Source organism: Chrysemys picta, chromosome 11, assembly GCF_011386835.1.
Source record: "Chrysemys picta bellii isolate R12L10 chromosome 11, ASM1138683v2, whole genome shotgun sequence".
NCBI lineage: Eukaryota > Metazoa > Chordata > Testudines > Emydidae > Chrysemys > Chrysemys picta.
In genome coordinates this window covers 4,178,927-4,251,015 of record NC_088801.1, presented here as the reverse complement: position 1 = coordinate 4,251,015, position 72,089 = coordinate 4,178,927, and the positions used below count along the sequence as shown (strand labels likewise).

Below are 72,089 nucleotides of genomic sequence, written 5' to 3'. Positions count from 1 at the left end.
CACATGGTAGGTAGCCTGGAGGAATTGTCTCCCTGGGGCGATAAGACTCCAAACTGCCCTCTGGGTGGGGCTGCGTCTTGGGCACATCCAGCCCCAAGTCAAGGCAGGCAGCTTATCGTGGTGAGTTAAGGGCCATCTGAGCTGAGCACAACCTTGGCTGTGTGAATGTGGTTTTTCTGGAATGAGAGAAGAGGCCCGTTTAGACTCAAGCCAGAGTCAACATGACTCATTGGCTAGCACATCCCTCACTGCAGGGCTTGGGAGGTCACGGTGGGTTCAGGTCTCACACCGGGACTTGGACTGGTGCTCCGGGCTGTGGGGACGGGAGGAGAGCTGCGTGCCAAGAGACGTTTTCTATTGGAGGAGAGAGGTGTGACTCTGAGATCCCTGCTGGCAGGCGTTGCAAGTGGAAGTTAATTATTCCGGCCAGCTTCATCCCTGGTGTAACTCCACTCGTTCCAGCGGAGTGACCTCAGGCCGGACTCTGTGGTGCTTTCTGGGTGACCCCGGTTACCCTGCCAACATTCCCCCCGGCAGCCGAAAAGGCTCCAGCCACCCAGGTGTGTGTGAGACCTTGCTGAGTGCAGAATGGCTGGGGACGTTGCCGGACCGGGCGTGTCACAACCTCTCTGCTTTGCGTAGTTCTGTTCTCCCTGCTCCCGGAGGGTGGAGAGAGTGGGAGTGGTTTTTCTGTCCTCCTACGCAAGCCTTCCTTAAGCATGAGAGAGTCACCTTACCCCTATGCCTTTGTACAGCTATTGTCCTCTCTTCTCCAGCTCTTCCTTCGATAGCTCACCCGACAGGGAAGTTAATAACTGAAGTAGGATTTACTCCTGAGGAGATCGCCAATGGGAGCTCCACAGGGTCAGGAGGGGAGCACGCCTGGGAGTGCAGACGTCCAACCACGAAGAGCTCCAATAGAGGGTCTGCCAGACGGTGATGGCAGCAATATGCAACAAAGACAGCGTTCTACTGCTTTTGTGGCTTTTGTGCTCCATGGCCAGGTTCCAGCTGTTTAAGCCACCTCTACTTGCTGAAGCAGAAGGGAAAATTTAGCCTTATGGATCACTTCACCGAGCAATGAAATGCAGCTACCTCTAGGGTGAAATACAGCAGCTGTTTACAACAGTAGTTTTGGACAGGAATCCTCATCTCCAAGTGACTGTGACAAGAGACAAGTATCAGAGGGATTAGCTGTGTTAGTCTGAATCTGTAAAAAGCAACAGAGGGTCCTGTGGCACCTTTGAGACTAACAGAAGTATTGGGAGCATAAGCTTTCGTGGGTAAGAACCTCACTGCTTCAGACGCAAGTAATGGAAATTTCCAGAGGCAGGTATAAATCAGTATGGAGATAACGAGGTTGTGACAAGAGCGTTTCAGAAGGTGGAATGGGTCAATGCTCCGATGGTGGGCAGGATATCACATCTAAATCCTTTACACTGGCAAAGAGTCCCAGGGGCCTTTGATTCCTAGAAGGGCTCAGGGCCTGGCTTTAAGGTCTCATCTGAAAGTCAGTTGAGACATGGAAGCTGTCAGTGTCCCTGTTCATGTGAAATTGCTCAGCTGTAGACCAAGCCCTCTCACAAACGAAAGAGCTGGATGATTAAAGCGAAAACGCATCCAGCGGTTGCTCTTGTGAATGAAACCTGTTGATTCTCTTCCTTGATATGCGCGGTCCCTTTTACCTGAACAACAAGGGGTCCGGTGGCACCTTAAAGACTAACAGATTTATTTGGGCATAAGATTTCGTGGGTAAAAAACCTCACTTCTTCAGATGCACAGAGCAAGACGGGTACCCAGAAATCACCTACTACAAGATAGGCCCAACAAGGACAATAACAGAACACCACTGGCCATCACATACAGTCCCCAGCTAAAACCTCTCCAGCGCATTATCCATGATCTACAACCTATCCTGGAAAATGATCCTTCACTCTCACAGACCTTGGGAGGCAGGCCAGTCCTCGCTTACAGACAACCCCCCAACCTGAAGCAAATACTCACCAGCAACTACACACCACACCACAGAAACACCAACCCAGGAACCTATCCCTGTAGCAAACCTCGTTGCCTACTCTGTCCCCATATCTACTCTGGCGACACCATCAGAGGACCCAACCACATCAGCCACACCATCAAGGGCTCATTCACCTGCACATCTACTAATGTGATATATGCCATCATGTGCCAGCAATGCCCCTCTGCCATGTACATTGGCCAAACCGGACAGTCCCTCCGCAAAAGAATAAATGGACACAAATCGGACATCAGGAATGGTAACATACATAAGCCAATAAGTGAACACTTCAATCTCCCTGGTCATTCTATTACAGATTTAAAAGTCACTATCACTGAACAAAAAAACTTCAGAAACAGACTTCAAAGAGAAACAGCAGAACTAAAATTCATTTGCAAATTTAACTCCATTAATCTGGGCTTGAACAGGGACTGGGAGTGGCTGGCTCATTACAGAAGCAGCTTTTCCTCTCCTGGAATTGACACCTCCTCATCTATTATTGGGAGTGGACTACATCCACCCTGATCGAATTGGCCCTGTCAACACTGGTTCTCCACTTGCGAAGTAACTCCCTGCTGTCCATGTGTCAGTATATAATGCCTGCATCTGTAACTTTCACTCTATGCACCCGAAGAAGTGAGGTTTTTATCCACGAAAGCTTATGCCCAAATAAATCTGTTAGTCTTTAAGATGCCACCAGACTCCTTGTTGTTTTTGTAGATACAGACTAACACGGCTACCCCCTGATACCCTTTTACTTGCTCATTCAGAACCATTCATCTGAGCGCCTTGCTTCCATAACCATTTTGAAAAGTTGTTTCTATGATTTGCCCAAGACAGGCGTTCCCTGATCATTTCTCTTCCTGCTTCTAAAGTTTACATTATCTAGTTGAGGACAGAAGCCACCCCCTGAGACATACAGGAGCTATCAAAGGACATGCATAGTGATTGCCATTTTGCCCTCGTTTTCACCCATTGTCAATCATTTCCAAATAAGGACGAAATGGGTAGAAGTGATCTGTGAGCAGATCATCTGTGAACAGAGGAAAAACACTGCTACCTCTGTCAAACAAATTGTTTACTGAAAATAGTTCACCCAGCTCTGGAAGGCCAGAAGTTCACATAAAATAAATTAATGGAGATATCCCATCTCCTAGAACTGGAAGGGACCTTGAAAGGTCATCGAGTCCATGTTTAAGTGCTGCTTCAGAACCACTGCTGTCAGGGCCTGATTCAACACCTATGATAGATTAATAGATTTCAAGGCCAGAAGGGACCATTGTGATCATCTAGACTGGCGCCCTGTATAACACGGGCCAGAGAACTCCCCCAAAATAATTCCTAGAGCAGATCTTTTAGAAAAACATCCCATCTTGATTGAAAAATTGTCAGTGGTGGAGAATTCACAACCACCCTTGGTAAGTTGTTCCAACCGTTAATTACTCTTCATGCCTTATTCCCAATCTGAATTTGTCTAGCTTCAATGTCCAACCATTGGATCCTGTTATGTCTCGCTCTGGTAGATTTAAGAGCCCATTATTAAATATTTAAATATTAATATTAATACATAAAATATTAATATGTTCTCATGTAGGTACTTATAGACTACAATCAAGTCACCCTCTAACCTTCTCTTTGTTGAGCTAAATAGATAGAACTCCTCTATCACTAGAAGGCAGGTTTTCTAATCCTTTCATCACACTTGTGGCTCTTCTCTGAACCCTCTCCAATTTATCAAATTGTAGGCACCAGAACTGGACACAGTATTCCAGCAGCAGCAGTCACACTAGTACCAAATACCGGGGCCAAATACCCTTTCTACGCCTACTTGAGATTTCTCTGTTGATTCAACCAAGGATTGCATTAGCCTGTTGGCCGCAGCATTGGACTGGGAGCTCATGGTCAGCTGATTATCCACCAGGACCCCCAAGCTTTGTTCAGAGTCACTGTTTCCCAGGACAGAGTCCCCTGTCATGTAACTATGGCCTGCCTTCTTTGTTCCGAGATGTATCCATTTACATTTAACCATATTAAAGTCTGTGCAAAGACTCTCAATAACATCAGTGAGGTTTGGATCAGGTCCTCAATTCGTGCTGCACACAGCTCTAGGTCAAATGGATGGCGTAGCCGGCTTTGCACTGCAGGAGTTAATGCATTTATGAAGCTGCCATATCACTTGGGGTCATTTTATCTCTTAGTACATGAATTCTAGGAAAGCAAAGATTCCTTCCAAGTAAGTTGTTGGTTGATCCAAGTGATGCTGTTATAGACATTGTTGTAAAAGATCCAGGTTTTTTCCAGGGCATAGAGAGAGAGAGAGAGAGAGAGAGAGAGAGAGAGAGTGTGTGATGTTTAGATTTAGACTGCTTGTTGCTAAGCCACTGGCTTCCAAAAAAATCACAATAAATACTAATAATTAATAATAAACAAACAGATAATGGTGGAAATGATCCCAAAACACGTTATCGCATTTTGGGTCCAGTTTATTCCAGTTTCACATGGCGGCTTGGAGCCGTCAGTCTTCATTACTCCACGGTGCTGAGTGCTGGAGCCCAGATTTCCAGTATTAAGCCCTCCATCTAATGTAGTGGGGAAAGTCAAGATAAAATATGGGTCTCTAGAGTCACTGCCTTTGTGAAAGCTTATTACAGCTGTAACAAAACCTTCTAATCTGAACGTATTCTGTTACATCCAAGACGTTCTGGTCCCAGGCTGAGGGGAAATATTTTTTAAGAACTAGAATAGAGCGAAATTCATTTCCCTCCTGCCTCTGTCACTTGCATGTGTTGTTTTCACTGAGTTTTCTGCTGCATTTCGCAAAGGGACTCCGTGAGATCTGCAGGGGGGGCTGCTGAGTGACACCGGGCAGCCTCACTGCATGCTTGGATGCGCTCGCGGCCGTGGGAAGCTGTTTAGTGAAGTTTGGAACATAGTGTGCGGATTGCCCTAGCGGAACAGACGAATGGTCTATTTAAGTCTGGCACTCTGTCTCTGACCGTGGCCAATGCCAGAGGCGTCAGGGTGAAAAGCCCTTAAGGGCTCTGAATTGTACAATATTATAATTATTATTATTATTATTTGTAATTTCAGTAGCATCCAGAGGGCCCAACCAAAATTGGGGGCCTATTGTGCTAGGAGCTGTACACAGAGACAGTCCCTGCCCCAAAGAGCTTCCAGTCTAAGTCCTTGCCTCCACCAGAAACATATACCAGTTTAACCATAAAAAGAACAGGAGTACTTGTGGCACCTTAGAGAGTGTAAAAACAAACCAGTGCAAGCCCCTAATGTAGACACACTTAAATCAGTTGAACCCTTGCTTAAACTGGCTTAGCGTCCCTCTGCTACACTGGGGATAGAGGGGGCCTAAAGAAGTGGTAGGAGGGGAAGTGATTGGCTCAAAGTCACACGGTGGGTCAGTGGCAGAGCTCAGAATAAAACCCGGTCTCTTGAATCCCCATCAAGTGCGCTGTCGACTAGACCACATTGCCTCCGTATGGCAGAAGCTTCTTCCTAGTCCCAGAAGGGGATTATTTGTCCCCGAGGTGCACGGGGATTGACAGCCCTTGTAGTGGTATCAGATGGGGTAAGTGCAGATGCATTCATTTCAATGTTAGACTCATCCCTTTTTGAATATTGCTGAGCTGTTTGTCTCAAGGGCTGCCTGCTGCAGGCAGTTCCACAGATCAGTAAGCACACACCTATGACTGTCACGCAGCAGGATAGGCACTGCTAGCACACAGAAGGGAGTTGCAGCCAATACTTCTGAGGGGGAGCATGTTGCAGTGGTAGAGAAGACACCTGAGAGTCAGGCTGTCTGGAGTCTAATCACATCTCTGCCAATGACTGGTCGAGCGACCTTGGGTAAGACATTTAACCTCTCTGTGCCGCTGTTTATCAGTCACTTAGCTTCTTATTAATAGATTCTAGGACTGGAAGGGACCTCCAGAGGTCATCGAGTCCAGTCCCCTGCCCGCATGGCAGGACCAAATACTGTCTAGACCATCCCTGATAGACATTTATCTAACCTACTCTTAAATATCTCCAGAGATGGAGATTCCACAACCTCCCTAGGCAATTTATTCCAGTGTTTAACCACCCTGACAGCCTTAAATAGGGCTGATAATAATCACCTGCCTCTTAGGGCTGTTAAAGCACACCCAGAGTCCTAGGTGGACAGGACTGGGTTATTAATCCTTGTTTGTATTTAATATTTAGGTTGTGTAAATGCCCAGGGGCCTCACTGTGCTAAGTAGGGGCCAGGGTCCCTGGATGGTGCAGTTCCGAATGGGACATTTGTCCATATTTCAGCTGGCACTAATCAGAGCCCTGGGTCGTGGTCTCCGTAGCGGGCTGCCATCGCCGACAGGAACAGTCGCTCAAATTGCTTTCCCATCCTACGCCCTGGCACAGGAGAATCTCGGCTGGCTCTGGCTAAGCCGCGTGCATTCAGCTCTGATGCCCGAATCTTAGCAAGCGAGAAATAAGTGAGTCGCCGTTACCTAGCAACAGAGCTGTGGCCCATCTTTCCTGCCACCTCGTCCCTTTCTTTGGGTGGCTCTCACTCTGACATCCCAGCTTTTCCACCTGCCCCATTTCTAAGGGGTCTCAAACACCCTTACGCTCTTTCCTCCATTTGCCTTCCCTGGCAAGTTTAGTCCTCATGTGGCATAGTGATGTTCAGACCCCGTTAGCTCCAGAATTGCTAGGCTATAACAATAGATGGCGAAACTAAAACCTATGATGAGAAAAAAATGTGTGTGGCCCAAGATCCAGGGGCAGCCCATAATAACCAACATGGAGGGGCTGGTCCCAGACCTCCTGAGTCACAATCAACCCTACAATAAAAAATGTGGAGTGGCAGAGAAAGGGTGGAGTCCTGCGTTCTAGTCCCATCCTAGCCACAGACTCCCTGGGCGAGGCACGCCCTCCCTCTGTGCCTCAGTTTCCCATCTGTACAATGGCCATAATAATTCTTCCTTTCTCCCACCCGTTGTCTGTTCTCATCTGTTTCGATGGTAAGCTCTTCAGGGGAGGGACGGTCTCTTGTGCCTAGCACAATGGAGTCTTGGTCTTTTGGTGCTACCGTAACAAATATTAATAGCATCCTAGTGTTCATAAGCATCCCTGTAATAACAAACATTGGCTTGTGCAGTCCAAGAAGTAGAACATTTAGGGCATCATCCTTCAAGTGACTCACTCGCCTCAGTGTCTGCGGGCCTGGGTCCTAAGGAAGTGACCTGCATTCAGTTTCAATTCTCCATGGAGCTACTCCCCCGTCAACTCAAAAAAAGGGATTCTAAAACAATCCGGACAGTTTCTTTAATGTCTGTGTGCTGTGAAACAAAACTCTGCTAATGAACACCTTAAGCCCAGCCAATTAAATTCCCAGGGTATATTTTTATCTCAGCAACGCCCAAAGATTAACTGTACACACGTACCCATTCGTGTTAATGGCAGCTATGTGTGTAAATCCTTGCTCATCCCAAATGAGAATACGCTTCGGATGCTCATAAATCAAACTAAACAAATGACCCAGATTCATCCCTGTGTAACTTCTTAGGCGTTATCAGACTTGCACCCAGGATACACCACGGAGAAGCCAGGGACAGACACAATGAAACGTGTCACTTGCTTTATCGTTTCAAGGAAGTGGGTTGATGAAATCTCTGATTGGAATGGGACCGTTTGTCCTTGAAGGTGACTTGCAAAGAAAAAAGTAATTGGGTTTGCCCCCTTTTATTGTGTCTTTATGGTGCATAGAGAAGCCTGATCATTTCCTCCCCACCATAAGTTTTTATTGACATATATTATACCTTAAGAATTCATGTTGTATTTCCTGAAGACTGGAGAACTAATGAGACTGTAACATCAGAGATCTCAAACAAGTGATGCCTGTTGGAGAGGGAAAATATTTTTTATTCAAGCTGCTTAAACCTCTTTGGGTTTTGTTAACACATATTTACTTTAAGTGTCCAATAAAGAGTGAGGAGAAAAACTCTCTTTGTTAAATACTCAACGTGCGCTCCAGTTCCATTATCCAAGAAAGACCTCTGGGGAAGCACAGGCTTACCGTTCCTGAGATTGATAAGGTAAAAACAAAGAATTTTAAAATGCTTTGTTTATGGAAAAATAATCTTCCAGGTTTTCTTTATACATTATGAAGAGGCAAAATAGGAAAGTCACCACCCTTTCGTTTTCTAGTTCCAGGTAAGGGGCAGTGCAGTTTAATGGGACAATGACAAAAACTATGCGTATGGTTAAACAATAAGTTTTTTTAGGTCCTATAGCAATATCGTGTGCAGACAAGATTTAAATGATTGGTTTTTAAATGTCAGTGGAAACGTTGCATTTTTTCAAATTTTCCCTCACAATGTTGGGGTCTCAAATGTGATCGCTTTGTGTCAATGGATGAGAAGCAGGAGGTAAAATTGACTAGTCTCGTTTCATTGGGCAAGGAGAGCAAAGTGAAAAAAGGAAACAGAGAGACTCAATGGAAAAAAGTAAACTGAAATAGGAGAGATGAGGACTTTTTTTCTGAGGGGGGTGGGGGAGATATATATAAGACTGTCCCTTTAAAAGTAAATGGATCTCCTACTGTGAGGCAACCTGGCTGTTGCAGTGACCTCTTTCCCTTCACACTCACTGGCTCAGAAGGTTGGTTTCTTTCTTCCAGGTGGCAAGGTCAATGATCTTTGATCCCCACTGACTGTGCAGCATGGGGCACGATACATCTGGCCTAGGGGCAGCCCCCAAAACACTTTCTTATTATGGCTTTTCAAGAAGAAGAACCCTGAATTAATCCAGATGAGCTCTCCTTGCAAAAGTCACCTTCATCCAGTAGCCAAAGACTAACACACGGTTTGAGAAGGTCCAGAACCCAGACTCCAATACTGGAGGGCCCAACATTTCTGGACAAGGCAAATCCCAGACTAAGAAATTTCCTTAGAAAATTTGAGACATGAATGCACCGGCTGGGAATAAACCGGGTTATTTTCTGAGCAGTGGGCACAGCTTGCAGCCTCTTGTGAGGGAGAGAGGGAATTTAGTCCTTATGAACAAGTTCCTGTTGGCACATACAAAAGTGGACCGGGGCGGGAACAGACACCTATTTGCCAGTCTGAGCTCTGAAGTGACTGGTGTTCCTTCCTTTGCCCCACCCAGCACCCAATCTTCAAAGGCAGAAGTGAGCTCGACATCCTTTTTGATCGGAGTTGAGATTACAACTTAATTTACCCTCCAAGCACGTGCCATCCCGTTCTGGAATAAGGCACAAGGCTACTGCAAATGAAAACCTATTCTGAAACCCCCCTGCTATAGGGCACTGGTACTGGAAAAGGCCACGTGGCCTAATGGGCCTTCTATAGGGATCTCCCCATATGGTGTAGCTCAAATCCTTACCTCTGGGATGGGGCTACAACAGTCACCGGATCTAAGCAGTTTCCTATTCAGATGCTCCTCTTTGGGGGAACCTTACTTCAAATTGAAGGCATGGGCTGACAATGACCTCTCTGCAGACGGACTGAATCATTCTGGGCTTGGCTACACTTGCGAGTTGCAGCGCAATAAAGCAGCCCCGGGCGCACTAGCTCACTCCCCGTCCACACTGACAAGGCACGTAGAGCGCTCTGACTCCATGGCTAGAGCGCTCCTGGTACTCCACCTCGACAAGTGGAATAACGTTTGCTGCACCCCTGCTGGAGCGCCCCAGCGTCAGTGTGAATGAGGTGTTGCATTACTGCGCTCTGATCAGCCTCTGGAAACGTCCCATAATCCCCTTCAGTCAAGTGGCCACTCTTGTCATTGTTTTGGATATGCCATCTGCTCCGAGCCAAAGCAACCATTACTGTGGAATGCTGTGTGTGAGCGAGAGAGGCGGGAGGAGGGGGGTCTGCTGTCTGAACTTACAAGAGAGCATGCTGACATGCTCTCAGCCCCCCAAAAACCCACCCTCTCTCCCCCCACATACACAGAACACACTCCCTGTCACACTTCACCCCCCCCCATTTGAAAAGCACGTTGCTGCCACTTGCATGCTGGGATAGCTACCACAATGCACTGCTCTCTGTGGCCGTTGCAAGAGCTGCTAATGTGGCCACGCCAGTGCGCTGGCAGTGTGGACAGACTGCAGCGCTTTCCCTACTGCGCTCTACGCAGGCGGGTTTAACTCAAAGCGCTCTACATCTGCAAGTGCAACCATGCCCTGTGTGCGCCTGGGGGTTCCTCCTGTTATTTCCACCGGTGGGATTTTCGTTGGCTGTATAGCATTTTCCCTGTCTTTGGTAGATCCGTTCCACTAGCGATTTCACTAGGTACTCAGCCTTCCCAACCCTGGGTCATCCAAAGATGGGGCTGGCTACAAAGTTCAGATCGGGATCCACACTCACCCAAAGTGCAGATCATTTGGACCTGACCCGTTGGTTGATTTGTTCATCGCTAATTTAGGTGCAATAAGGAGCAAACCTGAACTTTTAGACCAAAGAAATCCCTCAAACCATCTTTTCCGGGGTTCAAACCATCTGGTTGACTTTCTCCTCCTATTTCCTACCTGCACCAAATGCTGGATGCACCAGAATCAAGTCCCAGCCCAGAAGCTGTTCCCAAGTGGGAATGAGGACGTACCGGAAAGATCATGAGGCAGTTTGTCCATATTAGATCTGCAGCTCAGCAGGGCCAAGTTCACAGAATTCAGACAAGCATTAGACATGAAGCTGGCCTGAATACAGAAATAGGATGGCATGTAACCAAAGCTAAGGTCTGGTACTGCCCTTATTGAAATCCTTGGCGTAACTCCCAATGACTCCAATGGGAGCTGAATAAAAATGGCTGAAAAATGAAATTCCTTCTCGAATAACCTGAACCCCTGGGGCAGTGGGACGAATGAACAAAGGACTTATTTTTCAGCAGGGTTTGCAGATAAAGCTCTGATCTGGCTTCTCCTGCACACACCCCCCCCCCCGCTCCCCGTCCCCTGCAGTCCCACCTGTTACAAACCAGGAGTAATCAGAGAGATGAATGGCACAAGCAGTATTTTTACAAGATGAACATACCAGGTCAGCCCAAGGCCTGATGTAACATTATATCGACGTGTTGCAAATTGCTACTGTGGACAGACATTGTGCTAGGCCTGGGGAAGGGGGCGGGGGAGATTTGCTCTTCCTAGGGGATGGACATCTAGCACATTGCTCCACACACTTCCAATTCCCTTCGGTGCCCGGGAAACATGAATGCTGCGGCGTCTATGGGAAATGCACACGGCAGCTCTGAGAAGGGATGGGGAATGTGTGAATTAAAGAGAACATGTAGACACCGGGAGGTCACCAGCCAGGTGAAGAGGATTACAGGGGAGATGGGCCTCAGAAAGGTATCTGTCTCTTTCGTCCCCCTCCCTTGTCCTTTCCCTTTCTGTGTAAGTCAAGAGTGAGCCGCGTAGCTTGAAGATGCTGCCTGGCCCAGATAAAGGCCCCACATGGATCTAAAGCAATGTGATAAGTTGGAAGCTACCGGTGGAGGTATTTGCAAACAGCTCCTGGGAAGGAACACGTACAAGGAGCCACGATGGGGTGTGAATGAGTCTCTCGATGCTCTGTTCTGGTTTATAGTCGTCCACAACACCACGTTATCTCGGTGGCCATTCTGAAACCTAGTATTAATTCACATTAGCAAGGAGTTTAGCCATATCAAGGAGGGGAGCTGTTCTTGTTTCTAAAAGTGCTGGACGAGAGCAAAGATCAAACCTCCCCAAACTGCTAGGGGTCAGTTGGGGTGGGTATGGGGCGTGCAGCCTGTTGGCTGGCTCCTAAAGCCACAGACCTTCTTTGCCATCCATCCCTTCTCGGGCATTTCATTTAATGCCAGACTTGATTTCATGGCAGGTTTTTTTATTTCGTATGTGCCAAAGTCTGTAAACTTCAAAGGCGCTTCCTGGCACCGCCGTGGATCTCGGGTTTCATGATGACTATTTGTAGCTGCTTTTGCAACATGGAAACTTTTGGTTGGATGCTGCTCTCCCCGCTCTGCGGTTCCAGAACTCTTCACTACCTGCAGTCTGGAACTGACCATTCCCCTCGTCCCCCTTTGCATGCTGGATAACTCTGGACCTGATCAAAATTGGGAAAATGTTGATTATTTGATGTAAAATTATTAGTGATTTTGACCAAAAAAACAAACAAAAAAACAAAACAAAACAAAACGGGAGGGGGAGGGGAAGTATTTTTTTCAATTCCATTTTCACAATTTCCAGTTCACATACATTTTTTTGACCCACTCTGGTTGCCCGATAGCGTCACTGGACTGGAACCTTGTAGACCCCCCCACCCTCCAACACCTTTTTGGGTCAGGACAATTACACCACCATGACATTTCAGATGTAAATAGCTGAAATCATGAAATTTACTATTTTAAAAATCCTATGACCGTTAAATTGACCAAAATGGACCGTGAATTTGGTAGGGCCCTACCAATAAGATTACTTAGCATGTACATAGACCTTGCCACCCTCAGAGTGCTTCACATACATAAAGAATTAATGAAGCACACTGAACACTGTTGCCAAAGGAGTTGTGTCTACTCACAGTGGGGCTGAATTGAGCTCAGAGTGATTTAGCATTGAGGGATCAAAAATGCAGGTAGTTGATGGGCATTATGCAGTTGGTTAGTGAGGAAACTGTCCAGGGGTCTACTCCCAACATTCAGGTTTCATTAAAATGAAAGTTTTATTAAACTTTATGAATCCTGCAGTCCTGATGCCAGACATTGGCCTGAATGAGGACTGAGATAAAATGGAGCCCCACCTGATTGCCTGGCTCTGGGCAGAACAGCTGGACCTGCACCAGTGGGGCCTGGCTTGGGTTGCACCATGGAAGGGAGAACAAGAGGAAGTTGCAAATCTGGGGGTGGGAGGGGGTGTCACCCCATTCTTGTGAAGCTGAGATCCCCAGCTTGCCCAGAGACTTAGACTTTTGTTTTAAGTTCATTGCTGAACTCAAGCCATGAGCTAATTAATTCATCAACACACAGGGCGAGGTTCCACCCTTATTATCAGCAGCATCAGCCAGGAGCAGCTCTATTCACTCCAGCAAGGCTATGCTTGATTTGCAAGGGTATAACTGAGATCAGCATCTGCCTCTTCACTGGTGTACTTGAAAGCAGAATGCTACCCCACAGGAGGTAGCATTGTCCAGTGGGTAAGGCACAAGAGCTGGGTTCTACTCCCCATTCTGCCACTGGCCAGCCATATGATCTTGGTCACATCACATCTCTCTCTCTCCCCCACCCTTCATCTGTCATGTTTATTTAGGCTGTAAGCTCTTCAGGATAAGCCCGGTCTCACGCATTGATGCAACAGCACATCCTGGCTGCACGGGCACCCCATCTGGTCACAGCACTGCATGGAGTCCTCACCGCTGGCACCCCTACTGGGCCCTCCATCAGCCCTACAATGGTCTTTCCCAGCCTTTGTCTTCCCCCAGCTCCCCCTTGAGGTGTTCTGTGGCTTGGGCCCCCCGGCCCAGTCGCCTGAAAGGTGAATCCCCTTCCAGAGTAACACAGACAGTCCAAATGAAAGGCCAAACAAATCTTCAAACTAACAGCCCTTCTACCCCTCTCAGGCTCCCCTGTAGTTTCCTTGTTGGCCCTGCCTCAGAGGGCCAGGCCCTTTCTAGCACTTTCTCTATCATTCCCTGTCAGTTAAACCCTCTCCCAGGACATCTCTCCAGGAGAGAAACCTGGCCCCTCTGCAGTCTCCCCCACCTAATCGCCTTCAGCTCCTTATAAGGCCTAGCTCTGGCCAGGCGGCAAGTAGTCAATCTCCCGCCGCCCTCCCCAGGCATGACTAATTGAGATTCTTTCACCTTTCAGGTGATGGGGCTTATGCCCAAGCCACAGAGGTTGTGAGGGTGTCACGTTCCGTGGCTTAATTATAGTGTCCCTTGCAGTTAGATCTAGAAGGCCCTGGTTTGAGCCCAGGTGTTGACTAAGGTGGCAGTTGTTGCCTATATACAGTGCCTAGGGGAATGGGGCTCTGAATTCAATTGGGGCCTCCAGGCCTTCCCATGAATAACACAGCGGGTATTGTTCCCCTGTGAGGCTTGGGAAAGAAAGCCTGAACTTCAGAACAATCCACAGCTTCTGAGGAGGCTGGCTGATTTCATTTCTAAATTTCAGGTGACCTTTATGTAACGTTAATGTGTTTAAAATCACAGGAAAGTATTCCTGGCTAGCCGGATGAGACTGATCTAATATGATAGGAGAGGACAGTGCATGTGAAGGCTGATGGAAAGCTCAGTACCAACAAGGGATGGTCGGAATTAGTACATCATGCAACTATCACGTGACGGCACTTTTTGTGCGTGAGGGAAAAGACTGAAGTGCCCGGGGAGGAGGGCTGGGACTCAGGAGACAGGGGTTGTATGTCTAGCCCTGCCAGAAGTCTGATGGGTGACCTTGGGCAAGTCACATCACAGCTCCGTGCCTCAGTTTCCCCAGCGGTAAAATGGGGATTGTGATACTGGCCTCCTTTGTAAAGCACTTTGAGATCTACTGATGAGCAGTGCTATGTAAGAGTTAGGTATCATTAGTACTGAAATGTGCCAGATTGGGGACTGAATTCCTCTGTTTATCCACAGAACATTCATAGATTTGAAGGGCAGACAGGACCGTTAGATCACCTAGTCTGACCTATATAACACAACCCAGAGAATTTCATCCAGGGAGCCCTGTACTGAAGCCAGTGACTTGCATTTGACTTAAGCATATCTGCCAGAAAGGCACCCAGTCCTGATTTGAAGGGATAGAGAATCCATCACTTTCTTTGGTAGTTTGTTCCATACTACCTAGATCAGTGATCAAGGGACGTGATCATTCCCCTGTATTCGGAATTGGTGAGGCCTCATCTGGAGTACTGTGTCCAGTTTTGGGCCCCACACTACAAAAAGGATGTGGAAAAATTGGAAAGAGTCCAGCAGAGGGCAACAAAAATGATTAGGGGGCTGGAGCACCTGACTAATGAGGAGAGGCTGAGGGAACTGGGATTGTTTAGTCTGCAGAAGAGAAGAATGAGGGGGGATTTGATAGCTGCTTTCAACTACCTGAAGGGAGGTGCCAAAGAGGATGGATCTAGAGTCTAGACTGTTCTCAGTGGTAACAGATGACAGAACAAGGAGTAATGGTCTCAAGTTGCAGTGGGGGAGGTTTAGGTTGGATATTAGGAAAAACTTTTTCACTAGGAGGGTGGTGAACCACTGGAATGGGTTACCTAGGGAGGTGGTGGAATCTCCTTCCTTAGAGGTTTTTAAGGTCAGGCTTGACAAAACCCTGGCTGGGATGATTTAGTTGGGGTTGGTCCTGTTTTGAGCAGGGGGTTGGACTAGATGACCTCCTGAGGTCCCTTCCAACCCTGATATTCTATGATTCAGTGCTTGCTTCCTCCATGGGGTCTCCCTCTGCCCTGAAGGTTGCCAGCAAGGGCTTGAGGGGTAGCTCAGGCTACATGGACCTTACTGGTGTGTCGAGTATGATAAGTTTTTTCAGAACTGGACTGAGACCCCTTCAACTCATTTCACATGTGCCACAAACCAACCCTCAGAGGGTACCGCTTTGGGCTACCGAGGAATTTGGTGTTTCTCCTTCTACAAAACCTCCAGAGTTATCGACTCCCCACTGGTGCTATGCTTTTAACATTACTGCACTCTCAGGCCCAAAATTTATAGATGTTCATTTTAAACCACCCTGGGGAAATTCCTGCCTCAATATACACACGTGTGTTTTCGATGCTCCCAGGAATATCCTATTATGCGTGTGCACTGCACACAAGGTGCTACCGGACTGATTTATCTCTTCCTGGTGTTTCGTTCTCAGGATGACATGACTTCATACGGGTTGGTATTAAAGGTCTCTCGATTGCATTAGAATGTAACCTCTCAAGGGCTACGAGGTCTTGCAAACGCCAGCTATTTCAGAGCACCACTGGAAGCAATTAGGTGACTTTAGCGCTAAGGGAACTCCATAGGTTTTCAAGACCTCCTGGTCTTCTATCCTTGCATTAGATGCATCATCCAGAAGCAGTGCATATGTTCCCATCAGCCCCTTCAGTTACATGCATCTCTATGTTTATGGAAACGCCAGGCAAAATATATACTTGGATGGCAGCGTGACAAGAAAAACCCACGACACTTTTCATAGATTCTAGGGCCAGAAGGTCATAGTTTAAAGCTTGTTTTCAGTCTAAATTTGTCTAGCTTCAGCTCCAGCCACTGGATTTTGTTATACCTTTGTCAACTGGGCTGATAAGCCAACTATCAAACGTGTGTTCCCCATATAGGTACTGACCTTATCGGCTACGACCAAGCTACCCCTTCACCGTCTCTTTTGGAAGAGACGTTAGTGCTTCATGCGCCCTTCTCCGTTAGTATGGAACCCAGCATGGCTTGAGGTGAATGCTGCCTGCTAGATGTGGCCACTGCTATATTAACAGTGAACAGCAGGGGTCACTGTGGCAGAAGACAAAGTTCAGTGCGAAGTTCCCAGGGGGACTTTCTGATCAGCTATAAATCTGAGAACCTGTTCATTTAAACTCTCATGGCACTTTTTGCCAGAGAACGAGAGGTTAGCCCGGCTGTCCAGGCTGAATTGTCCAACTGCTTTCCCCTTTTTCACTTAGCCTCTCTCCCTAGAATTTCTCCCTGAATTTTCAGTTGGATAGAGAACTCATCTTCTCTTCCTTTCCTAAACTACTGTACACTGAACCCTGTTGAGCATCCATTATGCCAGGCTAGAGATGGCTGTATTTCAGTGAGCAGTATGTATTTCTTTTGAGTATTATTTGCTTGGGATGTTTCAGGATGAAAGGAGCTATCTGCAACTGAGATACAATTTTTGTTATATTTATTTCAGGGTTTCGTTTTAAGCACAGGAAATAACTACTGTAGAGATAGCAATCATCAACTATCAGCCACAAATGGCCAAAATAAAAACCATTGGTCCCTTTGCGCAAGACCTACAGCTGGTCAAGTAAGTTGCGTGAAGCTGTCGTAGCGTGTGGCATCGGAAATGAAACATTTTCATGAATTAATAATGAAATTTCATAACCTCCCTATTTGGCTTTGACACTTGTCACATCTGATAGGTGGGGAGACCAGTGTTTCTTCATTCCCTCAAATGCAGGGGGCTGAGTGTGTGTGAGAGAGAGAAGCAGCGGAAACACCAAAGAAGAGGCCAGAGATGGCATCAAGGAAGCCCAAGAGACAGCAAGAGAAGCACTTGTAGTGTAGCCCTGAGAAGAAGCGGAGGGCAAGCTTTTGGGTAGAGTGCTGGCTTGGAAGAGGCTTGGAACTGCGAGCGAAGAAACTGCCTTCTGCTCTTTGATTCCTCCTGTGTTCACCGAAACAGGACTGTGTGTAAATTTCTTTATAAATACACCAGATCCCATCAGCAAAACACCATCAGTTACTGCCCCCAGCAGAAACAATGCACAAGACTCCAAATATTGGCTCACTGCATGGGTCAAAAGGGGTAACAATATACATATATATATAAGATTATTGGGCTCAGACCTGGTATCCTCACCTCAGGCCTTAAGTGCCTGAGCATCAGGTTTCAGTGTGACTCCAGCACCACCCGAAGAATACCAGGGAGACTCCAAGCACAATCGCAGACTACAGGGGTGGGCAGTCCTGAGTTCAGGCCACTTTAAGCTGATGGGGCTTCTTAGGAGATGGGATTAAAGAAATTTCTTGAAGCCAAACAGTGTGGGAGGCCCTGTTTCAGTGGGATACATGGCTCATCCCAGCTGCCTGGCGCTGTGACCTCGGAATCCTGCTACTTCGGAATTTACTTCGGAATTCCCTTGTAAACACTCACAGCTCCAGGGCTAGAGCAACATGGGGGAGGAGGTGGCCTATTTAAGCAGTACTTGGCTGAGGCAGGATCCCAGGGGAGGCTGGGAGTGGATAAGGCCCGCGGAGGGGTGCCTGAGAGGATGCGCTCAGCAGCTGAAGGTACGACAGGCACTGCTCCCCCTCCACAGAACAAGATCCTGGCTAGAGCTGGTTGAGAATATTTCGACATCACGCTTTGTGCTGGAAAATGTTGATTGGTCAAAACCGAAACTTTTTGCGGAAGTATATAAGTTTAGACGACACGTTCATCAGGAGTGTGTCTCAGGTCCAGGAGGGAATCTCTGGTCAGAACCGCACAGGGACACCCCAGAAACCCTGTGGGTTGCAGCCCGCAGGGTGATAGCGTCAGTTAGTCTCTATCTAGCCTGATGAATATTTAATTGTGTATGCAAAATGAAACAACCCCATCAAGAGAGGGTGAGAGCTGCCCGGTCTGGAACTCAGGTTCAACTCCCTGCTGCCAATCAGGCAGAATAGGAATTTGAAGTTGGGCTACATATCAGGTGAGTATCCTAACCGCTGGGCTATGCTGGGGTGACCAGATGTCCCGATATTATTAGGATTGTCCCAATATTAGGGGCTTTATCTTATATAGATAACTGTACCCTTCCCCCCACAGAAAAAGCATCCCAATGTTTCACACTGGTTATCTGGTCACCCTAGGTGTAGGCCTTGCTCTAGTTTTTCCACAAATGTTCATAGAACACCAGGATTGGAAGGGACTCCTCTAGTCCAACCCACTGCTCAACACAGGACTGATCCCCAGACAGATTTTTACCCCAGTTCCCTAAATGGCCCACCTCAAGGATTGAGCCCACAACACTGGTTTTAGCAGGCCAATGCTCAAACCACTGAGCGATTCAAGGTCTTGGTTTAGGCCTGGTGTGCAATGAAACCAGATGCCGAAACCTTGACATTTTTTGCTAAATGGAATTCTTGTTTTCTAGCCAGCCCAGCCCAGGACCCAACCTCAATCCCATCCAGCCATTCCCTTTGGTGGCACTGGGGAATGCTGCTGCTGCCTCTCGCTCCCAGAGTACACAGGCAGTGTAAACAGCGGGGCAGGATGGGGGTGGGAACAAGAGCTTCCTGCAGCTTCTCCCCCCTAGCACCTCTGTGCTGTAGCAGCTACAGCGTGATCCACAGGTTGGTCAGAGCAAAGGGGAAAACTGCTAATAGGCTTGGGCAGAAGGAATCAGCCACTGTCATTTTCCAAGCTCCAGTCTGCTGCGGGGTATAATGGAGCTTTCCTGATGGTACTAGAGCCCTGCAAAATAGGCTTGAAAGAGCAAACGCTCAGGCACCACACTAGAAACCCCCATGCATCTGGATCCTGCAGCAACAGAGGGTGAGCCCCTTTTATTTGCTGGAATATTTCTGTCTGGTCCGGCCATTGGTCCTGGCATCTAAGGAGTGATGCTGAGCTAGGCAAAGCTATTTTACAGATCTTATACTACGAGTAACTGAAACTTGCTACTGGTTCATTTCAGGTATGTCCACCAAGCCATAATTCAGGACCACCACGCATGAATTCAGCAGGAACACTCCCCACCCGCCCATAGACGAACTTTACGGTTGCTCAACATTTTATTGCTGGCCACAAATGTGTGCGCGCCACATGTCTTTGTAATCACTTAATGACTCATTTCCTTAATCTCTCATTTCCTATAGCCTTATTACAAGCAATTCATAACCCCAGCTCCATCGCTGTTCTTTGGCTGGAGTCAGGAAGAGGTGAGCAGACCCCTGCTTCTGGTTGGTTGGCTGAACCACCCGCTCTATTCCCCCTTGAAATGTTCTGCTGGGCCTCGTCTTCTGTTGCAGCGTCACCTACTGATGAGGTAAGAATGCATTAGCTACGAGCTCCCCTGTTGCCAAACCCAGCCAGCAACCACTTCCTGGCTCTAGCAGATGTCTCTGTTGTTCTGGAGCGAATGCTCGCCACCCAGGGAGAAGGTTTGCACAGTCTTGACTTTGATATGTCGGTGGCCAGTGGATTCTGCAGCAGGAGAACAATCTGTCAGCGTCTTGGCTGTTTATTTGGTCCTTGCCCTCAGTGAGACACCAACCAGCTGATGGCCTGGGTGAGTTGACCTTGTAAGTCAAAGGAACTCCAGAGGGTTTTTCCCCCACACCAAGAGGAGTGAAATCAACCAGGATGTCTCTGTGATAATGAGTAGCCAGGGGACGATTTTATCAGTGGGAAGTGTCTGGAGGGGAGCGAACACGCTGTTTGTTTCCTCTGCTGCTATCTTTGCATAAAGGAGTGATGAATCAAATGCACTTACCTCCTGAAATACCCCAAGGTGATTAGAGGACAGTAAGTGGCTGGGAGTTGAGTCTGACCATGTCACCAGGTCCTGCTAGACCAAACAGGCTGCACTCAGCCTAAAGCCAACTCCTCCGCCACCCAGCACTTTCCCTTAGGAGATAGCTTGGCAAAGTACAGTCTCAACAAAAAGTAGAATGGTTTCACTTCAGAAAAGGCTGGGGATGGGGTTAGGACTAGAGCAAAGTCAAGGGGCAGGAGGAAGTATTCGGTCTTTCCCTTCTGGAGATGTGGGTTTGAACCAGGGGGACAGAGGGGGCTAGCTCAGCATTGGCCTGCTAAACCCAGGGTTGTGAGCTCAATCCTTGAGGGGCCATTTAGGGATCTGGGGCAAAAATCTGTCTGGGGATGGGTCCTGCTTTGAGCAGGGGGTTGGACTAGATGACCCCCTGAGATCCTTTCCAACCCTGATAGCCTATGAGGCATAAGGAGATGTTTCTGCACACCCAGCACTAATTCACAACTTGGTTGGTTGGTTGGGTGGGCAGAGAGACAGAGATGAGAAGGCCCCAGATCTGGGGCTGGCTTGAAGGGCTTTTTGGTTATGACCAAAGTGAGACCCCAGGACTAGAAGAGCAGGTCAGGAGTGAGGAGAATTGTGGGGGCCTGCTCAGGGCTGGAGCTGGGGGGTTGCTGGTCAGAGTAGTTTTGGCAGAGTTATGTGAAGGAGCTGGGGACTGAGTGGCATCGCCAGAGCTGTGTGTGTGGTGGGAAGCCAAGATGGAGATAGAAGGGGTGAGGCTATTTATCTAGCTATCTATCTTAAATAGCTATATGGCCCCTATGGCCACAGTATCTGAGCACCTCACAGTCTTTAACATGTGTATCCTCACAACACCCCTGAGAGGTAGGGCAGTGCTAATATCCCCATTGTGTAGATGGGGAACTGAGGCACAGAGAGGCTAAGGGACTCACAAGAGGGCACACTGGAAATCTTCAGCAGAGCAGGGAATCAAATGTGGGTCTCCAGCTACTGCCCTCACCCCCGGGCCAGACCGCCTTCCTTCCAAGGAAGAGCCTCACTACCATCTCTCACTAACATATATTGTAATGTGAAGGCTAATGTACACCATTGCCCTCTTCTGGATGGAATCGGAACTGCTCACCTATGTGTCATAGCCCCCGCTCTTCTCTCCTCTAATGGAGATTCTCCTGGCACTTAAGTGGTAGGGGCTGGTGCTTTTTTGAAGCATGAGGATCTGAGTTGTTGTCATTTGTTGTCACCGTGAAGTAGACTCACTAATGGGGGAGGGATAGCTCAGTGGTTTGAGCATTGGTCTGCTAAACCCAGGGTTGTGAGTTCAATCCTTGAGGGGGCCACTTGGGGATCTGGGGCAAAATCAGTACTTGGTCCTGCTAGTGAAGGCAGGGGGCTGGACTTGATGACCTTTCAAGGTCCCTTCCTGTTCTAGGAGATGGGAGATCTCCATTAATTTATTTATCTCTGTGGGGCTATTCACACACGTGAGGACCTTGTAGATTTTGGCTCATAGCCCGTGCTATGGAGAAGGTCAGATTAGCTGATCGGAGCGGTCCCTTTTGGCCTTGGACTCTGTGAATGTGACAGTGGGGTTGCACAGGCCTTACTGAGGGTAGAGATTGTCCTATAGAATCTTCCTGTCTGCTGCTGGCGAAGGAACCGCGGGTGAGTTTGCGGGGCAGGACGCTAGAAAGGAACATCTGTTTGATCTGGAATCAGTGAGAGAGGCCCCACGAGGAAACCCGCGATGCTGTCACTAAAGAGCTGCACTTCCCAATTCCCACACTTGATTTTTTCATTCAAAAAACCAAATCCGTTCCAATCAGCTCAGAACCGCCGGAGCAGAGAGCGACGGACGCAGGCAGGTGTGCAGCCCGGACGCTGACCAGGATTCCGGGGTTTGCTTGTTATAATAATGCAACAAGACGGATCAGATAACACGAAAACGTGATTCCCCCCGCTCCCCAGAACATGACCTCACCTGACACATTGCAAAGAGCTGCAGCGCTGGCAGCTGAGACGTTGCAGTGTTCTCCGTAAGGCCTTGCAGCGCAGAAAGCAATGGTATCGCAGCACATTATCGGCCATCCCCGGATTTCACAGACACAGAGGTCAGTGCTGCCAGCCCTGCAGGGAATTTGACTTTCCAGCCATCTCGCTCTCTGGTAAACTTCGACCTATGCACAAACCAATATCAAACAACACGTTACCACAGACACACTTGCAATCCCCCCATAGACTCGACAGCATTTCATGTAAACAAAGGCACCACCGTGTCCAAGACCATAAATCAAGATGGCATATGAGCGGCAGCATGGTATGGGGATCCCAACAAGAACCTGGCCGTCAGGATGCCTGGGTTCTCTTTCTGCCTCTCAGTTTTGAATATGGACAAGCCACCGTCTCTGAGGACAAAGCCTCTGCCAGTGTACATCAGAAAGCACAGGTCTACTGAAATCAGTGGAGCGATATCAATTTACACCAGCTGAGGATCTGGGCTTGCGGATCTCAGTTAGCTCATATTTCTCTATGTCATGAGGTTCTTATTTTAACAGAGACGTTGTTGTCTGATGGACAATTCCTCTTCCAATTCATCACCACCTGGATTAGCTCCCCTCCGATCCCAAATATCCCCATGACAAACTATAGCAAATGCTTACATGAAAAAGTGACACTAGGAAAGGATTGAATGCATTTTAGCTGTTTCAGTGTGATGTAGCAGCTGGAAACTGTTATGTTCATGGCACACATGCACACACGAGAGAAGTTTAGACAAAAAACATAACATTTTCATTCTGGAAGCTTGCAACATCACACTGAATCTGGAGCTCTAACACACAAGAACTAAAACCAGAGAGAGACAAAGCAGGCTGCTCCCTACACAGAGAGCAGCAGAACTCAGCTCACCTTATTTTAGGTTGACTCTTTGCAAACTGACTACTACGCAAGAGCCAGATCATATGCTTCCCTACAGAGCCCCGTAGCCTGAAAGAGGAGTCAGGAAACCTCTTACAAATCAGCAGCATATGACTGACCAGCTGTCCATGTATCATTGGTGAGCATGCCATGGCCTGCCAGTGGTCCATAGTCCACGGTTTGGGAAACACTACTCTACATGATAAGGGTGCCACAGGACTTAAAGAACTGAGGTTTGAGATCTCAAGAGGGGAAGGGGCTGGCAAATATGTGGAAAATCTTAATGAATTAAGATTCTGGAAGCATGGTGCATCTATGGTCTTTACTAGGAGCTCAGGGAGCAGGGTGATACATTTTATACGTTTTTAATGAGACAACAATACACCTACGTTGAATTAAGAACCCCGCAAAATGTGTGGGAAGTAGGTGATGGCCTTTAGGTTGTCCTGGCCCTGCACCAAAAGGACCTGTAGGGATATACGCTCCACAGAAGGATGGATTGTCCAGTGGTTAGGGTGTTAGCCTGGCCTTTGGAAGAACTGGGTTGAGTTGTTTGTTGTGACCCATACTTTGTGTGTGATCTTGGGAACGCCACTTACTCTTTCTGTCCTCGTTTTCCCCACGTATAGAATGGGGATGATGGGAGGCTCAGTTCCATAGAGATTGTGAGGCGCTCAGATATTAGGATAATGGGGGACCAGGTAAGCATCGAAAATAGATAAATCCATCCCCAACTGGCCTGAATGTCGGCACTCCCCAGGGACCCTGGTGTTTCCGGAGAGCGATCAGCAAACCTTGTAGCTGCTTGAATGGGGAAACGAGGAGGACCCAGCACCATATGACTGATCATTTGAGCCGAAATAGGGCTGTTGGTTCTAAGTTAAGGGTTGTCGAGAGATTCCCAAGTCTCCCAGCCCATCGGTAGCCGGATTGAGACTCTCAGAGCCCTCTGCGGCCATCTAAATGACTCACCAAGAATCCAGGCTGTGGGAAATTAGCCCTTCAGTTCATTTCTGCTCTAGGGTGCAGCGGCCACCTTCACTCCCCTGCCTGTCAAGGACCATGTTTTAAGAGTGCTTCCCTCTGAGGAATCCAAAGTGCTTTCCAGACGTGGGCAGACTGAGCATCACCACCCTGTGAATCGGACAAGCATTATTAGACCTTTTAAAAATGGAGACGCTGAGGCACAGAGCGATGCAGCTCATTCATATTCTGGTAGGAGTACAATCAGGAGCAGGAGGAGTTTAATGGCTGCCACTGGGACTTGCAAAGGGTATTGAACTCGGTGTATTTCTTTTTCATGAAGGAATCCAGGTTTCTAAGTTGTGAAATTGGGGAATAATACAGATGTGTATAAAGAGTTTCATAAATAGGCACAGACAGGCCCTGCAACCTTCAAATCTCACCTGTTCCTCAGAGGTTGGGGATCTTAAAGGAGCTGGGTAATATTCAATAGAATACACCCTGCATCACACAGGAAATTGTGAGCTGCGCTTTTGTGTGCAATTGTTTTTGGGGGACGCAATTTAGGCTACAGTAGTAAACACGGAAGAGACTCAAAATATCTGAGCTCCTTAAGGTGGGAAAAATGTTTCTGGCAACATAGGAATCTCCAGAGATCTTATTTCAATAAAACAACAATAAAAGCAGTGATACTCGGTAGAATGTTCCTAGGGGACAAAAACGGAGTCTTCCATAAACAGAGATGGATCAAAGCACTGACATTTTTCCATATACAATGAGCAAGCTGATACCTTCCGCCCAAATGGCTTTCAGACTAGCAAAAAGCAAGAACCAACAAAATCGCCATGAGAGAGAGCGCAGTGTGAGCGTCTCCTTTGTACTGAACTCAACGCAAAATGGCTGCCTGTCTCCTTAGAGATTTAAAGGTGCAGGACACAGAAAGCACAGGCATACAGTACTGGTATTTTTAAAGAGAAAAGAGAGAGCCAAGGGTTGAGATGTCTCATTTGGAACTGGAATCATGGGTGGCCAGGAAATGCAGAAGCCAGGCCCTTTGTGTTGCTATGTCTCGGGGAGGGTAAAGGTGGGTGTTATCTGAGCCTGCGGAGGATGACTCAGAGGGGGTTAGGAGACTGGGGCCAACTTCTGTTTATTCAAGATTCTCTTTCTTAATGCCTCAGCCACCCTCTCCAATTCCCCTTCCCCTCTTGTTGGCTTGCACTAAGGACACTTACATTTTAAAAAGGGAAAAAAAAACCCATCTTATGGGCTTCCCCTAAAAGTAACGAGGAGGGAGACGTAACGCCCCATTATTTCCCCTTAAAATGTGCCGTTAGCTGCTCCGTGTATTTCCTGCCTGAGCTGGTCAGTGCTGCGGAGTCAGGTTCTTTCCTTCCTTGTCAGGGATGGGGGGAGAGGAGTTAAGAGGGATGCACGTACAGTCTGGCAGGTATGGGAGATATCTCGCAGCTGGAATCCTGCCCCAGCCCATGGGAACTGATTTCCAGGCAGGATCGGGCCCGCAGACCATGTAGCAGGGAGATTAGTGGGTGTGTGCATCCTGGCGTCTTTGCACTGCCTGCTCCATAAATCTGTGCTCGTTAAGATCTTCCATATGCTGTATTTTAATATCAGCCTCCACCGCAGGCGCTGTGACATGAACTGTTGGATGGATGGGTTCAGCTCGCTCAGCTGCCTACAAATCTGGTCCTGATTCTGAACAATGCTGGAAACAGCTCTGTGTTACCGGAGATCCAACGTCCTCCCGCTGCTAAGTCTTAGAGACAGTCAATGATTCATCACCATTTTGACAAAAAGTCAGACCCAATGCGCATGACGAGGGGTTAACGTGAGGAGCACCTCGTTTGCTATTATAGTATTATTTACTATTGGTATTCCAGTAAGTGTATTTCAGCTCACGTTTTCTGTCTACTCTTGCAATCTCCATCCCAGTTAGCTGATTACTAGCTTATGTATAACAAGAGCCAAAGGCTGGAAGTTGAAGCTAGCCAGCTTCAGACTGGAAATAAACCACAATTTTTTAACAGTGACAGTAATTAGCCATTGGAACAATTTACCTAGGGTTGTGGTAGATTGTCCATCACTAGCAATTTTTAAACCAAGCTTGGATGTCTTTCTAAAAGATAGGCTCTATTTCAAACCAAGAATTAACACTGCAAGTCTAGATACTAAGTGGGTGAACTTGAGTGCCTGGTATTAAATGAGGATAGGCATCACAGAAACTTGGTGCAATGAGGATAATCAATGGGACACAATAATACCAGGGTACAAAATATATAGGAATGACAGTGTAGGTCATGCTGTGAAAGAAAGCATAGAGTCAATACAGTAAAAATCGTAATGAATCAAACAGTACCATGGATAGAAATTCCATGATTGAATAATAAGAGTATAGCAGTAGGAATATACTGAACTAGATGGTGATGGTGATTGTGAAATGCTCAGGGAAAGTAGAGATGCTACAAAAATAGAAAACTCAATAATAATGGGAAATTTCAACTAATTCCATATTGACTGGGTGCATGTCACCTCAGGATGGGATGCAGAGATAAAGTTTCTAGACACCATTAATGACGGCTTCTCAGAGCAGCTAGCCCTGGAACCCACAAGGGGAGAGGCAATTATTGATTTCGTCCTAAATGGAGCACGGGATCTGGTCCAAGAGATGAATATAGCTGAACTGCTCGGTAATAGCATCCATAATATAATTAAATTTAACATCATTGTGTGTGGGGAGGGGTGAATACCAAAGAAGCCCATCACAGTAACGTTTCACTTCAGAAAGGGGAACTACACAAAAATGGGGAGGCTAGTTAAATGGAAATGAAAAGGAACAGCTACAAGAATGAAATGCCTGCAAACTGCATGGAATTGTTTAAAAACACCACAACAGAGGCTCAAATTAAATGTATACCCAATGTTAAAAAAATAGTAAGAGGACCAAAAAAAAAAAAAATACCACCGTGGCTAAACAACAGACTAAAAGGGATGGTTAGAGGCAAAAGGGCATTCTTTAAAAATTGGAACTCGAATCCTAACGAGGAAAATAGAAAGGAGCAAAAACGGTGGCAAGTCAAATGTAAACATATAGTTAGGCAGGCCAAAAAGGAATTCGAAGATCAACTTGCAAAAGGCTCAAAAACTAACAGCAGCCATTTTTTACATCAGAAGCAGGAAGCCTGCCAAACAATGAGTGGGGCCTCTGGACGATTGAGGTGCTAAAGGAGCACTCAAGGAAGATAAAGCCATTGTGGAAAAGCTAAATGAATTCTTTGCATTGGTCTTCACTGCAGAGGATGTGAAGGAGGTCCCCACACCTGAGCCATTTTTTTAGGTGACAGATCTGAGGAGCTGTCCCAGACTGAGGTTTCAGTAGAGGAATAAATTGGAACAAATTGATAAATTAAACAGCAGTAAGTCACCAGGACCGGATGGGATTCACCCAAGAGTTCAGAAGGAACTCAAAGATGAAATTGCAGAACTACTAACTGTGGTATATAACTTATTACTTTAATCAGCTTCGGTACCAGATGCCTGGGGGATAGTTAATGTGATGCCAATTTTTAAAAAAGGCTCCAGAGTCAATCCTGGCAATTACAGGCCGGTAAGCCTAACTTTTATCAGAGCTGCGTACTTTCAACATTACTTTATAGTGCAGAATGCTGGGGAATGAGAAAGTACGACATGTCCAAACTGTCTTCATTCCATACAACCTGCCTCAGAAAAATCCTCCATATAGTTTGGCTCAGAACAATCTCAAACCAAGATCTATTGACACAGTGCAGCCAAGAGGATATGTGCACGATCATTGCCAGGAGATTCTGGAGATGGATTGGCCATGTGCTTCGGATGGAAACTGATTCCACGACCAGAGTGGCAATAAGATGGACACCTGAAGGTAAGCGAAAATGAGGCTGCCCGAAAACAACATGGCGAAGAGCTGTGGCAGCTGAGCTGAAAAACCTGGGGCACAGCTGGGGGAGCATTGAAAGACTTGCCAGAAAGAGACAGGAGCTTTGTCACTGCCCTAAATGCTAGAAGTGTAATGGGCACACGATGATGAGAATGAAGCCTGACTTCAGTACCAGGCAAATTGGTTGAAACAATAGTAAAGAACAGAATGATCAGACATAGAGATGGACACGATTTGTTGGGGAAGAGTCAGCAAGAATTGTGTCCAGGGAAATCATGCTTCACCAATCTACTAGAATTCTTTGAAAGGGTCAACGAGGGAGGGATCGCTCAGGGGTTTGAGCATTGGCCTGCTAAACCCAGGGTTATGAGCTCAATCCTTGAGGGGGCCACTTAGGGATCTGGGGCAAAATCAGTACTTGGTCCTGCCAGTGAAGGCAGGGGGCTGGACTCAATGACCTGTTGGGGTCCCTTCCAGTTCTATGAGATAAGTATATCTCCATAACAAACATGTAGACAAGGGTGATCCAGTGGATATAGTGTACTTGAACTTTCAGAAAGCCTTTGACAAAGTCCCTCACCAAAGGCTCTTAAGCAAAGTAAGGAGTCATGGGATAAGAGAGAAGGTCCTCTCATGGATTGGTAACTGGCTAAAAGATAGGAAACAAAGAATAGGACTAAATGAGCAGTTTTCAGAATGGAGAGAGGTAAATTGTGGTGTCCCTCAGGGATATGTACTTAGGACCAGTGCTCTTCAATATATTCGTAAATGATCTGGGAAAAAGTGGTGGCAAAGTTTGCAGACAATACAAAATTACTCAGGAAAGTTAAGTCCCAAGTTGACTGCAAAGAGTTACAAAACTGGGTGACTGGGAGAGAAAAACATAATCCTAACTACACATATAAAATGATGGAGTATAAATTAGCTGTTTCCACTTAGGAAAGAAATTTTGGAGTCATTGTGGACAGTTCTCTGAAAACATCCGCTCCATGTGCAGTGGAAGTCAAAAAAGTGAACAGAATGTTAGGAACCATTAGGAAAGGGATAGACAATAAGACAGGAAATATAACGCCACTATAGAAATCCCTGGTACCCCCACACCTTGAATACTGTGTTCTGGTCACCCCATCTCAAAAAAGATATATGAGAATTGGAAAAGGTGCAGAGAAGGACAACAAAATGATTAGGGGGATGGAACAGCTTCCGTATGAGGAGCGATTAAAAAGACTGGGACTGTTCAGCTTGGAAAAAGAGACGACTAACGGGGGATATGATAGAGGTCTATACAATTTTCAGTGGTGTGAAGAAAGTAAATAAGGAAGTATTTACCCCTTCACATAACCCAAGAACTAGGGGTCACCCAATGAAATTAACAGGCAGCAGGTTTAAAACAAACAAAAGGAAGTACTTCTTCATAGTAGGCACAGTCAACCTGTGGAACTCATTGCCAGGGGATGTTGTGAAGGCCAAAAGTATAACTAGGTTCAAAAAAGAATGGGATAAGTTGATGGAGGACAGGTCCATCAATGACTACTAGCCAGGATGGTCAGGGACACAACCCCATGGTATGAGTGTCCCTAAGCCTCTGAGTGCCAGATGCTGGGAATGGGCAACAGGGGATAAATCACTTGATAACTGCACTGTTCTGTTCACTCGCTCTGAAGCACCTGGCATTGGCCACTGTTGGAAGATAGGATACTGGGCTAGATGCACCTTTGGTCTGACCCAGTATGGCCGTTCTTATGTTTTTAAGTTCTCTGGCCTCGGTTATACAGGAGGTCAGTCTAGAAGATTACAGTGGTCCCTTCTGGCCTTTGAATCTATGATTTTGTGAATGAATTTATAGTAGTGCTGAGGGGTGCCAATCATCGTTCAGGCCCCTCCTCTCTACTCTCACTACAATATATTCTTTGTAGGCCAAAAAAGCCAGGAATGCAGTAGTTACACAAGCAGGATACAATGGGGGAAAAGGTTCAAATGTTCAGTTCCCATAAAAGATCAACATTGAAAACTTGAGATGGGCTCTGGGCTCAAGCCAAACCCCATATCCACAGCCCTCTGGGGAGTTCACCACTGAATCTGAGCTTTGCAGCTGCTCCTGATCCTTATATAACAGGCAGAACCAAAAACCTGGATCCAAAAAAGTCTCAAGATCTGGATCTCGCTATGAATCTGCTTACAAATTTGCAGGTCAGATTCATCTTTACTCCAAAACTGCTTAGTGGGACATCAAGCTTAAGACAAAGATGTCTGTCTGTCTGTCCAACAGTGTCCATCACCATGGCATGTAAGCGCTGTTTTTTTCCTGACCTTTCCAATCCCTTTGTGTTTCCAGATGGGGTGAAAATACCACAAGAAATTTTTTTAAAGAAACATTAAAAATTAAACCAGCTGGAACACTAGAACTTTTGGTTTAAGGAAATGATTTGCACTGGCTGGATGATTTAACCTGCCTGGGTTAGTTGATTTAAGTTTTAGTGGGGAGGGATAGCTCCGTGGTTTGAGCATTGGCCTACTCAACCCAGGGTTGTGTGTTCAATCCTTGAGGGGGGCCACTTAGGATTCTGGGGCAAAAATCAGTACCTGGTCCTGCTAGTGAAGGCAGGGGGCTGGACTCCATGACCTTTCAGGGTTCCTTCCAGCTCTCTGAGATAGGTATATCTCCATATATACTGATTTAACAATCTCCTTCTCTACCTTATGTGAAACTCAGCCTTGGCAAACACAGGAAGCAAAAAGGCAATTAGCAAGTGAGAGAACTGAACTTTTTCCAACATCCAAGAAAATTTGTTTCACATTTGGGGTGAAAGTTTAAATTTAAATTTTTCCCAATGGTTTCCTCCATCCCTGCTATGCTGAATTAAGTCACTTAGGCAAACTGAGTTAGGATAGCTCTGCAAAAACCCCTACCGCTGTTATCTAGGTATTGCACATAATCATCACTGAGGACCTAGACTTCCCGTTGTTCAAAAACATCCGAGGCATTTCCTTGTCTGTTTTATTAATAGTGAGAGGTGTCAGTTTGACATGCCACCCTTGAAGAATGCAGCCTTTGGCCTATCCCCAGGTACAACAGCAATGTCAGATTTTACCACATCATCTCAGACCTGGAGGTACCATCTATAATGGGGCAGTACGGTCTCTATGGTCCACTCAGTCCTAGGACTCTCTGCCAACCAGTATCGGTTGTGGTGACGAGAACATTCACTCTCTTCCAGCTGCACTTAGACCCCAACTCTTACCACGCAGAGCCACAAACAGCCTTGAGGGGCAGTGGCGTTCTTCCCTGTTCACTCGGGCCTGGAACTGGACTGATAAACTAGAGATTAAAGGCTGTCTATCCCATTGCTAATCCTCTAAACCAGGGGTTCTCAAACCAGAGGTTCACAACCCCCTTCTGACAATGAAAATTACTACACCACCCCAGAAAGGGGAAACGAAGCCTGAGCCCGTCCGAGCCTTACTGATCCGGGTGGGCAGCGGGGGGAGGGGGGCAAAGCTGAAGTCCAAGGGCTTCAGCCCCAGGGAGGGGGAGGCTGTAACCTGAGTCCCAACACAAAAGGCTGAAACCTTCAGGCTTAAGCCTCAGGTAGTGGGGCTCGGGCTTCGGCTCTGGCCATGGGCCCCAACAAGTCTAAGCCAGCCCTGGCGTCCCCACTTTGGGGTCCCAGCCCACAGTTTGAGAGCCCATCTAGTCTACAGAGTTCATTGTGGTGTCTCAAAAATGCCATTAGCTGAAATGGAGCATGGGTATATTGGAGTCATTTGGAATGTCAGGGAAAGTTAGGGGAGGCAGAACAAATCTTTGAAAGGACCCAGCACCTCTCCAGTTACTCTTTGTCTTTCAGGGGAATATTCATATGCGTCTTTCAGCTTATAAATATCTCCTGGTCTTATCTCACACTCCATGGATTGGTCCCACAGATTTCCATGGGTCTTCTCTGCAATCTACATCTCTGGAAAGAAAGAGAATGTTCCAAATCACAGCATCGCGACCCAGACGGCCTAACCCAACGGCCTCACAGCTTCGTGTCATGACCTCGCATAGGCATCATGTGTCAACGCCACACCTCCCTGTGCCGACACAGTGCTGCAGTCTGATCAGTCCCCATGCGGGATGCATGTGAAACGGTAACGCTACAGGAAGTTAGTGAGGTAGACCTTATGTGGTGCATGCGCCTCAAAAAAGGGAAGCAGAAAGTGGTGACAGAGAGAGGAAGAGGGGGAATCATGTTCTTTAAAAGGGATTTTTCCTTCTTCCCGTCCAGATACCAAACAAGTTTTAATGATGAAACCTGCTAACAGCTGGGGCTAATTTGGGAGGTTATTTTAATGGGAACAACCGCCAGACAATAAAAGCCTCGCCCTAATTGTGGCTTGGTTCTGGTATTTTCACCATCAGCCCCAATAAAATAGTTCCGGTTTGACCTTTTAGCCCCATTGCATCATCCCTGTCTGGGGGCAGGCTGTCTCATGTGGATGTGATCAAACACTGCGCCTTTCTGCCTAGCGAGAGGAATGCCTCTGCTGCATTCTGCAATACGCGGGGAGGACGCAAGCTCTGATACATTTAGCTGTACATTTCCCACAAAGCATTAGCGACATCCTGTCTGCCACTGACTGCTATTTATAGGATATAGCGTTCTCTAAAGCATGACATTAAAATCCGTTGCCTCATCATTCCCCCCCCCTCCAACAGAGGTGCGTACACTTTGAAGGAAGGTTTGTTATTGTAGGGTTGCTTATAATCAGGGGGCATTTCATTGTAGGGCTACTCATCACCACTAGGCACTACACCCTTGTTCGTTGTCGTATGGTTGCAGTGTGGGTTGAATTGATTGTGCTGTTAAAGTACTGTAGGGCTGCTCATATGTGCTGGGTTGCATATACTGGTTTGTTTTTGTAGGGTTGCTCTTAAACACAGGGTTGTACTCAGTGGTTTGTTAGAGGAGACTGCTCAGGAAAGCTGAATTGCTAGCACTGATTATTTCTGTAGAAAAGAAGAACCTTGAAATATGAACCCCCCCAAATTCCATAATACTTAGCGCCTATCATCGGTAGATCTGAAAACACTTTACAATTCCCCATTTTACAGATGGCAAAACAGAGGCCTAGTGATTTCCCCATCGTCACACAACAGAACCAGGAATGAACCGTGGTCTGCTGAGTCCCAGGTTGGTGTGCCATCCACTCGGCAACACTGCCTCATCAAATGACCGCCGTGGACTTTACAACTCATTACTGCCTATGAAAAAAATGACTATGCTGACTCTTGGGTCAAACACCTTGGGAAAAATCTTGTTCTTGGATGCACGGGTGTCCCCTCTAATAGGTACACCTACTGTCGGGCACACTTCATGGGCTATATCTTCAATCTATCTAGAGAGGGAAGCTGGTGCAGAGTTTGGTGATGGGGTCCATCTTTCCAGGAGCACCAGACCCTAGTCAAGCGGGGAAGCAAGGTCAGACTGGATCTAATGGTCCTTTCTGACTGTAGTATCTCTGATTCTAGTGCTTTGGGATCTGCCCTTGTGCCAAGTAGAAGGCCAGGTGTTGGTTTTGATCTGTGAAGCCCATAGGGACAAGAACTGGAAAGAATTTCCTGGGACAGGGCACCCAGTCTCCTGCTTCTTCTGTTGGGAAGCTGTTCCAGAACCTCACTCCACTAATGGCTAGAAACCTTCCTCTAATTTCCAGCTTAAATGTATGCATGGTCAGTTTCTCCCCATACCAGCATTGTCATTTAGCTTTAATAGCTCCCCTCCTTCCATGGTGTGTAGCCCCTGATGTACTTACAGACAGCACTCAGCTCCCCTCTCAGCCTTCATGTTGCTAGACTCTTCCGGTCTCTTCTCGTAAGACAGGCCCTCCTTTCCCCTGGTCATCCTAGAACTGTTCTCTGCACCCGTTCCAGTTTGAGTCCATCTTTCCTGAACATGGCTGACCAGAACTGTACACAGTATTCCAGAGGCCAGTGCCTTGTCCAATGGCATTACTACTTCTCTGTCTCTGCTGGAAATACCGCTCCTGATACATCACAGAGACAGTCGCGATGCCTTTTTCACCACCACATCACATTGGTGTTTCATAATCATCCTATTGTAACCCACGCACCTCCGGGGTGTGGTGTTCTGTCCTCACTAATGGCACTGAGACTACTTAGCCCTGGTACACCCCGGGGGCAGGGGGGTAATCGACCGAAGATACGCAACTTCAGCTACGCGAATAGCGTAGCTGAAGTCGACGTATCTTAGGTCAACTTACCTGGCCATGAGGATGGCGGCGAGTCGACCGCTGCCACTCCCCCGTCGACTCCGCTTCCGCCTCTCGCGAGCTGGAGTTCCGGAGTCGACGGGGAGCGCGTTCGGGGATCGATTTATCCACGTCTAGACAAGACGCGATAAATCGATCCCCAATAGATTGATCTCTACCTGCCGATCCGGCGGACCTGCCCTTAGAGATTAGTGAGTCTGCTACAGCCTTCGCTAAGGACAATGTGGCTTTTAGCTCATGCGGCAGAGACTCATGCATTGAGGTCCCAGGTTCGATCCCAGCCACCAACGACTGGGAGCTGTCGGTGTTACACTATGATTGACCAATACGCCCCAGTCGTTCTTCTCCTCTGTTGATGAGCTCCAGCGTAAAGCAGAAATGATTGTTTCTGCTAAAAAAAGGTTTATCTGAAAGGCCACCTCCCTCCCCGTGCTGTACCGCCACAGATGAGATTGCTGAACGGCCTACGCTGGAGCTAAGTGTGTATAAAAGATAACGGGCAGCTAGCGGGCTGTGCTCTGTGAGGCCCCTTCAGCTGTCCAACTCACTCCCCACCCCGGATCCAAAATTGTCCTAGTTTGCTGACCTTCAAGACATGCTGAAGGGCCTCTGTGTTTTCTCCAAGCGGAGACAGCCTGGCAGGAATCTGGTGGGCGCGAGTAAGATCTCAACGACGTTTTCATCTTTCTTTGTCAGTTATTGGGTAAAGGGAGGATCCCTGTTTTTGGAAGGGTAGGTTTAAAATGTGCCCGGGAGTGCCTAGAGCAAAGGAGAGAGGTTCCTTATTATGGGATGTGCCTATAAATCAAAAGAAAAACATCAATATGGAGCCATTTTCTGGAAGTCAATGGAGCGACTCCAGCTTTACATCGGAGTAAATGAGAACGGAATTTGGCTCCCCATCCTTAAAGGGAGATTCTGGCAGGGCATTCTCTGTGAGGGGACCTCCGGTTTAGAACTCGCTCCCTCCATTTTCCTCAGCCAAGGCCCAGATTTGTTCTGGTTGTTATTTGTGATTTATTTGCTGGGCGTGCTGGAAAACCCACCTAATTCGCCTCTTTGTTGAGGGGGGCAGGGGTTGGAGGGGAACCATTTACTGGCTGTCCTTTGTCTATGTTTATGTTGTAATTTTAATGTATGGAGGAGGTGTATTTTTAAAATGTGAGTAGATAAATAAACGGTTCCTTTATTTCTTGAAGCATATGTTATCCCACTCAGCTCGTGACACAGGGTGAGATTTTCAGAAGTGCTCCAAGTATACAGGGGAAACTCCCACCTTAAATGCTATCAGCCCATTCTTCTCAGTCTGGGCCATGGAGCTGTGCTATAACATCTTCATTTCCTTGTTCCTGACATTTCAGCAAGACAGGAGCCAGTCCGTTCTGTGAGTCACTGCAGGAGACACATCCACACGCTGCGCTCTGTCCTGGAGGACTCTACTTTTGTTCTTTCTTGCTGTTATCCTTAATCTACATAGATTCATAGATGCCAATGCCAGAAAGGACCACTATGCTCTTCTAGTCTAACCTCCTGATTGACAAAGGCCATAGAACAGTAGTTCTCAGCCAGGGGTCGGGGCTCCCTGAGGGGACGTGAGCTGGTTTCAGGGGGGGCCGCCAAGCAGGGCCAGCATTAGACTCGCTGGGGCTCAGGGCAGAAAGTCAAAGCCCCACCACATGGGGCTGAAGCCTGGGGCTCTTACCCCCGCCACCCGGACTGAAGCCGAAGCCTGAGCAATGTAGCTTTGTGGGGACCCATGTGCGTGGGGCCCCAGGCAATTGCCCTGTTTGCTACCCCCTAACACCAGCCCTGTCTTTTATATGCAGATAACCAGTTATTGTGGCACAGATGGGCCATGGAGTTTTTAAAGCATGTTGCGGGGGGCCTCCGAAAGAAAAAGGTTGAGAACCCTTGGCCTAGAACATCCCTAAAATAATTCCCAGAGAAGATCTTTTAGGAAAACATCCAATCTTCATTGAAAAATTGTCAGTGATGGAGAATCCACTTAGGACACTAGCTAAACTGTTCCAATGGTTAATTACACTCACTGTTAAAAATGTATATCTTAGTTCCAGTCTGAATTTGTCTAGCTTCAACTTCCAGCCATTGGGTCATGTTATACATGAGTCTGCTAGACCGAGGAGCCCATTATTAAATATTTGTTCCCTACGTGGGCACTTACAGACTGTGACCACGTCACCCCTTAAGCTTCTCCTTCTTAAACCAAATAGATTGTGTTCCTTGAGTCTATCACTATAAGGCAGGTTTTCCAATCCTTTAATCATTCTTGTAGCTCTTCTCTGAACCCTCTCCAATTGATCAACATCCTTCTTGAATTGCAGACACGCACGAACTGGATACAGTATTCCAGCAGCAGGCATACCATTTACGATACATTTAAATTCAGACTGGAATGATAGAGTTGCTCTTTGCCTTTGGAAAAAAATAGAACGCTGAGGGATACAGGCCTATTATTCCACTCAGGTTTCAACTCAGGGTCAGCTTTTCAAAACTGCTCAGTGCCTAAGGTACAGATCGCTGTAGAAAATCGGGCCCTGACTGTAGGTGCTGGGCCCTTTTTAAAATTCTGGCCTTGGCTGTTTCTGTAACTACATGTATCTGTCACAGGCATTTATCTGGCACCTATTAGCATAGATTCTGAGCACCTAGAAGTCTTTAATGTATTTAGCCTCACAACCCTCTTGTTAGGTCAGAGAGGGCTATGAGTCCCATTTTACAGATGGGAAACTGAGGCACAGACGCTAAGTCACTGGCCTAAGGTCACATAGGTTTGCTCTGATAGAGCAAAAAGGGAACCTGAGTCTCATAAATCCATGGTTAGCACCCTAGCCAGTGGACTATCCTCCCTCTTGATGTAGTAAATACTCTCCAAACACGTAAGGGGGGGCAGACCCAGCCCAAACATGCTAGCAGCTCCACTAATGTCTTGCTCAATGCATAAACTGCCCCCAACTGCCCTCCAATTTAGTGATCACCAGCTAAATTTCTTGAAAGCCTCATAGCAGAAGTTGCTCTGGAGGCAGGGTGGGGGGACTTGACTGAAGCAAGATTAGCAGTTCAGCACTGCTCCTGGCACAAGCCGTGACTATAGGTCCCTGAAACAAAGCCCAGAGCATGAACACAGAGAAAGGAAGGTGCTGGCTGGAGGGGAAGAAAGCATCCTTTTGTGAACAGTAGTTGGAGCCCGCATGGCTTGTGCTTCTGCTGCATAGCGTCACGCAGCACCTGTTAGATCTTTCAGCGCAGCCATGGCTTGTACTGTTCTCAAGACACATGAACAGCTTGACTCTATAAAACCCCTGATGTGTTTCCTTTCATTCCGAAGAGCTAATCAGAAACTTTCTGTTCCCCAAAGGCTGAAGAAAAGCGGGGTTTCTTCTGCTTGAGAAACAGGTTGGAGTTGTTAAAATAATTGGCAACAATTCCTGCAGACTCCTTTGACCACATTTTAAAATTGAGGTTTGGGTTTGTTTTTTTCGTTTCTTTTCTGAGATTTAGCCATAAAATTGCCCTTTATGACATTAGCAGTTGCAGAAGCAGGAGTTTTCCTCATTAAAGCCGGTTTGCTGGAAGGGTCTGGTTATATCATTTGATGGGACAGTCCTTGCCAATAGCCCATTAAAACAGCCAAGGACGCACGCAGTAGTGTCAAGAGGTTGCTTCCTTGGTTACTTTGGTAACATACAAGCAAACTTCCCTCTAATCTCAGGGAGAGGATATGGGTTTATTTTAAAACGCATCTCCATACTGGACTGCTAGATGCATGCTGAGAGGTTAGCTAGGGAGTTGGCAGGAGCGAATGCCGGAGTGAACAGGAAAATAACAGGAAGGGGCTGAGAAGGATACCTGAGTCTCAAGACCTAGGTTGGGCAATTTCCCAATACACAAGGCTTGTTGGTCTCTAAGTAACTCAGTGTCTGGGGGTGCACCTCACCACTTCCCTCTAAGAGGCACAGCACAGAGCTCAGACCCCAAAGGTGTCCCAATCCAGGGACTGGAGACATGTCCAGTGTAAATCATGACAGCGTCGGGGACCTGTCTAAATTATGGACGTCTCTAAGGCTGCTTCTGAGATGCACAGTCACCCGAAATCTCTGCAACACTGCGTGTGGTGGACCCACCCCACTTCCACCTCTCTCACCCCCAGCATGCCCTTTGTGCTAGGACTCATGAAGGCAGTCCTTTAAGGACAGCCGTCGGGCTGTCTTCTCCAATGCCAGCGCCGGGAGACTCTCCCATGAGCAGGGCCCTGAGGCATTCAATATGCCACCTTAGCCTTTTTACCCAGCCTAAAGAGGGAAGAGCAACTTCACCGTAGCCGGTCCCAAGCTCGGCTGAAAAAGGGAGGTGGTTGGTGTCAGGTAGCCACCAGCTGTAAAACGTTGCCAGAGAAATCCATGAAATGAGTCCTTTATGCATCCGGCATGAAAACTAGGTGGTCCTTGGAAGAGAAAGGTAGCACCCTTGTCTGAGTGCTGCAGCCAGGGCTCCTGCATCAATCTGGACAGATGCAGTCAAAGAAGAGAGTCCAGAAAATAAGGCTGGTACCGTGGAATACAGAGACATGAACGGGAAAAGGGGCAGAGCTGGGTCAGATGTTAGGGAAAAGGCAAGTACAGATTGTCTGCATTCCAAAGACCGAATAGTAAGGAGCAAAGGCAAGTGATATTGGAGAAGGCTATAAGCTGCTATGCTATGGCACGCAGAATCATAGGAATGGAGTTGGCATAGTTTCAGACAAAGCGGCGAGGGAATGCGGAAGGGTTGCAGATAGGATAAGTGACAGGATAATTTTGGTTGAGCTAGCTCTTGCAAATGGCCCCCTAAATGTCCCATGTGCCTACGCCCTGCAAGTGGGATGTGATGAACAAGAAAAAGAGGTTTTCCAGGAAAAAATGGGCACTGTTGTACAGAAAGTGATAAGGCATGAAGGAGTTACCATGGGAGCTGACCTTACTGGTCATGTAGGGAGAGATGGTAAATGCTTCAAAAGGTAACGTGGTAGCCAGGCATATGGACGTAGGAATAAGCAAGGGGAAATTATCCTACAAGATGCTCAGCCTTATGATTTGGAAGTTGTTAATACATTTTTCGCAAAGAATGAAGAACGTCTGATTACCCATAACAGTGGTAGTATAAGGGCGCAGATAGATTACTTCCTGATAAATTGAGCTGAGCTGAAGAACGTCAATAACTGTAAGCTCATCCCAGGGGAAAGCATTGCAACTCAACATAGAATGCTGCTTTTTGACTATGGGTCCATATCGTTCATGAGAAGAAAATGGCCAAAGCAGAAGAAAACCCAAGTGGTGGAAGCTTAATGAAGTTAGCAAGGAGTTTAAAATGAAAGTGTTGGGAGAAGATCTCTTTAGAAGGGTTAAGAGAAAATACGAATCCATGATGGAATCAGATTGCAATCAAATTTCAAGAATGTGCAAAAACCTTGGCTGGTGAAACAAAGGAGATCTGGTGGTGGAGTGAAAAATTTTGAGAGGCTGTGAAATAAAAGAAAAATTGTTTTAAACTCTGGCAACCAAAGCTCCCCAACAGCAGGATTTGCAGGAGTATAAAAAAGCCAGAAAGCGAGCGAGCAAAGAAAGAGATGGCAGCCACTAAGGCCAAAGCCTTGGAAGACTGATATGCTCATCTTGAAACAAAGGAGTGCGAGGAAGAAACATTTGGACTAGCAAAGGCCTGTGATAAGAGAACTAAAGATGTTGCTATCTTTGCATTAAGATTGCTCGTGGAAAAATATACAGAAAACAGGAAAACCCGGCGCATAGTATTCATCAGTCTTGAGAAGTCTTTGACTGCATTTCAAGAGAAGTCATCTGGTGGTGCATGAGAATAAAACAGATACCTGAAGACTATATCAAATTCACCCAGGACGTGCACAGGGGTGCTGTTACCACAGTGAGATGGTCACGTGGAGAAACGGAACAGTTTCTAGGAAGAATTGGAGTACACGAAGATGCTTTTTGTTCACATTGGTGCTTGATGAACTTACAGAAAACATCCAGAGGGTGACACCCTGGTGTATGCTTTTTGCAGACAATGTAGTGCTTGTGGGGGAGAGCAAAGAAGAAGTGGAAGAAGATTTAGTTAGGTGGAGGTGCGCACTTGAAAGAAATGGCGTGAAAATTGACAGAATTAAAGCAGAGTATATGCTCTGTAGATTCAATGATACTTTGCAGGAAGACAACAAGGCCATACCTCTGTGGGGCCAGCCATGACCACAGGTACAGAAGTTCAAGTAGTTAGGTTTGATAGTACGGGATAATGGCGAACTCAACAACAAACTAATAAGCCAAACAGGGAAAGTGTGGACTAAATGAGAGAAGTGAGTAGAGTGATCTGCGATAGTAGAATGTCTATCCGACTGAAAGGTATGACTGACAAGACTTTTGTAGGCTCTGAATGCTGGGCCCTGAGGAAGAGACAGGAGCAGATCTTGAATACAGTGGAAATGAAAATGTTAAGATGGATGCTTGGAGTTACAAGGCTGGACCATGTTGGGAAAGAATGAATTAGGGGAAGTGTGAAGGTGGTACCAACTATAGAAAAGCGGAGGGAATCCAGGCTTAGATGGGTTGGGCACATGAAAAGAAGAGCGGAAGAATAGGAAATGGGGTGTTCAGCTTAGAAGTGGAGGGTAAGAAAAGGGTTGGAAGACCCAAAACTAGATGGATGGATGTCATACAAAAGGATTTCATTAGCTGTGGAGTTTCCAAGGAACCGTTTCAAGACAGACTGGAATGGAGAAGGATTCAAAGAGCTGACCCCACATAGCTGGGACTAAGACTAGAAGATGAAGATAAAGGGGACAGAGCATGGGTCAGATCCTCACCCTGGTCTCCCCAGAAATGAGTTTGCTGTTCTATAGCCCTTTTTTCACAGGAGGGTCTCCAAGTGCTTTGCAGTCAATGATAAATTAACTCTCCACCCCCTGTTGCTGTAGCTATGTAGTCGAAAGGCGACGTTGGGATTCTGTTTTCTGTGAAGCCCCTCTGTGCTGGTAGAGGCGCCTCACTGTCTGCTGTAGGGGTGGCTGGGAAGCAGCTGCCATTTTGTGTTGCAGTTGAACTGCAGAATGCCACAGAGCGAGTCGTACACACTAGGCTCTCCCTCTGTCACGGAGACTTTGCGTTTGGTCTTTGTTCTCCTGCCTCTGAAGTAAAATTCATCTAGAATGAAAACATAACACTGGTAGACAGTTCAATAGCAACGTGCGTAATGAGTCTGAACCAGAACCTGGGATCTGAACATGCCTTTGGGGAAGTTTGGATCGAGGGTCTGTAGCCAGGCCCGGCTCTAATTACTATACTTCTATAAATCTCAACTTGGCTGTGGTCACAGTTTCAGAGCCCAGGACTACTGACTCCCAGTTCCTTGCTTTAAACCCCTAGGAATTCCCATGGCAGGGAAATGCCAAACAGAAGAGCAGCTGGTCACCTCGCACAGCAAAATACTAGGCCCGGCACAAAATGTTTAGAAGCTGTTTCTGTCTGGAGCACAGCAAGCTGGCATTTGCTACGACGCCTGAGGCAGCAGAATCCCTAATGCCAGCACTAGCTAAACGTGTCAGTGTAGTACCATCAAACCGAATGGAGCTTCATCCAGCTCAGGTCTGCTAAAATCCCACTTTCTACAGTGGAGCCGATTGGCAATGCCGTGCTCATGCGTGTCTGTAGTCATGGCCACATCCGTTGAGCTGGCCACTCGTGCTCACCACTAGGGTATAAGCAGGCGATCCATCTGGAAGACTTTATTCTCCCCCATTTCCTTGTCCCGCACGGTGGAAGTGGTTTGTATAATCAAACTTCTGAAATCACATTACCAGTGTCACCCAGTACCTGGGAAATATTATGGACTCCTGCAGGGATGGGTGAAATGCCATTGAAGCAGGTGGGTGTAACCACTGGCCTTCATTTAAGATCATGTTAGGCTCCTTTATTAAATAAGAGCAGCCTCCATTCCAAACAAGGACACGCGGCACCACCCAAAACAAACACATGTAAGGTGGTTCAGGAATTTGAAGGGCATGGGCAGAGGGTTTCCACGGGGTATTGTTTGGTGGAGGTGTGTGTCTGTGGGGGAGAAAGGCCAGAGAAGCAGAGAGAGAGAAGGCAGCAAGGAAGACCAGGCACAGAGTGTGGCCTGAGAGAAGCCTAGAGAAGGCGATTATGGGCTGAGTGCTGGCCGATGGAGGCTTGGAACTTTGAGCAAAAGCCATGTCTCCTGCTGTCTGATTTCTTCTGTGTTCAGGGAAACAGGACTTTATGTACATTCTTTGTAAATAACCAGGATAGCATCAAGGATACCTGACTCCATCATCTATTTCGCCTTCTAATGGAGACAACCTACGGGGCCCCGAACTTTGGCTAACTGCTTGAATCAGACGGGGTAACTGTATTTATCACTCCCTCACTTCTATTTCCAACTCTCCCTCATGGAGTCACTCTCCTCCCTTTGAAATGGTCTCATCACCAACAAAGGGTTTAGGAAGTCAGTACCAGGCCTTTCTGGAGATAGCCACAAACAAATGATTCAGGCCACATTCAGCTGCTGGTAGGGAGGTGTGTCAGCTACAAGCCATTTGAAAAAATGGCGAAAATAATAATAATAATTTTAAAAAAACCCTCTGGGTGAGAAATCCGGGTGTAAAGTCTCCAGCCAGCCAAATGATTTTTACAATGTTAATTTCAGAGATGGGTCCAAAGCTTCAAAGTTTTTCTCCAGATATGAACTCTACCAAAGTGCAGGGAGAGAGTTTTTTGGTTTGGGCCCATCCCATCCCTAGTTAATTTCACAGTGGAGGTTGATGTAAAAAGGGGACAGGTGATGGAAATGTATCGCTCAGAGCCAGATTGACAGCAACTGGCAAGGATGATAATGTGCAGTCAAGACACACCTGACACTGCCAACCCTGCCTGCCCTGAAGACCTTCTCTGTTCATCCTCAAAAATAAAATCATTCTGGGTCACTTTAAGTTGCGAGACTGGAAAAAAACCTGCTAGTGATTTTAGATGCTTTTCTCCCCTCTCTGAAATTAAAACCAGTGCCTGGAATTGTGCCTTTGAATTTATTTGTCTTTTTAAAATTAAAACAACCACTTAAAAAAAAAAAGAAAGAAAAGAAAAGGAAAAAAAAAAACCCCAAAGCAGCTACTGACTTGCACTCTAGCTAAAACTTTCTGGCATGAGTGTTACAAGGATTTTTTAGCCTGGGAACCTAGCGGCAAGTGTGTGTGAGAAACATGGACAAAAATCTCCAAACCACACAAAAACTCACCAACTCAGCAGTCTGAGAACCTTCTCAGTGAAACTGGGCCATGTTTTGTGTGAGCCCAGGGACAAATGATGGGTTTAAATTGGAATTGAGCAAAACTGGCATTTTGTACAGGTGAAACTGGGTGGTTTCAAATGAGAGCCTCTTTGAAATGTTGGGTTTCAATCTGTGGTGGACACTACACCCACCCACAGCTCAGTTTAGGGGCCCCGCTGCTTCCAATATGCATTAAGCTTGGGATTTGGGAAAGAGCCCAAGGGAGTTAGGCACTGAACCCTCAGTAATTTAGTCTCATTAGAAATTCCCAGCCAGAGCCTATTAGTATTTAACCAAATGATCTGGGCTTTTAGCCCAAATTCAAACACATCCCTGAGACTTTTGGGCATCTGTGTGGCAGAGGGACTGACATGAGACATCTCAGTGCAGCCTCCAGAGGCCAGGATTGGAGACTCTTTACAGTTTGACGGCGACCGGGTCTTGGAGGTGAAAGGCGCCGGGGTGTTTCTGGAGAACCCATTCCGTGCTCTGTGCTGGTCTTTTAGAGCACCGAGTCAAGTTCGTCCAGTCCTGGTTTTACCTAGAGAGTGCAGTGAGCTGCAAACAGAGAAGCTGCGTGCTGTGTTCTGTGAGCTGCAGCATCAAACATAGGGTCTGTGGGATCTTCCTTCAAAACGATCTACTGCGTCTATCTGATTCACTCCACAAGCTAGGACCAGTAGGACACCGTGTTGGCGAGGAAGCCAGGATCAGCAGGAACCAGAAAATGAAACCAACAGACAAAAAGGGACCACAACAAACGAAAAGAAAAAAGAGGTCTGAGCGCTAGCTGGCTGCTGAATTTTTAGCTTGTACAAGGCTGCCCATGGAAACACTAATCTTCTTGACATGCTGTAATTAGCACTTTGCAGGGGTTGTGCCTTGCTCTGTCAGCCCTGAAGGTTGGTGGCACCCTTTTTGGGTGTGGCATATTCTGCTCTATCAGCCCGGAAGCATTGTGGTAGCCATTTTGAGTGTGGCATATCCTCTGGACTGCATCAGAAAGTCTGAATATGTCCGTCTTAAGTTAAAACACACCTACACCCGTGTACACAGAACATTGCTACCCAAGGTTTTGTGATAACAAATCTATCAAGGGTCTTCCTCATCTCCTACAGCCACACAGTACACCTTAATCGATTAGTCTCATTAGAGTTGGTATGGCAATCCCCATTTTTTCATGTTCTCTGTATCTATCTATCTATCTATCTTCCTACTGTATTTTCCACTGCATGCATTTGATGAAGTAGGCTTTAGCCCACGAAAGCTTATGCCCAAATAAACGTGTTAGTCTCTAAGGTGCCACAAGTACACTCTCGTTCTTTTTGCTGATACAGACTAACACGGCTACCACTCTGAAAACAGTACACTTTGTTATACAGCAGTTCTAACTTCAAAGGAAAAAATGTTCCCAAACTTCACTGAGTTTCCTGTCCAGGAATCTCATTCCACTCTGGGACCCAGATGGGAACACAGGCTTGAAAGGTTTGAAAAATCAATGTCTTGCAATGAAAGGAGATAATTCTACCACAAAATGTGCTATGCTCCTAAACTTTGCAGGAAGCGAGGTGTACCATATTTTTAAGACGTTGCCAACTGCTAGGGATAATAAAGATTAGGAGAAAGCACAAACAGCACTCACAAGGTACTTTAAACCAAATAAAAACATTGACAATGGCAATATACATTCCAGCGAGCATGTCAGCGAGAAGGAGAAAACATGGATGAAAATCATGCCTGCCTACATCACTTTGTGATTCATGTGGATCACAAGATAAGAGGACAGAGAATACAAGGATGTTTGTCAGCGAAACTGAGAAGACAATTTTTCCGAGACCCCCAAATTACTCTTGTCAGAATACTGGACACTGCTCGAGTGAACGAGATGTTGGGAACACATGTTCGACCAGTAAAACATGGAAACCTGGCAACCAATACAGAGACAGTGCACGCACTCCCCACTATGAACTATATCTGGAATCAAATGCGGCGTTCTCAAGATGGTAACCAACCCTGGAAAACTCAGGTTCCGGTCACAAAGATGACAAATGTAAAATGCTACGAACGTGGAGGCTCATACCCATAACAGGGTGATTGCCCAGCAAAATGGTTTCTCTGTCATAGCTGTGGAAAATGAACCACTATGCAAAAGTCTGTAGATCTACTTTCTACTATTCCCACACAGGGTGAGACAAAGTTCCAAAGAAGATGTCAAGATGGAGTGAATGCGCTTCAAACTGACACCTCAGAAGATGACAGCTCTTATGTCTTCACGGTAGGTCCCAAAATAACCTAGCCTTCCGAGCACATCATTCAACCACGGTGCCACACCGTCAGACAAGGATACGAGTCTGAAGTTTTAATTACCACTGATGCATCAATGAATGTGATGGATCAACGTGTGTATGACGCCATGCCACAGAAACCGCTTTTACAACCGAGGCCAGTTTGGAAATCCAGGCTCACTGACAATGGGTGATGTATTCTCAGCTCATTTTGTACTTAAGGACAGGTCTGTTACCAGTCCAGTGTCCATGGTGACTAATGGCACTGATACACTGGTTAGTTATACCACAGCAAGTGCACTAGGACTGATTCAGATGATCCACATGGCATAGCCTAACAGGCTAAATCAACTCCTCCAGTCTGATGAGCACATGTTCGAAGGACTAGGAAAATTGAAAGGACAGCAAATAAAATTGCACTTTGATGACATGGGTGAGCCTATAGTTCTGCCACATAACCACATTCCTTTCCATGTCACAAAGCTGGTGGAAGACAAATTATCACACCTGGAAGAGCTTGAAATCATCGAGCAAGGGAAGGCCCCACATCATGAGTCTCCCCTATAGTAGTGGTCCTAAAACCAAAGCAACCAGGCAAAATCCAAATTTGCGTGGATATGCATTTACCCAATCGGGCTATCAAGCATGACCAACACATCGCCCTCACTGTAGATAACATTATTGCAGATCTGAATGGTGCAAAGTTCTTCTCCAGGCTTGACTTCACAGCAGGATACCATCAACTCGAGCTTCACAGAGTCGACGTACATAACAATCTTCATGATACATGTTAGTCTATGCTTCTATAAACGACTCGGTTCTGGCATTTCTTCAGCTGCAGAAATATTTCAAAACACCACACATGAGGGACTAGCTAGGATCCCTGGAGTTCTTAATGTGAGTGATGACATATTAGTATTTGGCACCACATCTGAAGAACATGACACTCGCCTCGCAGCTGTTTTTGAACGACTGCAGGAGCAGAATCTCACATTAAACCCAGACAAATGTGAGTACAATCAACCCACATTAGACATTTTTTGGATACACGTTTTCCAAAGATGGTGTCTCAACAGATCCTAAGAAAGCGAAGAAAGAATGCCACTGTGTCCACAGACCCCACTGAAATTCGCAGCCTGCTAGGACTTTCAAATTACCAGGGCAGATTCATTCTGAGGTTAGTCACTATCACAGAGCAGTCTAACCAGGAAAGACCAAATACGGGTTTGGTTAGGTGAACTTCAAAATGCATTTGAGGAGCTAAAGAAATCCATTCCCTGCGATGTAGGCATGTCACATTTTGATTCCAGTAAGAGAACTGAACTTTTAGTAGTGGATTAGGAGCAGTTCTCCACAGATTACCCAGCGTGGTCAGATTTGCATCATTGTTTAAGCCAGCAAGGCTCTTTTGCCTGTTGAACGACGATACTCTCAGACAGAAAGAGAAGCTCTTGTTGTACCATGGCGATGTTCCCATTTGCACTTGTGCATTTAGGGATGTCGTTTCATGATTCTGACTGATCACAAACCTCTTGCACCTATGTTCCACAATCTCTCTTTTCGCCCACCACCTCACATTGAGCAGTGGATGCTCAAACTACCAGGTTATGACAACAAAGTTATCTATTGGCCTGAAAAAGATGACTGCTACTACTGAGGACTACTTCTCCAGGCACGCTATTCCCGAACCAGCTAACAATTACACCACTGAAGAGAAAGCAGAAGTGCATTTGAACTTCCTCCTCACACACCATTCCTACAGTTCTCGCATTACAACACATCAAAACAGCCACAGAGTCTCCAAATGGGCATCAAAACCATTCGAAGTGGTCAAATGGAAAGAACTTCTGCATAGCCTACAACATTTGACTTCTGAAACACAAGCTGTCCTACGATCAATGGCCCATGTTAAAGGTGAACCTACCATCGCAGATGCTGAGCTCCTAGTTCAAGATACAGGACTCGTTATTCTGTGTTTGTTGTGGGATCACATGCTTGATTGGCTTATGAAGGTCACCAAGGACTGATAAAAAAAACAGAATTTCTCCTTGCTCAGAGAAAGTCTGGTCCCCTGGGATTGATAACCTTAGTGAAACTTGCAGTAAGTCCCATAGACTATGCCAGGCAGCATTTCTGGAAAAGCACACTCCTCCACTACATGTATCTCCTCTGCCCATGTCCCCATGGATGGAAGTTAATGTGGATTTTTGTGATCTCACTAACGGAAAACATTTACTGGTTGTTATAGACAACTATTCTCGTTATCCAGAGGTTGAAATGGTCAGCATTACTTCTGCCAGCACTGTTATACCCAAACTAGACAAGATTTTGTCAGCCTACGGCATACCTGCTGTTATTAAAACAGACAACGTTCCCCCTTTCAAGGCTCACAATTCACTCAATTTGCAGAGTATCTTGGTTTCAAACATGGTAAACTTACTCCACACTGGCCACAAGCCAATGGAGAAGTTGAGAGGTTTATGGGAACACTCAAGAAAGCACTGCGAATTGCTACAGCAGATGGATTGGACATGAAACAGGAGTTATTCTGTTTCCTCTGCAGTTATCAAACCACTCCACACTGTTCAACTAACACGGCAACTGGAATTGTCATGTTCGGCAGACAACGCCGGACAAAATTGCCACAAGTTGTTGAGTGGATGAGCCTCTACGTCAACATGACAACAAAGCAAAGCTCGCCATGAAAAGATACGCTGAAGGGCAAGCCCGCATCTTTCAGTGTGGGAGACGTAGTTCTAGTCAGAAACTTTCAGCCTTGCAACAAACTCTCTACTCCCTTTTATCTTAAGCCTTACTAGATCACAGTGGTCAAAGGCACGATGGTGACTGCTCAGAGTGGATTCCATAAAGTCACATGAAATGCATCTCACACCAAACTTCTTCATAAGAATGGCCATAGTGGGTCAGAACAAAGGTCCATCTAGCCCAGTGTCCTGTCTTCCGACAGCGACCAATGCCAGGTGCCCCAGAGGGAATGAACGGAATAGGTAATCATCAAGTGATCCATCCTCTGTCACCCATTCCCAGTGTCTGGCAAACAGAGGCCAAGGACACCATAGCACTCATTATGTTCCCACTCTGATGACAACCTTACAGAGAGACTGAACTCCCTGTAGTCTCTCCAAGACAAGTGAGTCAACTCCCTGTGATCCAGAGGTGAAAAGTCCCCATTACCCTAAAAGAGGTAGCCATCAACCTCCAGTGCATTTGAAGGACTATCTAACATAAGAGCCGGTGGTTTTGAGGATGTTTTGATCAATCATCAAACTTTTGACATTGTTTTATTTATTTTATGCTTGTATTTTATTCATAAGGTAGAAGAATTTCAAAGTGGTGAATTTAGTAACTGTTAGTAATTTAAAGATTTTGGAGAAAAGGAGGGATGTAGCGTTTATGGACAACCCATTCCATGATCCGTGTTGGTCTTTTAGAGTACTGAGGATAGCAATCGGGTCAAGTGATTCCTTTTTCAGATTTTCATTTTGACTAGAGAGTGCAGTTAGCTACAAATGGAGAAGCTGTTTGCCGTGTTCCGTGAGCTGCAGGATTAAACACGTGGTCCATGGAATCTTCCTTTAAAACTATCTACTGCATCTGTGTGATTCATTCCAGAAGCTCCTAATCAGTTAGGACACAGCAGGTGCGTGAGGACAGAGCCTCCAGGAGTCATTTGCTGTACACATAAGAGAGGAGAACGTTGCCTGTCACTTGTGACACAGTGGAGGGAAAGCTTTGCCTATTACTTATCACACAGTGGGCCCAAAATCCAGGGCTCTATTCCTAGCCCTGCTGCTGACTCGCTTGATGTCTTTGGGCAAGTCACTGCAGCTTGCTCTGTGCCTCAGTTTCCCCATCAGTGAACTGGGGGCAATAATACCTGTGCTGCACAGGGATTCTGATTAATTTGTTAATGTTGGGAAAATGTAGTGAACACCCCAGCCAGTCCCAGGGAAAGGCAAAGAATATTAAAGCATGAATACCTGAAGCATTGGTCTCACAGGTGTTGTCAGGGACGTCTCCCTGTCTCTTCCTTCCCCCGTCCCTTGAGAACAAGGTACAATCCTACCTGTTCACACCACCCAACCCCAATGCATATCGTTTCCCCTGGAGGGGCTGCTTCCTCTACATTCGCAGCCAAAACCACTGTGCCCCTCCTTCGTCTTATTTCCCGTTCGCAGACATTTGCAACAAATGTGCGTCTCTTGCTTGTCCCATAAACGTCTTGTGGCCATGGGAACGGTTCCTGACCCAGCTGGCAGCCTGCGTGCTCTTCTCCTTAATGTTGGCTCTCGCCTCAGCTGTATCCAGAGGTGACGTCCAGGTGAACTCCCCGTCCAGAGGAGCACATCTGGGAAAGCTCTCGGCTCAGGGCTGCGTCAGGACTTTCCTTCCCACTGCGTGAGCTCCAAGGACGTTTGCCAAATGCCACCCATCCCAAACATTGGTCCCGGTTACATGGCTGTGTCCCGTCTGCGTTCCTGAGCTCCATTTCTTAGGACACACACACAGAGATGGAAACCAAGCCAGAGAGAGCTGAGAGCAGAGTGTACGCTGGAGACCAGGACTTTCAGATGAAGGTATTTTATGGCTCCTAAGTCCCAACCAGGCCAATTGACCCAGTCAGATCTTGTAAAGTGTTTAGACTTAGTCTGATCCAGTTTTGCATTGGATCCAATCCTGCATTTGCAGAGAATTTCGACATCTTTGAAGCACGCTGCTACCTGGGCCAAGGGGCAGTCCTGAGACCATCTAATGCAGCAAAGTAATTGTCTTATTTCCTCTGATGTCCTGCTTGCACCAGGCTTAATCACGGTAAACTATCTCTGTGCCTCTCCTGGTGTAATTCGTGCTCTGCTGTGGTACTGGGGGCAGTGCCTTTAAGGGCTGAGCTTCCCAGAGAAAGAGTCTAGAGGGGAGGCAGTGCTGTGAAGCTCTTGCTGTTAGGTATACATAGAATACAGCTGCACTCTCGCAAGCACCTCCAGGATGGAGCGATCACTGACGTGACCTCATCTAGCAACCAACTAGGGAAGATGGTGAGAGCTTTTGGCCCGTAAGTGTCATCAATATGCTGCTGATTCTCATCTCTGGGTCTCCTCCGCATCTAAGATTCTGCAGTCTCATTGCTCTCCCATTCCCTGCCAGAGACACGGAACTGGAGGGGAGCGGGCCACCTGCAGCTGAGCCTAGATGGCTATGAAGTGATGTCTGTGAGCCGGGAGAAGCCTTTAGAGCAGTGGGCAGAGATGTGGTTCCGCATCATCTGTTGCCTTTTGCCAGAAGGGTTTGCATCTTTCAGGGATTTGAGAGCAGCCTTCAACTACCTGAAAGGGGGTTCCAAAGAGGATGGAGCTCGGCTGTTCTCAGTGGTGGCAGATGACAGAACAAGGAGCAATGGTCTCGAGTTGCAGTGGGGGAGGTCTAGGCTGGATATTAGGAAACACTATTTCACTAGGAGGGTGGTGAAGCACTGGAATGGGTTATTCCTAGGGTGGAATCTCCTTCCTTAGAGGTTTTAAAGGCCCGGCTTTCAAAGCTCTGGCTGGGATGATTTAGTTGGGGGTTGGTCCTGCTTTGAGCAGGGGGTTGGACTAGATACCTCCTGAGGTCCCTTCCAACCCTGATATTCTATGATAACACTGACAGACCCCGGTCGTCATCGTCAGGATCGAACCGGGGGCCTCTGGGGCTTAGTGCATGAGCCTCTACCGCATGAGCTAAAAGCCAAGTCGCTCTTAGCTAAGGCTGTCGAGGAGACTCATTTTATCCCTCTCTCTAAGTGGTCTTGGTGCCACTAGATGGGACAGAACACCACGCCTAGAAGGTGTGTGGGTTACACTATGACTAACTTCAAGCAAAGAATTTAAGATACAGAGGGGCCAGTCTTTGCCCTCAGATACCATCCGTGCAGGGGCGGTTCCAGGCTCAGCGCACCAAGTGAGTGTCTGGGGCGGCAAGCCGCGGGAGGCAGCCTGCCGGTCGCCGTCAGGGCAGCAGTCAGGCTGCCTTTGGCAGCATGCCTGTGGGAGGTCCGCCGTCCCGTGGCTTCAGCGGCAATTTGGCGGCGGGTACGCCGAAGGCGCGGGACCGGCAGACCTCCTGCAGGCATGCCACCGAAGGCTGCCTGACTGCCGTGCTTGGGTCGGCAAAATACATAGAGCTGCCCCTGCATCCATGGGCACAAGTCTTCTTGAATCCCAGGGGATTTGCATGTATGAATTCAAGGGCAGAAAATGTCTGATAATATAGTAAGAATTGTTGTCCATTTGTCAGAGGTGGGGACTGGAAGTCAGGACTCTTGGGTTCTACCTCCAGCTCTGACTCAATGTGTGAACTTAAGCAAAATGCTAACTTCTCTGGACCTGAGTTTCTCATCTGTGAAACTGGAAGAATACCATCTCATAGGGTACATTTGTGAGATGTAAAGGAAAAGGTTATTCACAGGCTAAGTCTATCTGGGATGGGCGCTTGCTCCCGGCTCCAATGTAGACGTACCCCATAGACAGACTTCGCTAGCGGGATGTCAGCTAGCGCACTGAAAATAGCAGAGAGTCAGATGGGCTTGAGAACCTGAACTCCAGCCCTAGCTACAATATCCACACTCCTGTCTCTAGTCTGCTAGCTCTAGTCTGTCTACCCTGCTGAGGAGTTTGCTTCCAGCTGCAGTGTAGACATATCCTATGTGGTCCCTGGTTCTGAAGGCATAATATTACAGATGCATATATACACGGCCACACGACTCAAGTGCAAACAACTGCGTGTGCACTTTGAAAATCCTAACCTCCCCGTTACAAGTGCTAAAGTGCCTCCACTAAAACAAATGTGGATTAAAGGTGCAAATTCTAACACGTGTATGTTTACTGGCATTAGCATTCGGCGAGGGCAGGCGCCGAGAGTGACTGTCCATGCCTGGGCACTTTTTTATGCACCCCAGTTGAGGCTGGGAGCTGAAAATCAGACGCTTCATATTTATAACTTTGGCCTCAATCCCAAACTACTGGAGACGTTCTATTTGCCGTAATGGGATCTGCAAACTCTTCATTTTAATTCTAATCCGAAAGCGTTTAGCTGGCAGACATACATTTTTATAGGAAGCAGAACAACTAATCCACCAAAGTGAAAGGCAAACGTTTCCTAAGCATAACGTCCCCTCAGAAATATGACGGCTGCAGCTTAACCCCCTGACCCCACCCCAAATCTTCCATATCAAAGTCAGCCAAGCCTGGAAATGGTAAATTGATTATCAGATGGTTGGCAAACCCCCAATGGCCCAACCTCTGAAAACAGCTGGAATAATTATGGCAGAGGGTTGTGGAGAAATAATTGGAGCAGGAAAGAACTGGTGATGGGGGAACCTCTCACACTTTGCAGACCTTTTGGTTCAGTTCGGTGGCTTGACCTAAGTCCACGCTGCAAAATGACAGGGCCCAAATCCCAGCAGGACTCAGGCTCTGACCGTCCCCCCTCATCAGGGTCCTAGGCCCTGGGTGCTTGCTGACCTAAGTCAGGTTGATTTGTGTGTGGATGGAAGGGGGGCTTGGGATCAAACCTGACTCAGAGCCCAGGCTTAGTGTGCAGTGTAGACCGAGCCTTCAGTTAGCGGAGATGGGTTGGAGCCATAGTGTTTGGATCAGGATTTTCACTGGAACTTTTCCAGGACTTGGGGATATTTAGGTTCAAGCCATAATAGAAACAGGGCCTAGCAACTGTTGAATCCCTCATGGTAAAGAGATAGGACTCAACTGTAACAAATATATAGGGGATACTTTATTGAGGCTGCCAGACACAGAGCCTACGGTTCGCTCTGGCTGTCTACCTCCCGGTCTGTGCTGGCTACATCAGCACACAGGATCACCCTCAGTCCTGGCCTGGACTCAGCAGTCAAGGAATGGACCTTCTTTGCCATTATAAAGGGAGGGGCCAAGCATGACGTTCAGTTCTGGATTCGAGATTCTTCACAGTGAAGGGGTGGGTGGATCCAGGCTCTGTGTTTGGACCATCTCTCCTGGTTTAGGAGACGCTTCCCAATGTTGGGTGCTTGTCTACACTTCTGCAAGACTGGGAACATCTCAGGAACTTCCCACATTTCCTGCTTCTGACTGGGTTGGGATACTGCGAAGAACATGGTTTCCTAGGATACACAGGTGTTTCTGCCACTGGATAGAGCTCTGATATGCTGATGTAACCCACACAGGTGTGGTGTTCTGGGTGTGGTGTTCTGTCCCAGCTAGTGGCACCAAGACCACTTAGAGAGAAACGGAGTCTCCTACAGCCTTAGCTAAAGGGTACGTGACTTTTAGCTCATGCCGTAGAGGCTCATTCATTTAGCTTCCGAGGTCTCAGGTTCGATCCCACCCACTGACAACCAGGATCTGTCGGTGTTACAGCGGGAAAGAGTAGGACATTAACAGAGCGCTGCCACATTTTGAAACAGTCTTGACCTCAGCCGCTGCTTTGGCCAACTGAGCTCCCAACTCAGTTGCCACTTTGGCCTCTCTGCCATTTTCTAGCAACTGGTGCAACGTGTGATGGGGTGTCGTGACTCTGACATTTGGTTCCACTAGAAACTGGGCTGAGACCCATCCAACTCATTTCAGATAAGACACTGAAATGACTTAGCAGTGAGTGACTCCATGATCCTTGTTACCAACTCCCTGCCGCCAGAGCTAGGTGACAGCCGGTGAAAAATTGGGTGGAGAAGAGTTTGTGTTTAACTGCCCACCGGCCAGGTTTGTGCAATAGTGAACAGTCAGTAGTCTTCTCAGTTTAAAAAAAAATGAGAAATTATTTGCAGGGATGTTTTGCGATAATGCAAAACACACATTTTGGCACCGAAAATCCCACTTGTGAATTCTGCAGCAGAAACAGCCTCCCCGACTGCTCCTTTCGTTTGTCCCACATGGTAACGAAAGACAGACCACGGTGCTGCGATTAAAAGGTCCGGAGCTCTTCACTATCTTTGAGATTGGCTGCAGTGGGAACTTGCACCTACGTAGTGCTGTACAAACACTGAGGCCTCCGATCCTATGCAGATGCACCCACACAGCCTGCCTTGGGTCAGGGCCTTAGGTAGCTTTCATGATAGGCCCAAGAGGCAGCTAAATATAATTGCTTTCATTTCACAACTGGAGAAACAGGGGCTCAGAGAAGGTCAGTGACTTGCTCATGGCCTAGTTGATTACAGCTGGGCATCAGGAATCAGATGCTTTGTCTGACACCGGGCAAGATACTTAATTTCTCCCTGACTCAGTTACCCAACTATAAAATGGGATAACATTATCCCCTTCCACACACCCCTTTTTTCTGTCTTATGTATTAGTAGTAGTAGTACTATCGTAGCAACTTGGAGCCCCAGTCATGGCCTGGGACCTCATAGTGCTAGGCGCTGTACAAACACAGAACAAAAAGATGGTCTCTGTCCTGTTTCCCTCCCTTTCTCGTCCTGCAATTTTCAGAAAGTGGCTTTTCGTATTTCTTTCTGAGCAAAGAAATATTTCAGGCCAGATGCAGTCAAGAATTTCCAAAATTGCTCCAGTCGCGCAGACGTTTTGTGAACATAAACCCAGGCCACTTTCGCCCACCCTCGAAATACCTCTAAACATTTGGGAGGAGCGTTTACCACTCGCCTCCGGAGCATTCCAAGCTAAGTTTAAAGAGGAAGGGGGAGGGGGAGGGTTATTTATCAGAACAACAATTTCTAGCAGAACAACCCCTTGGAGCGGTCTTGCTACAAGAGCATCTGCAAACCATAGCCTGCAATTTTGGCTTTGGAGCCTGAGATAATAAGACCACTGACTGACAAATTCCAAGAGTGTTTTCCTATTTATATTAGCTGTATATTTATTTGTTCAATATGTGAGGATGTGATTCCTTGAATTAATCATTAACTTGGTAGAGCTTTTCCTACTTCCTTGCCAAGAAAAAAATAAAGATACACAACAAAAACCAAACTTTCCATGTAGATATAAGTAGCATGACATGGAAGTAAGTCCCCCGGTAGAAAAGGGCAACACAAATCATCAGCAATGGGGCTGGAGCCCTGAGCTGTGTAGGTTTTTATTTATATCTTTGTTGCTGGGAGATTTGCAACAGATCTACAGATGCTCTTCACGTGCACACCAGCGGGCCAGCATAGTCTTGGATTTCAGAGCAAGTTTTGTGAGTCTCCATGCACCAGGACCTCGTTACCTCTTTGTGGGCACACAACTCCTACCTCTGTGTCTCCCCTGTGCTTGGGTTTTTTCACCCTCCGCACAAATCTCTCTGGGCGTTAGTTCCTCAACTGTGTTACACAGGAGGTCAGACTAGATAATCACAGTGGTCCCTTCTGGTCTGAGAGTCTATGAATCTTTAAAATGAAGATAGCAATCCTTTCTTTGCCTATGTTGTCTATTTTGATTGAAAGCTCCTTGGGGCTAGGCATGGTTACTTACTGCGTGTTTGTACAGTGTCTAGTGCGCTGGTCTTGGGGGCTTCTCTAGACGTGATTGTAATAAACGAAAGTTGTAACAGGAAATGTCCCAGTATCTGGAAAACTTTGGCTCTGCTGTATTTGCTGCCAGGATTAATAATGGCCCAAATATATCTGCCTGGAATGGGGGCTATTCCATTGTTCCCATCCGTTTTCAGCACCACAGGGTGGAAGTTTAACAGAAAAGCTGCACTTAAATAACAGAATTGCTAGGGGGCAAAAATTTCAACAGTACCTAAGTGAGTTAGGAGCATTAGGGCTTGTCTACACAATGAGTTTTCCCTGATTAACTGTCCCTGATTAATTCCACATGTAGAATGATCCCCGATTAATGCCATGTGTAGACACTTGTGTAAGAGAGCCTTATTTCTGTTCAGTTTAACTGAAGTGGATTATTGCAGACAGAATAAGGGTGTCTACACGTGGAATTAATCAGGGATAGTTAATCAGGAATAACTCCACGTGCAGACAAGCTCTAAGTCTCACTTTTTAAAGGAGACTTGGACACTTATGGGCAGGAGTCCCACTGCCTTTCTGTGAGACCTTGGCTCCTAAGTCACTTTTGAAAATATTACCCGCCACCATCATTAAAATTGCGACCTTTACATTTTAATGCAGGAACCACTTCCTTCCAAGCTGTTGAATTCTGTCTGACTTCATACGAATGGCCTTCTTCACCCAGTAAGCCAGAGTGCAAAAGGATTAACAAAAACATCATGCACAAGCGGAGGATATTTTTCGTTTTGTTTTCCACTTAGATTTTTATGCTGGGTAAAAGTGGTGGATCGAAGATGTTAGGGAATGAAGTTGTAGCACCCACGGCAACCACGCATGACAAATAACAAAGCACCATGGCTTGGCTCAGCGGCACCTCTCATAAGACTAAGGGTGTCCTGGCACAAATCAATTGGATAATTATTCTGCTTACTTAAAATTCCCCCTACACTTTCAACTGACTCACCAAAACAAGAGATGGAAAAGACCTATTAGGTCATCTAATCCATCTCCCGGCCAGTGTGGGATTGTTCTCGATGTGACATTCTTCAGCACTTTGGCCTGTCCACTCTTCAATGACTCAAGTGGGGGATTTCCATCACTTCTCCTTGGAGACTGCTCCACTGCCTTGTAGATCTCACCCTTAGGAAAGTTTTCCTCAGGCTAAATTTTCCTTTGCACCGTGTCATCCCATTTCTCTGAATTCTACCCCCATGAACCTCCCTGAATGACGGCTCTGCCTTCTTGGCCACTCTACAGTATGTCATTATCCCATCCCCCCGCTAAGCAGTCCTGTAGCCAACATAAATGCTTTTCCATTGTCGTTTTGGAATTCTTGTGTTTGTACGATGTCATGTTCTTAAAAAAAAATTAAATGTCAAATCTAAATGCAAATGGAAAACAAAACCGACAACCTCACTCCTGGACTGGGATGCCATTGGCCAAAACGTCTTCCAAAGTGTGTTTTTTTTTTAAAAATGGCTGAGTTACAAATCTCTGCAAATGAGGGAACATAGTGGAAATGCTGGCACAACCTTATCCTTTCTGACACAAATTACTACTTTACTAAATTAACAAGACTTTGTAAGAGTATATTACCACTCATTGGAACGCCCATCAGGAATAAGCAATCATCCTTTCTCCATATTTCTTTTCTTCTGACTTGGTGAAATGATTCCCAACCCTGGCATTGTAATAACGATTGCCATCGGTCTCGTAATACCTACTTCGAAGATAATCCTTCTCATCAGCAGGACTCGCATAACCTTGCAGTGGAGGGCAATGTCATTATCCCCACTTTACCTGGATAGATGAGGAAACTGAGGCATGGAGAGATGAAGTGACTTGTCCAACGTCATGCAGCACGCCAGCAACAAAGCAGGGACTAAAACCCTCCTGTGTCCCAGTCAAGTTCTGTACCTACTAGGCCACACTGCCTCTCATCATCCGTACCTTTAGCTCCTTAACGTCCTGAAGGATTCCAGAGCGCCATATAAACTGTTCATCTGTATCTAATCTATGAAAAGGAATGGCCATAGCGGATCAGACCAATGGTACTTTTAAGCTAGTGTCATGATGATATTTTCTATTTTATTATCTATCCCTTTCCTAATCAATGGCTCCTAACATTCTGTTCGCTCTTTTGACTGGCCCTGCATATTGAGCAGATGTTGTCAGAGAACGATCCACGATGACTCCCAGACCTCTTTGCTGAGTTTTTTTCTGGGTTCTCAAAAGAATTAGATAAGTTGAGGGAGGACAGGTCCATCAACGGCTATTAGCCAAAATGGTCAGGGACTCCACCCCATGTCCCTAAGTCTCGGACTGCCAGATGCTGGGATTGGCCAACAGAGGATGGACCATTTGATAATTGCCCACTTCTGTTCATTCCCATGGAAGCATCTGACACTGACCTCTGCTGGAAGACAGAACACTGGGTTAGATGGACCACTGGTCTGACCCAATATGGCTGTTCTGTTACATTGAGTGGCAACAGCTAATTTAAACCTCTCCTTTTGTATGTAGAGTTGGGATTATGTTTTCCAATGTGCATTACTTTGCATTTATCAACATTGAATTTCATCGGCCGGTTGCTTGCCCAGTCTCCCACTCGCGTAACTCCTCGCCATCGGCTTTGGACTTAAACTATCTTGAGTAATGTTTGTATCGCCTGCAAACTCTGCCACTTCACTGTTAACCCCTTTTTTTCCAGCCCGTTTATGAATATGTTGGACAGCATTACTCCCAGCATAGATCCTTGGGACCTGTTAGAAAGAAAGTCTCTTCTAACCCCAGGTATCCTGATCCAATTAACCTAGAGGAAGGATGGTTCAGTGGTTAGAGTGCCAGGTTTTGACTCTGAAGACGTAGCTTCAGTTCCCTGCCCTGCCATAGACTTCCTCTCTGCCCTTGAGCAGGTAACTTGGTCTCTCTGTGATTTAGTTCCCTATTTGTAAAATGGGGCGATCACAGCGCTTTCTACTTCACTGGGTGATGTGGGCACAAATGCATTAAAGAGATTGTGAAGTGCTCAGGTACCGGAGTAATGGGGCCATCTACCTTATGTGGCTAGACAAAGAAATGTGATACAATTTCTTTATAGCCTTTCTAATGTGCCATTCAGCTTAGTATCTCAATTCCATATATATTTGGCACAAATCTATGTAGTACTGAGTGTAGGAGTCACTCAGCACGGAAATGCACCTTCCTCTGGAGTGGAACAGGATGGCTATATAAAGCACCAGCAGTTCTGAAGAAGAAAAGCATTTCCAGCTGACACGGTACAGGGAAGTCGGGGAGGCAGAATTAGTTGGAATTTGGCCAGGACCCCTGAGATAATGGTCACAAGTGGTTTGGATTTCAGTGTTACATCTCGCTTGAAAGACCGCACCTCCATTAGGAGAGCACCCCCTCACACCGTGCTGGCAGGGGGCCTGAGTGCAGTTCTCTTCAGTCACGCCTGAGTCCCCAAATGCCTGTGCGTCTCCTCTGCTCATGCCTTTTTGCAGCCTATTAAACGGTATCTTCCTTTTTAAACATCTGTTAGCACAGGAAGACGTGTTGAAAAGGCTGCGGTTGTTCATTTACTCACATTTTGACGTGATCTCGCTGAGTGATTATATTAGCGATGGTGATGATTTTTCTTTGCAGAGTGCCCGTCACAAAAGGAAGCCCAGTGGAAAAAAAACCATGAAACAAGCATTGTTTCAGTTTTGATTTAAAATCTAGCTCAGATTCATCCCAGAGAGCAATGCCTTGGAGGGCGGAGCTAGAATGAGGAAGGAGGGGCCTGTCCAGGGGACACACAGGATGAAAAGTGAGTTCAATGGCATTGGGAAGAAGAAAGAGGCTGTTTTTTTTCCTCAAATGATGTTGACTGTAGAGCGGGTTGGGAATTTTATGACAAACCATTTTTTTCGACAGAAATTGTCAATTCATCTAACCCAAAACTTTCCTTAAGAAAAGGGTCAGCTTTGACTGATTTTTCAACTAAAAAAAAAACGGGTCAAAAGATTTTAAACTTGTCAATGTGAAAAAATATCAGTTTTCTCATTCAAACAATCTTTGCATTTTCCAATTGAAACTAGTTAGTATCGTTTTTTACATGGCCAAAATCAAAATGAAACATTTTGACATTTTCAAAAAGAAAAACTCTGGTTTCCTCGTTGAGAGCGACTTTTGTTTCAAAATTTATGCTAATGCTCACAACTTAAAAAAAAAAACATGGTCAAAATTGAAACGGAAAAATGGTTTAAATTATTGAAACAAAATGTGTCAATTGACCCACACTGACTTTTGTTTGGATTTTCTGCAAGCAAAAAATTTCAAGATTTCAACTTTTCACCGTGATTCAGGATGGGGACATTTTTCGATCTCTTGAGTGTCTTCATGGGATGGGAAACCCATTTCTCACCCAGTTCTACTTGACTGCAGTCCTTGCTTTTTCACGGAATTATAAACCTGTACAAAGTGTGGGCATTACACCCAAAAAGACCAAGGTGAGGAGTCTGCCCAAGATTCATAGGAGGAGGAAAGCTGTAGCGTTCCACAGGCATGTGACTGCTTTAAGAGCCTAGGACCCTGGTTTTGCATCTCCAGCTCAGTCAATGGGTTACATTGGTGAAAATTGGTGAAAATTAATTGGCCTCTCAGAGTTGGTAAGACAACTCCCACCTGTTTATGCTCTCTGTATGTGTGTATATATATCTCCTCAATATATGTTCCATTCTATATGCATCCGAAGAAGTGGGCTGTAGTCCACAAAAGCTTATGCTCTAATAAATTTGTTAGTCTCTAAGGTGCCACAAGTCCTCCTGTTCTTCTTTTTATTGGTGAAAATGATGGCAGACATTGGTCCATGATCTAAGACTGCTAGCTTGGGTAGTGTAACAAGGCATGCTACCTGTCTGGTTCCCAGAGGGACAGGAGACTGACCTGGGGAAAGACCTGGGGCTTCAGCAGGGCGGCTCTAGCTTTTTTGCCGCCCCAAGCCAAGGGAGGTCCGCCAGTTCCGCGGCTTTGGCGTACCCGCTGCTGAATTGCCACCAAATCCACGGGACCGGCGGACCTCCCGCAGGCAAGACGCTGAAGGCTGCCTGACTGCCGCCTTCGCAGGGACCGGCAGGGCGCCCCCCGCGGCTTGCCGCCCCAGGCACGCGCTTGGAGCGCTGGTGCCTGGAGTTGCCCCTGGGCTTCAGGCCTGGGAGTCTATGCAGGGAGACAAAGGTTAACTAGCATGACTATGAAATTGCTCGAGTCTGTCAGCCTCCTGGAGCAAGGAGCTGGCTGAGAAGCCCAGTGGCTGGGCCGAAGAGTTCTCATTCTATTCTCTCCAGGTTATTATACCACCTTATCACCGTATTACCATTGAGGTGACTAACATCTGTCGTGTGGCTCACCCTCTCCTCAGGGGGAGAATTGTGCCCCATGACGGAGATGGTGCTGTAGCTATGGTAAGTTGGAGCCTGTTCAGCAGGAAACATCTTCTAAACCAAAACACTGTTTAAAAAAAGGGAGGAAAGAAAAGCAAACAAGGAGGCTTCACTTTTACTGTCAATTTAGTGCTCACAAAAAGTGCTGGCCTGACAGCTCTGGTGGCTTCAATTTATCCAAGTAGGAGATTTTAGAAAAACAAGTTTATTGTGCTGCCCCAAACCCCTTCTTGGGACGAATGGATGACTCAGGGGATCTGTAATGAATTAACAAGCCTTTCACTTCTAAATTACCGGACGAAATCCCAGCCCAGGCCAGCAGTGACAAGAAGCTGTTGCTGTCTGAAGGCTATTTACAAGGCAATGGGAAATGAACCTATGGGTTACAGTCAGTTGCTGGAGGAAAATGAGAGAGAGGAAGGATGGTCAGGTGTTTAGCCTGGAACCTGGCTTCAGTTCTCTGACACAGGCTTCCTGTGTTATCTGTGGCAAGTCACCTGGTCTCTCTGTGCCTCAGTTTCCCATCTGTAAAATGGGATAACAAACTTGCCCTGCCTCACAGGGATATTGTGAGGACTAGTACATTAAAGACCACAAGGTGTTCCCTCCTATGGTAATGGGGGCCAGATAAGTCCTATGGATAAACAAAAGCAGAGTGGTCTGCAGGAGTTGCATTGGGAACCAGCAGGTCCTGAGTTCCAAGCCTGGCTCTGCTACTGACCTGGTATATTGCCTTGGGCAAAATCACTTTACCCATGTGTGCCTCAGTTTCCCCAGCTGCGAAATGGGGATAATAGCACTGCCCTATCGACGTCACAGGGAGATTTATGGGGATCGATGTGTTAATGTTTGTAAAGAGCTTTGAAAGCATCGACTGCTACATGATCTTAAACCCACTTCATTGAGGGCGGGCAGCCACACCACAAAAAACCTCCTCCCCACTGCTATCGCGACCCTAAATATCTTTCTAAAGACATGCTCAAGTTCAGCCACAAGCGACTGAGCTCTCTCATATTCACTTGTGTAGCAGGGAAGAATAATTTCCTGCACTGCAAGAATCCCCTAGGTGAATTTCTCTAACCTGGGGTAGGCAGAAGGCCAGAGTAGATGATCACAGACATCCTGTCTGGGCTGAAGAGCATGAACAAGCCCCATTGTTGGCAACCTCAGAGGCGATTAACTAGCCTTGGCAGCCACCTCCGATCCCTGAAGGCGGTCACTCCAAATCAGGGCGTAGGCATGTTCCCTGGGAACCTGCGTCAGAGGACATGCACTGCTCCTGCCTCTAGTGTTTGTATTTGGTGGCTAACCAGAAGACTTCACTTTCCAAGGCTGTAAATCCAAACCCCTTTCGCTAGCACCAGAAGTCCCTTGGAAGGTAGATTCAGATGTGAAAGAGCTGGATGGATTCGCCTGTTTCACAACCCTCCCGGGCCCGGTTCAGAGCCTTCCCGTTGATTTGCGGCGTTAGAAGAGCCAGTTGCAACAAGGTGCCGCTGAGGTTGTGGATTTGCAGTATTCATTATATATCTGGGTTTCCTATCCTTTCCACTCTCAGAGCTCACCCTGAACAGCAGATAAGCTGAGGAGGAGGGATACTATATATATATATATATATATATATATATATATACACACACACACACACACACACACACATGTATATGTGCAGAGCCAATTTGATTTACTTTCCATTTACTCAAGACACCAGTGTGGCCAGACTCATTAGGGAGCTCTCTGCCTTGCAAACACTGACCGTGGCTTCCAGAATACACACATGCTTCTTGGATGCATCTCAGGAGCTTGCTTCTCTCGCCTGGCTAAGATTTCCAAGCTACCTCCAGGGGAATTCATTAGGACAAATAGGATTTGCTTTTGACCTGGCATCCATGCATTCTGCAAAGCAAACCCCCAGGAGGGACTTTGAGGAGTAAAAAAGGAGGAAAATCACGTCTTTCTGCTCACCTCCCCTTCTTAGGAGGCTGCCAATCACTCTCCTCCTTTGTGGCCCAGGGCTGAATTGTTTCAGGGGGTTTTCTAATTAAATCTGGATTCACTGGCTTAATGACAGAAGTCATGCAACGTTTAGGACTTGTAGGGGGAGGTCGTGCGCTATCATTTGACCTCTGCGAGGCGCTGAGAGACCCCCCAGCTCTCATAAAGGGCTATGACTTACAAAGGGGAAGAGCAGGAGAGAGAGAGGGAGGGAGAGAAGTGAGAAGAAAAGTGGGATCAGGAGAGAGGGAAGGAGATAATGTGGCGAAGGCGAAAGGGAGGAAGAGAAAGGCAGAGGAAAGCAGTGGCATCATAAACTTGCTCCCTCTCTTGCAGTTATAGTTTGCTTTCTCCTCCTTTCTTTTGGCTATCTCAGTTTGCTCTGCTCTTTGCAAAGTTTATTTAACTCTGCGTGTTTCTTTGCATTTGTGTGTACCTTCCTGGGAATGTGCCAGGAGAACAACAGACCATGTGTGTGTGTGGGGGGGGGGGGGAAGGCTTGTCAGTTCAGCTGCGTGTTTCTCAGCATGTATGTATCTCTAGGCACCTGTCTCTGTGAGTGGATAGCATGTGTGTGATGCACAAAGAGCAAGGGTGGGGAGGGAGCAGCGAGTGGCCCCGGTTGAGATCTGGGCCCCAGCGCGCTAGGTGGTGCATATACACATAGCAAGATGTTGTAATCCTCACTACGCAAGCTTGGAGTGTTCTCATAATCCATATAGACATCGGAGCCTTTTTTAAAAATCAGAGTGTTATACATTTATATCGTCGGCGTGCCTCGAGGCCAGCCAGTGTGGGTCTACGGTGTGCTAGGTGCTGTACAAAGATATAGTAAGTGACAATTCTTGCCCCCAAAGAGCTTACAGGCTAAATAGATAAGACAGAAAACATGTGGAAGGGAGAATAGAGGGGACTGAGTCGTGAACAGACCCCCAGATCTCCTGACTCGCAGACTAAGTCCCTAGCCACTAGACTACACTGCCTTCTCCCTTTAGGTGTAGAATGGATGTCTCTCTCCACATGCTCTTCCAGCTAAAGTACATATCAAGACCCTTCGTCGTAGGGACCGCGTGTGAGTGTGTGTACAGACGCGCTAGTGTGAGTGTGTGTCCACATGGTTTCACTTGGGATCGGGACACCGCAGTTTGCAATTTGCACTTTCTTTTCTTTCTTTGTACCTCAGAGCCACATTCTGGCCACATCTGCGAAGCCAGAGGCAACCGGCCTGTCCGGGTGATGGGGGCAGGCTGCGTTTTCACCCCATTCTCTCTCTCTCTGCGCTGAGCTCTGGGCTGTGCATTGTGCGCGCGGGCTCGATACCACCTGCGGTGAGCTCATCGGAGCTCGGAGAGCTGCAGCCGAAGCTGATCGGCAGCATGCGTTTGCACTGGAAGCTGTGCACTCAGGTGCAGGCTGTGCCTCTGAGGTAATCGCTCAGCCTCCTGCCAAGTCTCTATCTGAAGGGAGCTGCTCTTCTAGGCCAGAACACCTTGGCATTGTTCTGCTCCCAGGAGGCAGCGCAACGAGCGAGTCAAAAGTGCACAAACATGGAATGAATTATCTTTATAGAGATGCTGTTCAATACCCCCAGCGTCCCCCTTCTCGTTCCTTGAAGGATGTTTCTCTTTCAAAATGATTGAGATTATTATCCTTGTGGGCAAGACGTGATGGGCCTCTTTAGCAAGGCTGGGAAGAGATGGATGGCTTTTCTATTGCTTCCAAAAAAAAAAAAAAAAAAAAATCTATCACTTCCATTCCCCAAATCTTTATTCCAGCAGTGGCTTGATCTATGAGAGACTCGGTGCATCTTTGTATTGGGAAAAAAAGAACCGCCCCCAAGTCCTTCAGGAGAAGAAGACGTCTAAACATTCTTGTGTGTTACCGACTGGTCCACCGGGCTGCTGAAAGGTCTGTTGAGAGGGGTACCCAGCCCCTCGGATAGGAAAAGGTTAATTAACACAGCCGCTTGAGTGCAGGTAGAGTTGGTAGAAAATGCCCAGCCGCGCAGCAAGGGAATGCCTCGCACCAAGGCGGGAGTTATTTAGTGAATGATAACGGCCCGTGGCTCACATAGCGTTAAGACTGAGTCACTCTTTCCATTATAAATCTTGAGCCTGTTTGGACTCCGCATCGTCAGCCGGAGGATGAGCGATATTTATTTTCAAATATTGTGCGAAATACTTTTTGTCCTTTTGGAATCCCAGGGCGGGGAGGGGGAGAAATTCTGGAGTCTTTTTTTTTTCTGCACAGCGGCCAAAATGTGTGTGCCTGAAGTTCAGGCCCCAAATAGGCTGGATTTTAAATATATATCTATTTTGTGACAAAGTTCTGTCCTTGACTCTGTGGGTCCTGCGTTTCCTGACGGATTTTGCTAACCTCAGAGGCTCACTGTGACCCTCCACATAGCCCTTCTCTCTCTAGAGACAAGGGTCACAGTCTACTGAGCCATTTTCATCATAAGCCAGCAAGAGAGGTGAGGAGAAACAACCCTCCCTCACGCAGTCTCTGTTGTCTCCCAGTATCAGGGATTAATCAGGGAGGGAAGCGGGGAGCCCGGGCCCACCCTCTACTCCGGGCTCCAGCCCAGGGACCCTAAAATTAGCAGCTATGGAGGCTGACTTTTTGGAAATAGGACATGTACAATTCCCTAGGCTACTTCCCCACAGCAGCCCCCCCTCAATATCTTCTTCACAATTACCTCAGGGCCTCCTTCCTTGCACCTGATATGGATTCGTACTGCTTCATTCCTCCAACAGCACAATGTCTCTCCTATAGCTCCTGACACCCACCCCACACTGACTAACTGGGAGGCTTTTAACTAGTTCCAGCCAGTCCTTGATTGGCTTCAGGTGTCCCAATCAATCTAGCTATCTCCACTGCCTTCTAGAAGGATCTTAATTGGCCCCAGGTGTCTTGATTAACCTGGAGCAACTGCCATTTGGTTACCATGGTACCAGGGATTTGTTTAGCCTGGGGCTAACATACCTGTTCCTCACTACTTTGCTGTAGCCATCTGGCCTTGCCCCATCACAATATATATATATTTGTGGTCAGGCTGCATGTAGCAGAGGAAAAGCATCAGTCTTTGACCTCTAGCAATGAAGTTCAGGCCCTACATAAAATGCATTTGGGGGATGAACCAGAGTCCATAGAAAGAAAGGTGCTTTATAGTGACCTGGAACCAATAATTCTTTCTTTATTCATTATTATTATTATTATTATAAGGCCTGGTCTACACTGCGGGGGAGGGGGATCAATTTAAGTTACGCAACTTCAGCTACATGAATAACATGGCTGAAGTCGACGTACTTAGATCTACTCACCGCGGTGTCTTCACTATGGTGAGTCGACTGCTGCCGCTCCCTCGTCGACTCCGCCTGTGCCTCTCGCTGAGCTGGAGTACAGGAGTCGACGGGAGAGCGCTCGGGGATCGATCGCTGCCCACCGATCCGGCCGGTAGTGAAGACATACCCTAAGTCACACTGTGGTAATGCCAGATTGGAGCCCCATTGTGCTCGGCACTGTACACATACCATAAGGACAGACCCTGACCCAAACTCCTGAGTTCTAATATGAACTCTGAGTCACTGTGTGCAAATCACTTTGCCACGCCCTGCCTCAGTTTCCCCAGCTGCAAAGCAAGGATAATTTTATTATTTCTATTTATTATTTGTATTAGGGTAGCATCTAGGAGCCCTAGTTAAGGACCAGGACCCTTTTAGGCTGGGTGCTGTGCAAACACAGAACAAAAAGACAGTCTCTGCCCCAGGGAGTTTACAATCTAAGTATAAAGCAAAAAACAATAAATGGATTCAGACAGACGGGGTGGGGGGATCTCAGTCAAAGGGGTTTTGCGCAGGTAAAATAAGTGATGGATGAAGAGTGCGAAGGACAAGAAATTCCTACGGACAGGAAATCTGCCTGCATTTTGCCCCGCCTCCCAATCCACACAATCGGAAGCCGGAATAAATGGTGAGCCAACAGATTGCTCAGAAAAAGCCATGCCTGCTTGGTGACACCGGAGGAGTGCAAAGGGTTTTCTAAAATGTTTAGCCATCTCTACTATTGAAACTATACAGATCCTTACCTCTCAATGTTAATGCTTCTCTTTCGACTGTCAAGCCAGGATCACAGCTGGGTGGGTTATAGTTACACCGACTGTGGCCAGTAGCCATTTCAGTCTCACGCTGAAACATGAGCTCTCAGACGCCCCAGCTCATCGCTATGAGACTCTAGGTTCATGCCAGTATATTTCTGCGGATTTCAATGGAGAGACATCAGCACGAGACTGGAGTTAGGGGGTGGTGAATCGGGCCCATTTTGAGATGAATGGCTTAAAGCTGTTGTGACTTCATCAGGTTGTTTTGTCGTAGCCAACAGTGCTAGGGGCAGCAGGGGCCTGATCCAATGCCAGTTGAAGCCAATGGGAAGTTTCCCGTATACCTCAGTAGACTTTGGATGGGGCCTATAAGAACCTAGGGAGAGGTTTCACCAGCACTTTCCTACCCCATTCTAGAGAACAGAGCAACACGGAGCATCTGCCCTTGGCCTTTATTCAAGAAGATGGAAATCTCATTTAATATGGTAGCATATTGCCATATATTGTTATTACAGATGAGCCCGAGCTATTCAATTCAGATCCCAGTGTGGCTTTCCAACACCCTGAGGTGGGAACCCATCCCTGTGTGCATTGCACTGAGTAATAATCAGATTCATACATCGGCGTTAGCTGATCACCTCCGGCACATGCAACTGCGGGGACAGAAACCAGTCAATGCCTGTGTTCCCCCAAGCCCAGCGCTAGATGCGAATCGCTAGCATGAGATAAGGCTCAGAATGCATCTCCTCTTAAGGTCGCCTCTTGGGACGGAGGTGGAAGCTGCCCCGCTGGCTGTCTCTGATCCCTAAAGTGGACGGGCTTCCTTCTGGGCCCAATTCAAAGTCCAGGGAAGACAATGAGAACCTTTCTGTTGACTTTAATGGGTTGTGGTTTGGGCCCTTTGAAAGGGCAGAGGTATTGCAGGTCTCCAGTCTTCCAGTGTTGCAGGGGGAGCTGGGGTGGGAAGGGAGGTGCTCTTAAAAGTTCTCATGGCCAAGCTGGGCTAGCGTCTTGGTGCTACCCTCAGAAGGGCATGCAAGGACTCCAGAAATGTTGGGGGCTTCACATTAGGAAAGTGCTGCCCAGCCCCAGCAATGGTTAGGCCACAGCGAGGGTGCCAGGTTCAAAACTCACCCCGGGAACCTTCGTCGGCTCCCTGACCGCCACTTAAAAGTGATTTTGTCCTTCAGAGGCGTCATTTGTAGTTTTTCACTCAAGCAAAATCCCCGCTTCCCAGGGCCTAACCCCACGTCCTGGTGGGAGAGGTTTGCAGCCTGGGTTTGGGGCACCTAAAGGGAGCTCTCTTCTCCTCTGTACAGTCCACATGCGCCCTGCCATATTATGGTCTTGTGCATAAGGGCTGGAATGTTCGGCCCAAACAAGTGACTTGATGGGCAGGGCTTCTCTGGAGGCCTGATAAGGGTCTGAATGGGGAGTATTTCCATCCGCTCCAATGGGAGTAGGCCCTGGGCCTATGAGTTCTCTGAGACCTCATCAATAGCCCATTGAAACCCATGGGGATCTATCCACGGACTTTAATGGGAGTTGGATTATGTCCATAAAGTGGCTGATGGAGCCTGTTAACATGATTCAAGTCTGTCAGCTCGGCTTTCACTGTCATCTCTTGCTCAAGATGTAAAACCACTCGTGATCAGTGAAAGATCTTATGGCTGAGGGGTGGACTATGCTAACCATCAGTATTAACCGACAGACAAGGTGGGCGAAGTAATATCTTTGATTGGACCAACTTCTGTGGTGGAAGAGACAAGCTTTTTAGCTATGTAGAGCTCTTCTTCGTGTCTAAAGAACGGAAACAGATACAGGTATCCATCCCATTGCTTGGCTGCTCCGGTTATAATTGTGTTGCTGTTACAGTGAATACATTGTATGATATCCATTTCTGTGGCAATGCTCTGTAGCACTGTAGTAGTTCCGGGGTGGGGCTCGTCCCTTCCTGGGGCGCCTGAAAGTCAGGCTGCCCCGCTACAAAGCAAATAACAGTTAGGGCCCCGACCTTTGGGTAGGGGCTAAGCACACAATTGACAGTTCAGGGCTCAGGCCCCTATGCAGGGACTGAGCACACAATTAGCAGTTCAGAGCTCAGGCCCTTATGCAGGGACTGAGCACACAATTAGCAGTTCAGAGCTCAGGCCCTTATGCAGGGACTGAGCACACAATTGAGTTCAGAGCTCAGGCCCTTATGCAGGGACTGAGCACACAATTAGCAGCTCCGGCCCTGGGTCAGGGCGGGGCAGCACACCAATAGTCAGTCAGTGGCCCAGGCCTTGTAGTAGGGGCTGGGTCAGTTTGGGTTAGCCCAGGCCCTAGGTCAGGGCGGGGCAGCCAACAAATAGTCTGTCAGAGGCCCAGGCCCCTTGGACAAGGAGGAGGAGAGACTGCCACCCAGCACGGGGTGGCAGGGGGGAACACAGGCCCACCCACTCCACTGTGTTCCAGCCCGGGGCCCTATCCGCAGCAGTCCGTCTGCCGCGCAGTCAGTGGGGATCCTGACCGCAACACACGGACATGGGTTCGGGGTCTGCTATCCCCGGGCCACTTCCCATCTCCTCCTCCATGGGTACCTGCTCCTCCTGAGTTTCGTCTGCTGGGTCGCAGATCATAGGCTCCTCCGGGCCCCAAGCACCAGGTAGGTCTGTCACTCCCTCTGGGCCCTTGGCGGGGGGAAGCTCAGACCGCTCCTCAGGATACCGGACCCTCGGCAGGCTCGGCCAGTCCTCCTCAGGATACCGGGCTCTCGGCAGGCTCGGCCAGTCCTCCTCAGGATACCGGGCTCTCGGCAGGCTCGGCCAGTCCTCCTCAGGATACCGGGCTCTCGGCAGGCTCGGCCAGTCCTCCTCAGGATACCGGGCTCTCGGCAGGCTCGGGTCCGTGGGAGCTCGGGCACCAGCGTCTGTCCTCTCCCGCTGCCGGCCAGCTACTGAGCGCTGGGGCCTGGCCTTTATACTTCCTGTCCCGCCCCTTGACTTCCGGGGGGCGGGGACAGGCCGTGGTGGCTCCGCCCACTCTGGCGGCTTTTCTGGCTCATCGCTTCCTGGGGCGCCTGGAAGCCAGGCCGCCCCGCTACAAGCACCTTCTACTCTGGGTTATGCAATGTTCTTGTTACAGTAGGACAGACAAATACAGTAAATTAGATTCATAAAATATAAAGGATACAATATAACAATACAACACATAGTATAATTGAGAACATAATTTACATGATGTATTTATAGAAAATGATAAAATTTAAATTAATATACAAAAAAAAAACCCCACTGCACTTTGTTGTTGCAATAGTAGATTGGTTAATTCCAATGACCTGGCCAAATTCCAATGAGAACAAACACGGTCTGCTGATATAAAACTTCCCCCTGCACCTTCAACTGGAAGCTATCTTCTTTCCTTCCTCATTTATAAAACTGTTATTCAGTGTTAAAGGCACAAAATGGATCTGGTATATTTCAGTTATGCTTCACTTTGTTTCTTGCACACTTATTCATTCACAGAGTTGGGCAGGAAACGCTTTCCCCATTCCAGGAGAATTTTTGAGAAAATTTTCCTGTCCTGAATGGGGGAAAAAAGTTTAAATATCAAAATTTTTCACAAACTGATAATCATAAAAAACAAAAAAACAAAAAAAACAAAAAAAAACCAGATGCAGTCAATCAAAACATTTTGTTTCAATATTTGCAAAAGTGTTCATTTTTATTTCGATCTTTTTAATTTATATTTTAGTTATTTTTCATTATTTACATTTCATTTCAGTAATTTCAAAATATTTGATCCTTTAAATTATTGTTACCTTTCTTTTTTTTAGCATACATTAACTACAATTTGAAAACAAGCCACATTTCAACCTGAAAAACCAAATTTTTTCTTCTGAAAATGTTGAAACAGGATGTCTGGGTAATTTTGAAACTTTTTTTTCCCAAACATTTTTTGAATTGGGAGATTTGTTGACCCCGACCCATTCCTGTGAACAGTGTTGGCTTCAATACATTGGCATTATCTGATGCAATATGTTCTGTTGGAAAATAAACTTTACTTCACTTGTACTACAGATTTTATTTGTACTGTAGTAGCATCTAAAGGTCCCATTTGAGATCTGAGCCCCATATTAGTGGATGCTGTATTAATATATA

General features: G+C 47.0%; 1 long non-coding RNA gene across 1 annotated transcript; it reads right to left on the bottom strand.

Annotated features, from left to right (window-relative positions):
• Positions 1–22,177: 22,177 nt before the first annotated feature.
• LOC135974293 (uncharacterized) lies at positions 22,178–60,171 on the bottom strand. The gene is made up of 3 exons (XR_010591502.1): positions 60,014–60,171; positions 24,108–24,269; positions 22,178–22,396 (listed from the first exon to the last, which is right to left on the bottom strand). It is a non-coding gene; the product is annotated as an uncharacterized LOC135974293 (long non-coding RNA).
• Positions 60,172–72,089: the final 11,918 nt, after the last annotated feature.